The sequence below is a fragment of the Podarcis gaigeae genome (assembly GCF_964106915.1).
Source record: "Podarcis gaigeae genome assembly, chromosome: 8".
Lineage (NCBI taxonomy): Eukaryota > Metazoa > Chordata > Lepidosauria > Squamata > Lacertidae > Podarcis > Podarcis gaigeae.
Window position 1 is genome coordinate 73,244,713 of NC_139684.1, and position 72,089 is coordinate 73,316,801.

The following is a 72,089-nucleotide window of genomic DNA, read 5'->3' on the forward strand; positions in this document are numbered from 1 at the left end:
GCTGCAAGCCAAAAGACTCAGAGAAGCCCTGTGAGGACATTTTATTTCCACGTCTGCTCATTTGCCTCTCCAGCCTTGTGGGTGCATAATCTGGAGTAATGGTTCTTACAAGGCAAGGATACAAGAAACAGGGAGCACTACCTGTATCTGAGAATGCTGCACATGTAAGAGAAAGAAGACAAAATAAAATGACCAACTTCTTCCCCCCCAAGGGATAAGGTAAAGGTAAAGGGACCGGAGCCCTGACAGTTAAGTCCAGTCACAGATGACTCTGGGGTTGAGGTGCTCATCTTGCTTTACAGGCCGAGGGAGCCGGCATTTGTCCGCAGACATTTTTTATGGGTCATGTGGCCAGCATGACTAAACCGCTTCTGGCACAACGAAACACCAACACCAGAGCAGCGCACGGAAACACTGTTTACCTTCCCGCCAGAGCGGTACCTATTAATCTACTTGCACTTTTGGGGGTCTTTTCAAACTGCTAGGTTGGCAGCAGCTAGGGCCAAGCAGCAGGAGCTCACCCTGTCGCGGGGATTTGAACCGCCAACCTTTTGATCGGCAAGCCCAAGGCTCAGTGGTTTAGACCACAGCGCCACCCGCTGTCAATAAATGCATATCTCCATCTCTTTCTGCCTGCAATTTGGACTGGTCTATTGACTACAGGTGTATAGCACAAGAGGCTAATTGGGAAGAATATGCCATTAGCTTGGCTATGGAGGTGGCACTGACTAAAACAGCACCTGCTACTGGTAGGATGGAATGGGTGGTACAAGGGAAGCTAGGGGTGATTTCATGTTAAAGCAGGTGAATGAGCCGGCAAAGTGCCATATTAAATCAGAGAATTAGTTTCCCCTACCTAGAGTGGAGCAGGGGGAAGAGAAAGACATTAACTCCCAATTTCAATTGGCCAAAGACATCTTGGAAAATATAAAGCTGATAAAATAATTTCTTTATGAGTGTCATGAACTGCAACCAGGGCTGGATTTAGGTTTGATGAGGCCCTAAGCTACTGAAGGTAATGGGGCTCTTTATATGTCCAGCTCTCCTTTGTCAACAACAAATTGTAGCTCTTTTTTGTATTGACTATATGCTATATGGTAATTTATGGACCTAATAGGTATCTAAAGCCATTTGCACATGCAGAATATAGGCACCCTATATATAGAAATGAGCAAATCAGTGATATTTTAGGGAGCTGGCTAGCAGGTGGGGCCCATTACTTACATCACAGGAGTCTACACAACACAAAAGACTGTTGCTGTATGTAGGTTTCATTTTATTTGTTTTTTATCTTATATTTTGGAGATGTACATCCAGTCCCCCCTTTAATTTATTTGGGGGCCACCAAGAGAGTGGGCCCCTAAGCTATAGCTTGTTTAGCTTGTATGTAAATCTGACACTGACTGCTACCCACATTAATTGAGCTGCATAAGAAAACTAGGAACGACAGTGGGCTAGTGGATATAAGAACTATAAACTCCCTCAAAGGTCCCCATTTGGGTAAACCCCCACCTAAAAAGGAAAGCATTTATAGGTACCCAGGGGGAAATAATGTGGCAATTAAGGTAAAGAAGAGCAACAACATTAAGAACTTAATTAAGGCCAAAAGAACACCACATAGCAAGAATTATTATTATAACATATTCAGCCTTGTTGTTGGTATCCGTCTGTCTTGAGATACATGGAGTGTTCCTTCGGGGGGGGGGTGTGAAGTCAAAATGCTGTGTTAGCAGCCCAGAGTGGTCTCCCCAGGGCACAAGCCTGGGCAGTGTTTATCTGTTCTCTGCCTCATTTTCTTTATAATTGTGGGATTGATCTCACCTTATTGTTGCAAGGTGCCCAAGGATGCTACATGTGTATGTGCCTTTATTTCTATTAAGCATCTCCCCAGTGCTCTGCAATCTTCCTGGCTGCCCGCCCTCCCCCATCTGAAAAACAGCAACACACACCATGGAAGGAACTACCTCATGGTGGGTTTCAACTGAGAGTGGGTAGGACGGCTACCAAGTTCCAGAGACTGGTGCACTCACTAATCTTGTCTTTAAGGGGAGTTATTCCTTTTAACTTTTACAAAAACTTTCAGCAGTGATTTTGTTAAGGGTAATATATATATATCTATATAAAAATAACACTGGGCAGCTGTCAGGTGCATAGTACTTGGCTTCTTAGTTTCCTGAGTTTACAGAAAAGCCCAAGTTTTCAGGGTTTTCAGGAAGTGTGGGCACTTGGGAAGGACACAGAATTCAGGCCACTAGAGATACTGTTTTTGTAAAATGAAATAAAAGACTCTCAATCCCTTTGTCTGGTTCAAAAGTAAGGTGAGCTCCACCTATGACAATTTCACTGAAATGTTTTCTTCTATTTGCTTACAGATGCTTCAGGTTACAGACTCCACTAACCCAGAAATAGTACCTCGGGTTAAGAACTTTGCTTCAGGATGAGAACAGAAATCGCGCTGTGGCAGTGGGAGGCCCCATTAGCTAAAGTGGTACCTCAGGTTAAGAACAGTTTCAGGTTAAGAACGGACCTCCAGAACTAATTGAGTTCTTAACCTGAGGTACATTTCTTCCCTCACCCCTTTAGTGTTGCAGAATAGTTAAAAACACAGACACAAACTTTTTATTTTTTATTTTTTTACAGCATAGCACAAGTGATATCTTATGATCTGATACCTAGACCATAGTTTATAAACATTACACACTCTGAGTTTCTGTAGATTTGATAAAACATGTTAGCTTTTGCCTGGGTCAGATCTACCAGACTCAGAGCAGCCTGTTCCTTAGAGTGAAGTTCCTTTTTCTTGGACCATAACTGAGAAATCCTGACTTGTGGTCCTTGCAAATGTTTTTCTTCAAAGCCAGTGTCTGTATTTTCTGACCCTGTTTGTCCTAGGTACTAGGAAGCACTGTGATTGGTTACTACCTTCAGAAAGGCATAGGATGGGAGGTGGTGCATAATTATATGATACTTAGACATAGTACATTGCTCCAGCTATACCTGATGTGGTTCCAGCTATGCTCCTGCTCAGCCGTGATCTAAGATCTAACGCCCTGCCAGTATCAGCAAATACATCCCTACTTCAATAAGTAATGATCACCTGTGGTGCTTGTGTCCCTTCAAGTCATATATATTTTATTAGCCCACCAATGCAATTGGCTCATTTTAATTTTGGCCTGGCCTGCAGACCCCATAGACCCATCAAGCCAATCACAACCATGGACAGTGACCTACCAGATCTTTGATAAATGTCACTGTTTCTGCAGTTGTAGACAGATATGAGAAACAGGAGTTTTTTTGAGTCTGTGGTGGACCACATTGCAGGGATGGCGGGCAGCACTTAAATTAGTTGATCCTTCCCGACATGTGGAACTACCTGTTGTCGATTAGATCCAGAAAGTTTTCAGAAGGCTGAGGAAATGGGAAATCTAATAAAAACCCAAGTGTTTGCACTATAAGAGAGTCTGCAAATTCAATCGTTCCTGTACTGGAGTGGTGTTTCCAAACGACGGATGCATATCAGACATCTTCTGTGTTGCAAGCCTTCAGCTTCAAGAGCTTCATCTTGACCTTCATCTAAACCCAGGCATAGATGAGATAGAGAGGTTGCAGATCCTCTTTATCTCTTTGAGAGCCGAGTTCTGACATAGGTCACAGGGAAAGATGCATTAGTAAGAAGGATGTGGAAGTGTGGTGTAAAGAAACCTGGGATTTCGGGGAAACTTATCATGGTCCCCCCCCCCCCCCCCGGAAATCAGTCATGGTGGACAAATGTCTTTAAATGTAATGTGTTCACTGCTGCCAACCCCACCCCCAACGGCCTACTCCAAAGATTGTTGGATTGTTTGCCAGAGGACCCCAAAATACTTGGACTGCTCTTCTGCGTTCCCCTCTTCCTTTTCTCTTTTTCCCCTCACCCATGTTGTCCTCTATCATATACACTCCAGTGTTGTGGTGGTGGTTAACTATTACTACTTCAATGTATTTATTTTAATACACCTCTATTAACTTTCCAATTTGTGTGTGTATTTCCTTATGCAAACATAAGAAAATCAGCATTTCCAAGTGTGATCAGGAGGAAGTTGATGTTCAAGAGAGGAAATAAGTTTGACAAGCAAACTGGCTCGGAAAGAGGTCATTTGAAGTTGGAAGTATGAAAAACCACAGACAAGGGTTGGTCTTGAGGCAGCTGCCTCAGATGACAAATCCTGGGTGGTAGGGAGTGGTGCCAAAGTGTTGGTGGAGAGAGCTGAGTGCCATATATGGCCTGCTCTAAGTTACCCTTTCACCCCCAGATGTTGTGGAAGACTCTGCCTGTTGCCAGTCTTAAGGTAAGCTTCAAATGCCAGACCAACTGCCTTCTGTACATGGATTTGGAAGGAGGCAGCAAAACATGTGGGGCTGGTCCTGCTAACCACTTACACAATCACATCTTTGATGCTGGTGAAGATGATCTGGACCACAGCAACCTCCCAAGGTCTCAGATTTCAAATGTCAAGGTTCACACTCACAATTTCAGGTTAAAGTTCCCATTTAGGAAAGATCTGACCCATCTGGAAGATTTGTATCTGTGCCGTTCTTTTCTTTATACTCTTGCAGCTCTGGGCAATGTAGGATGGCTTCTGTGTAGCCTCGTAGTCCTGCGCGAAGCACTTGTACTTGCTGGGGGCTCAAGGCTCTGATCTCACAGGCCCTTGCAGTTTGGACAAAGGAGGCTTCTGTAGGGATGGCAGCCCCTGCCAGTTCACCAGATGTGGATATACCACCTGCTCCTGCTTCTTTGTCGGGTTCTCCAACAGTCCTGCAGCAAGGTAAAGACCACGGGGATGCAAGAGTCAACAGCTTGCAGTGCGTTGCCTGCCAGCAGTGAGCAAAGGTTTGTTGGATGGCAGTGGAGGAGAAGTAGAAGATGACAGGGTCCAAAGTGCTGTTGAAAGAGCTGAGGAGGAAGCCATATACCCTCCATTCAGGGCTCCAGAACTGAATGTAGCCCACAAGGTGAGAGATGTTAAAGGGCCCAAAGCAAACAGCAAAATTGAGCAGAGTGGCCACTGCCAGGCCCACGGCCCGTTTCTTCCTCTGGGGTTTGATGTGGGGCAAGGAGGTCAGGATGTGAATGACCCTAATGTAGCAGAAAAGGGTGATGATGAAAGGGAGGAAGAAGAGGAGAATGCAGAGTTGCAGTCGGACAGGGAGGAGGATTTTAAGCTGGCCATTGGAGAATGACTCATAACACGTGGAGTTGTGAGACATGGGTTGGGCCTCGGGGTGGTATTGGACAGTGTAGATGATAGTGCAGTGGAAACAAGCCAGAAACCAGAAGAAGAGACTGGCCACTATTACATAGGTCGGTCTACGTTCTGACTTGAACTTGATGGGGTAGGCGATGCACAGGTAGCGCTCTATGCTGATCCCTGTAAGGAAGAGGGTGCTGCTGTAAATGCTGCTGTAGAAACAGAAGTTGGTGAGGGGGCAAAGGAAGGCAGGGAGAGGCCAGGGGACATCTGAAGAAGCCTCTGCCATCTTGAAGGGCAAAATCAGCAGAAGGATAAGATCAGAGATGGTCAAGTTGAGCAAGAAGACATCCATGGGGGTTGCCTTCTGGCGCACTTTCCTTAGGAAGGAGTAGCCAGCCAGCAGGTTGGAAGGGAGGCCAGTCAGGAAGGTGACGATGTAGATGGCAAGGATAAGAGGTTTTGTGGCCATTCTGCTGTAAAAGGAAGGATATTAAAATATCAGGAAGCCTGATTCCTATCCCTCAAGGAAATCACCAGGGGGCAGAATATGCTTGCAGCCTCTCTTGGTGTCACTCAGAGGCTGAGGTCATTTCTTCCAGCATGTTCTGAGTCAGAATAATTTCTACAGCATCAGTCCTTAGACATAGCAGCACAGCGAGAAAGAGCAAAATATAAACTAGAAAACAAAATGTAGATGAACCTGCATGAAAACATCACTATTTACCATTTGAAATTTATCCTTAGTAAAATTAGGATTAGTAAAATTAAAACATATGCACCTCAAAACACCGTTATGTACACCATTTAGAAATGCTAATGATTGAGCAGTATATGAATACCTCAAATAAACATAAAGTAAACAACAATAATCATTGTGAAACTTTTCATTTCTCTCTCTCGCATCTCTTCAATAGTTAGGAGAATTAGAGTGCTTTAAATGTATGAGATAGATGCGACCTCTTTCTGCACCCTGTCCTTCCAGAGACATGGAGATGGCAATATATCTCTATCTTGGGTTGGTACCGACTGTAAAATTCGACTTGTATCCAGAGTTCTAGGAAGCCATCTGATCTGTTTTGGAGCACCATGATATCTTTTAGTCCTGCCTCCTCCCCATTAACTATACAGTTGTCCCTTAGCTTCCGAACTTCTTGGGATTCAAATGTTCCGACTCCCAAACAATCAAAAATTGGAAGTGAGTGTTCCAGTTTCTGAATGTTCTTTCGGAAGCTGAACATCCTTCTGCGCCTTCAAATTGGCTGCAGGAAGTTTTAAATCCTTCTCCAAAATAATTGTGTTTGGAGGGTGCCATTCTTAGCCCTGAGGTAGTGCCAAACACGGAAACCTGAGAGGATGAATCAGAAGACAAAGAACTAGAGGAGCAGGCAGAGACCCCTGAATCCAGTATCAAGGATCCCCTTGTGAAGCCCTCCAGGCTGACACCTGATGCAGAACTGGAACCTTCAGAGAAGGAGTGAAGACACCACCATCAGTTTACAGCAAGAGTACCCAATATGGTGCTCTACAGAGCCTGCTGGACTGCTATATACCCATCAATCCCAGCCAACATGGCCAATGAGCAGAACAAGGTAAGATGAGGCTGCTAAATCAAGCCAGTGGGCCAGCATTATATTCTCACAGTGGCCAAGAGATGATGGGATTTGTAGTCCAATGACATCCATCCATGGTACCTCGGGTTAAGAACTTAATTCGTTCTGGAGGTCCGTTCTTAACCTGAAACTGTTCTTAACCTGAGGTACCACTTTAGCTAATGGGGCCTCCCGCTGCTGCTGCACCGCCGGCATGTGATTTCTGTTCTCATCCTGAGGTAAAGTTCTTAACCCGAGGTACGATTTCTGGGTTAGTGGAGTTTGTAACCTGAAGCGTCTTTAACCTGAAGTGTCTGTAACCTGAGGTACCACTGTATTTTGTGAATAATTTAAAAAGAGGTATACCCAGTTCTGGTTGCATTAAAGAAAGGAAGGAAACACTTACACCTGCGCTGCCACTCAGGAACCCGTGTCTGTTCGCCAAGATGAAGCTCTTTCCAGAGATAATCCAGTGATCAGTCTGAAGCCTGTATTGCAAAACCAAAGAGACTAGATTTTTACATTCACTGAAGCATCTGTCCAGGGGAAGAAAGTCTGTGGTATTTTGGAGGATATGGAGAATCAACCTACTCCTTAAAGTTGATAAAGAAAAAAAACCCCACTAGCAAGCAATTTCCGGCTAGATGGTGGCCAGAGAGTTTGTTTTGAGCTCTGTGGTTTGTTTTAGCTTGATTAATGTTTCTTTTTTTTGGTGGTGCAATTTGTTCATCAGTGCTAACTGCTGTATATGGGTAATGGGCATATTCGACTCATAGTCCTATTTGCAGAATCCAAAGTTTTTACTGTATTAATTGCAGTGTATTTTGAGTCTTTAGGGTTTGCAGTTCTGAAATCAATATAATATGAGGCCCTGAGGAGTACAATATGTCCAAGAGGATTTTCCATCATCATAATGACTGCTCTGGATTACCCCAAGGATGAGCAAAGCACATGAACCCTGGTTAAAAGAGGTAAGGGTTCACTCCAGCTTTGGAAGTCGAATGTTTCAGAAGTTGAATGGAATTCTGGAACAGATTCTGTTTGACTTCTGAGATACAACAGCAGTGTGAGATCTAAAAACAGCTATAACATTTCTTTTCAAAGAAGTGAGTGGAATTAGCAGGCATGGCAGTCCTCCTAAGTGGTTCAAGCCTTTACTATGCTGGAGTGATTAAAATAGGAATTATGAAGGGCTGGGTGGTGGTGTTTGTGTGGAGAATGGATTCCCAAGAAAGGTTTGAGTGGAGTAAATGCCCCCCCCCGCCAGCAATGTTCCTATTTCCCCAAGGTCATTGGTGGTGGGCGGGATCAAGCTTCTCCCATAGATATTTTGGGTGGGGGTGGGTGGGGTGGAAATACAATGGATAGCTCTCCATTGACTTGCATAGGGATAGGCACAAATAATGTGGAAATCAAACAGTTTTTAATCCTTCTCCAAAATTATTGACTTTGGAGGGTGCCATTCCTAGCCCAGTAAAGGTAAAGGGACCCCTGACCATTAGGTCCAGTCGTGGCCAACTCTGGCGTTGTGGTGCTCATCTCACTTTATTGGCTGAGGGAGCCGGCGTACAGCTTCCGGGTCATGTGGTCAGCATGACAAAGCTGCTTCTGGCGAACCAGAGCAGCACATGGAAACGTCGTTTACCTTCCTGCCGGAGCGGTACCTATTTATCTACTTTCACTTTGATGTGCTTTTGAACTGCTAGGTTGGCAGGAGCAGGGACTGAGCAACGGGAGCTCACCCCATCACAGGGATTTGAACTGCCGACCTTCTGATCAGCAAGCCCAAGGCTCAGTGGTTTAACCCACAGCGCCACCCTGAGGTGGTGCCAAACACAGAAACCTGAGAGGATGAATCAGAAGACAAGAGCCCCCTGAATCCAATATCAAGGATCCCCTTGAGGAGCCTTTTAGGCTGACACCTGATGAAGAAGAAGGAGGTGGTGAAGGCACCACCGTCCCAGTCTTCAAGAGCACCAGTGCCAAAAGTTTGGGGTCCAGGCTGAAGAGAAATGCCACAATATGCACCAATGGGCTTAGAGTTGTCAGTCCACTTGTGAGCAAGGGGTCTACTAATGAATAACCCATCCCTGATATTCCTTCACTGTCAGCAGTTGTGATTATTGTGTGGTGGGTGGAAACAACACATTTCTCTGGCTCCTTGTCAACCCACCTTTTTTGGTGAATCCCATGTGACATTAACGTTGGACTGTATCTTGACTTTACTTCCAGATCATGTTTGGGACCTAGCCTGTGTGCTTGGTCTTGGCTAGTTGAGACTACACTGCACTTAGAATCCTGCTTACTGAGACCCCAGTCCCTGAGGGTGACCACCGGAGACCAAACAGTGCCTTGAGAAAGTCCGCTCACATTTGCTGGTGGGTGGCATTGCGGCCAGGCATCTGGGCCCTGTAGCGTCTCTCTTCAGTGATTTAGCTCTATAATTCAGCACCACCTCTGTGACAGTTCTACATTTTGCTGCAGCTGAATTGAAATAAATCACTGCCTTCGAAATGGAGAGGTCCAAATTTAAATGCATGCTCTTTCAGTCCTTCTTAAATGTTTTGGGTTCAGGGACTTTTGCTAGTGAAATTATACCACTCTTATTTTGAATCCAGAGTTAGTTACAGCATATGTATTAAAACAGCAGCATAATATAATCATAAAAATGCAAATAAAGCAATTCATAACAAAATAAGATTTTTAAAAATCCATAAAATAACACAATCTTAAAAAATAATAGCACAACATCTCATAACAAATCACTAAATAACTATAACTAAAGCAGCTGCATTCCATCTATTTGCCTCGTTGGGTCTCTCTTCCTACAAAAACTCCCACCCAAAATTGGTAAATCTTAACCAAACATAGCCTAAATTATAAAGAGATAATGCCAGACATAACTCAGCAGGGACACAGGTTTTCTTATTTGCATGCAGGTCTACTTCTACAGTCAAATTTCAAATGTCAATGCTTTGCAAAATGCCCTTGTAGCTCTATCTTGGAACCTGTTCAGGGGGAAAAAAATCTTCCCTATGACATCTGAGCAAATACTTCTCATCCATGAGGAATATCAATTAATTCCTGTTAAGATCTATTAATGAACCAAACTATGTCTCTCTGTCTTTCTTTCTTTTACTATATGTCTTTTTTTTTTAAAAAAGCAATACAAATCCCAGTAACAGTTTCAAATCTTACTTGTGTTCTTGTTGAGAAAAATACCACTTTGTTGAGAAAGAACCTCAGCCTTCTGCAGATGCTCTGGTGGCTGGTCTGTGCTCCCACCTGTGTAAGCAAGTGGATGGACATGCATGTAACCCCCATCTGGAAGCCTAAAACCTGCCAGGTACAGTTTTATGTGGTGTTTGGGAGTGGGCGTGGTGGAAGCAGATGTATTGGGCAACTGAGTTAACCAGTAGAAAAAGGAACCAGATTGTCTTTACAATGGAACCAATTTACGTAGAAATCACTTGGCAGAGTGGGAGGAACTGTATTTTGACCCCAGTGGAAAAGTTCTTCATTTTTTTTAAAGTGCCACCGGGCTCCATCTCCTTCTGAACTCAATAGGTCTTTCATACAGACTCTCCTGGATATTAAGATTGTCAGACGTTTTGGCTAGTTACGTTGTCCTGAGAAATTTAGGGTGGCGGTGGCAAGCAGAGAGAGAAGATTCTTCGAAGCAGCCCCTATGCTGTGGAATTCCCTCTCCAAAGAGGTGCACCCAACACCTTCATTATGTCATTTTCATTGGATGTAGAAGGCAGTGGTAGAGCATCTGATTTGCTTTGTTCAATCTCTGGCATCTCCAGTCGGGTTAGGGAAAGATCCTACCCAAAACCCTGGAGAGTCTCTGCCAGTCAAGGTAGACAGTACTGAGCTACATGGACCAAAGATCTAACTCAATCCATCTCTCTATGCCCATGCCAGGTGCTAGAGTTGTCTAGTTCAGGACCCACCCTATTATAATGATTTGTTTTGTCTTGATTTTTTATTTGTTTTAACCAGTACCAATCTTTTATTCCTTGGTCAGACCACACCTCAAGCACTGTGTCCAGTTTTGGACAATTTAAGAAGGATATTGACAAGCTGGAACATGTGTGGAGGAGGGCAACCAAGATGATCTGGAAGCCAAGCCTTATGAGAAATGGTTGAAGGTGCTGTGTATGTTTAGCTTGGAAAATAGGAGACTGAGAAGAGATATCATAGCCATCTTCAAATAGTATATCAAGGGCTGTTACATGGTAGATGGAGCAAGCTTGCTGTCTCCTGTTCTGATGGCTAGGACCTGAATCAATGGCTTCAAGTTACAAGATAGAAGATTTTGATGAAACATAAGGAGGAACTTTCTGACAGTAAAATCAGTTTGACATTGGAACGGTCTCTCTCAGGAGGTTGTGAACTCTCCTTCCTTGGAGGTTTTTAAGCAGAGGTTGGATGGCCATCTGTCATGGACACTTTAGTTGAGATTCCTGCATTTCAGGGGGGTGGACTAGATGACGCTTTAGGCTTCCGATAGGCATCTGGTTGGTTGGTTGGTTGGTTGGTTGGTTGGTTGGTCACTGTGGGAGATAGACCAGGGATAGCCCATGGGGTGTCCACTAGATGCTGCTGGACTCCAACTCCCATCAGCCTCAGCCAATATGACCAATAATCAAGGATGAAGGGAGTTGTAGTCAGGTGACATGCAGATAGCACCACATTGGCTATCCCTTCCTTGGTGATGTTGGAATCAAAGAAGCTGAGGAACTTCTCTGTGTCTGGGGCTACAGAGAATGAACCAAGAAGCTGAAATGTGTTGCGAGTTACTTAACATAGCAGATTAAAAGCAGGGGATCTTTTGAGCACACTTAATTCACAGTCTCGAGCTGCAACAAGATGTTTTATATTTCTCATTGCCATTTTTGGTAATCATGCAGTATCTCTCTCATTCCCCTTTCATGCACTGATGACTAGTTAAGGGGCATGTGATATATGACTTCAGTTCCACAAAGTCAGGTGCCCGATGGAAGAGCTGTAACAGGAGACCTTATGACATGGACATTGCCACCTGCTCTGCTCCTGAATCTGCTTTATTTTTTTGAGAGATCTGTGTGTTCTTCTGAGCAGAGACTGCTCTTATTCAAGGGCAAGGCAGCCAGAACCACCAGCGACAATGGAGAGGCATTGCTTCCCTTCTAGACAGCAAGGATCCTCATAGACACAGCTAAATGACTGTTATAAGTCCGGCAACTTTAAAACCTTTGCATTGAGATTGCTTCTACCTACTCACTTCCATTCTCTCTCTCTCTCCTCCCCCCCCCCCCGTTATGTATCATGTCCAGGGAAGGGTGGATTGGAAACACACAAAATATGGATTCCAAAGCAGACTTGCCTGTTTTGATCCTGGCAGATTATGACTTGGATCAGCTCAGGAGCCCCCTTTAGAATTTATAATCTAGTGGATTCCTTTACAAAATGGCCTGAACGCCTCAGTTTTGTCATTGCCCTCATTTCATTCCACCCTCCTTTTTTTTTTAATAAAGGTCCAGCCTCCAAGACTATTTCAGACTGGTTACAGATAGGTAGCCATGTTGGTCTGCCATAGTCAAAACAAAAAAATTCCTTCCAGTAGCACCTTAAAGACCAACTAAGTTAGTAAGGTATCTGAAGAAGTGTGCATGCACACGAAAGCTCATACCAAGAACTAACTTAGTTGGTCTTTAAGGTGCTACTGGAAGGAATTTTTTTTATTTCAGACTGTTTGACTAGCATGTGTGGGCTTCTTTTTGCCATCACACGCTTTTCATAGAATCAAGGAGCCAGTCCCCATGGAGAATCAGGACTTGATGAATCTTTGCTGCTAAGTGAATTGTGTGGCTGCTCTGATATAAATACTAGGGATAACCATGCTGTTTCCTTGAAATTGTATTTTTCCATAAAATTGTAATATCATGTGGAGTCCCTCACCCCAACTTTACATTCTGCATGAAAATAGGATGGTGGAAAAATTCAATTCACATCACATTTAAAGGTGAGTTGGCTTAATTCACAAAACAACATGAAAATGCAAACATTGCCAGCTTTCAAAATGTGCATGTCTTTGAATTTTGCGGTGCAGTTCTCCAGTCAAATACTAATAATAAGAGTTTGGATTTGATATCCCGCTTTATCACTACCCTAAGGAGTCTCAAAGCGGCTAACAATCTCCTTTCCCTTCCTCCCCCACAACAAACACTCTGTGAGGTGAGTGGGGCTGAGAGACTTCAGAGAAGTGTGACTAGCCCAAGGCCACCCAGCAGCTGCATGTGGAGGAGCGGGGAAGCGAACCCAGTTCATCAGATTACTTAACCACTACACCACACTACCTCTTTTGTACAAAAAAGCATGCACTAGGATAAAGTGTGCATAAAATGTGAATATTAGTAAAAGTAACATACAAGAATGCGTTCTATTAGAAGAAATTCCTTTGCAAAAATATCTATATTGGACAAAATGGCATGCGAACACACACACACATTTTAGTTTTACAAATTAAAATTTACATACAAACTCATGAATATATATATTTTTTTAAAAAATAAGCAAACAATGATTCGACTGAATCTCTGGACTTCCTTCCACCCCTCCATGGGCTCCATTGCCAGTCTTTTTCCGCTGCATATTTTAAGTCAGTTCAATTTTTATATATCCATTGCACACCTAGTTCTTGTTACATTACAAGTGTTATTCAAATCCTGCTAAAGAGCTCGACTGTTTACAGTGGTCTCCAAGGTAAGTTATAAATTTCCCCCGTTCTTAATTGAAATTCTGTTCTTCTTGGTTTCTGATTTTCCCAGTCATTTTCACCATCTCCGCATAGTCCATCAGTTTGGTCTGCCATTCCCATCTGGTGGGAACTTTTTCATCCTTCCATCTCTGGGCTGAGAGCATCCGTGCAGCTTTTGTTGTGTACATAAAAAGTCTTTTGTACTCCTTTGCTATTTCTGCACCTATAATTCCTAACAAAAAGGCTTCTGGTTTTTTAAACAAAAGTTATTTTAATCATCCCCCCCCCCAATTTGTTATATATCATTTCCCAGAATTCTTTTTATAACCTTACATTTCTTCAAACATGTTATTTTAGGGGAAAAGTCACACTAAAATGGTGACCAATTTCCACGAGGACTTCTTTTAAAAAAATGGCAAATGAATGTGCAGAACTGAATTTAAGATTACAAAAAGAAACTGAAACTGACTGACTCATGCATGTCTAGTCTCAACCCCATGTAGACTTTGATAGGTCCATCCACAACCTGATCATGTCTATTTCGATTATGACCTTGAGCCCCATACACACAGCTCAGGCTTATACCCCAAAATGGTCACTTACACCCTGGAGAGGTGCTGCTAACATAGTGGTTTAACTTTGCCCCTGGAGACATACTCCACTGTCTCTTGAGACAGACAGATGCCAACAACTCATCATTTTGGCCAATGGGCAGAATATACAGTGGTACCTTGGGTTACAGACGCTTCAGGTTACAGACCCAGAAATAGTACCTCGGGTTAAGAACTTTGTTTCAGGATGAGCACAGAAATCGCGCAGTGGCGGCACGGCGGCAGCAGGAGGCCCCATTAGCTAAAGTGGTGCTTCAGGTTAAGAACAGTTTGAGGTTAAGAATGGACCTCCGGAACGAATTAAGTTCTTAACCTGAGGTACCACTGTATATGCCTCAAAGAAATGTATACAGTGGTGACTGGTGCCCATAGGGGCTGGTAGGCAGAAGGCAGAGAGGCCCACATTATACAGAGCTAGAGCCAGTGATAGGCAGAGCCAACTAATTCTATTTTTGTCCCTGTCCTCCTTACTCATGAATTCTAGAAGTGCAACATTATGACCAAGGAAGAAACAAACAGCCAGTGCCCCCTGTGGTGAGGGCTCACTAGGGTACGTTCCAGTGGACCAGTTTTCTCTGAATCTATGTGACCGCATGCCCCTGTTCCACATTACTGGTGATAGATATCACCAAACACAATTCCCAAACTAGAATCTGTAGTTAGATGAGAGGGAACTAGTGTTGTGGCTTCCATTTTAGAAGAGAATGTGCCCTTTTAATGAAGTGTAGTTGAAGCCTGTTTCAGTTCACATGTGACATATTTTCTATAAGGCTTGTTGCAGCATTGAGTTTCTGGAAAAGCAGACACTGTGACTTTTTTACATCTGGCAACAACAGCAACTCACCTGGAGTCCTGCCATTTTTTATTTTTTGGTGGGGGGGGGGTAGTCTCTGGAGTAACTTGGTGACTAAGGAAAATGCAACCCACAGCTGCTCAGAGGAACTGTTGCAGACCACCCACCATGGTGGCTTGAAGATCTTGCCACTTATAAGGTATGGTTTATAATTGTCAATTTCATTTGGAGATCTGTTTGGACAACTTGCATTAACATACATGTTTAATGCAGGATTGATGGAAAAGTCTTCTTGCCAATGGCATCTAGCAATGGATTTTTGTTGCTTTTGTCCTTTTAATCACCACCACCATTGTCTATTTTTCCTTTTACCTTCACAGTTGCAAATTTTAAAAATTGGTGGTTGTGGGGAGACAAGACAAGCACAAGACAAGCACACCTGTAACTCCTTCTTCATTCCTGCAGCGTTGCTGCCATCAGAGGAGGAAGGAAGAGAGCATTTCCTTCTAGGACAAAGGAGAACTTGTAAATAAGGATGTGGCATGGGATGTATTGCCACTGAGATTCATCTGTGTTGGAAGAAAGAAGATCATGAAAACTCAGTTGTCAAAACACCCCTTCCCCCCGAACTGTATTGTTGGAAGGGACTCCAAAGGTCTTCTAGACCAACCAGTTGCTGATGTCAGAAATCCCGACTACAGCAACCCTGATAGGTGGCCATACAGCCTCTGCTTAACAGCCAGAGTCCACTGCTATTAGCCAGGGGTAGCCCATTGACACCCTGAAAGAGCCAGCTGTTTTCCACTTTACAAAGCTTCCCTGTCTGGTGGCTCAGAGGTGATCCTTATCCACCACTGCTGGTCAGGCAATGAGCCAGGGATCACATGGTGAACTGTGCAGCCAGTCAGTGATGCACCTGACGAAAGCCAATTTGGGAAGCACTGCAAAGAAGCAAGAAACTGGAGTTGACTTCCCGTAAATTACTTAACTTCTACTTTTAGGTTAGGCTAAAAGAGGAAATACCTTAAAATAGCCCACGTCCTGAAAGCAGACTGGATTTGACTGAGTAGCTCCAATGCATTTTGAGGAAATTGTGTTTTTCCTAGTAACGCACTGTGTCCTTGTGAAGCCAGGGTTTCTCAGGCTCTGGAACTTGATCTATTCCACTTCCTCGTGATGGGTCACCAACACCCACAGGTGCCAGTGTGTCCTCCAGAACCAACCCCCTAAGAAATCCAAATTGTGAGATGAACCATATCTGGGTGCCCCCACCAAGTGAGGTGTGGTAGGTGATTTCATCAGAGGCAGATTTAAGGCAGTGCTACCGGTTCCCCCGCACAGGACATAGGAGTCAAGGGTGCACCTTCCTGCCTCCTTCCTGAAGCCTAGTAAGAGTTGTGCTTTGGGAAGGAGACGTGTGGGCTCTGACAGGGTCCTAGAGTCCTCCCCCTCCTTTCCCCTTCACTTTTCAAGCTCTGGGAAGGAAGAGGAGGGCTCTAAGACCCTGTCAGAGCCCTCATGCCTCCTTACCAAAGACCAGTGCCTCCCTTAACCCAGCTTTGGGAAGGTATGGCAGGGGCTTGGAGAGGGTATCAAATTTTGGCCTTGCACAGGGCACTCACCATATTACCAACGTCCACCCCTGGTTTAACAATAGGGACTGGTGTTAGCGATAAAAATGGAAAATCACCAGAGGAGCAGACGGAAGTCAAAAATATTGTATAAGACAAGAAATTACGTTATATGAATGTTGGAAATGATATGTTAAAAAAAGTAATATATGTTTGTGTGTGTGTGTGTGTGTGTGTGTGTGTGTGTATCACAATAGTATATATCACAATAGTGGCTGTTGTTATTGAACTGGTGGGGCATAAGGCAGAGAGACCAACAGTAAATGGACCCGGAGCCAATGACAGGCAGAGTCAACTCATTCTAGTTATCTAGAACCAGGTTTTCTCTCTTTTATTCCAATGGGAGAGAAATAAACTATTCACAGAGCTGGTCAGGTCCTCCCAACATTTCTGCAGGAAGAAGTGACGACTACCAACGTGGATGGTCTTTAAAAAGGATGGGACAAATTAATGGAGAACACAGCTATCAATGTCTATTAACTATGACGGCTGTGTTCTACCTCCACTGTGAGAGGCAATATGGGAATCGGAGATGGGCAGAGTGATGTCACGCTCATGTCCATCTTGAAGACCTCCCACATGCATCTGGTCATCCACCCTGAGAATAGGATGCTGGACTAGATGGGCTCTTGGCTTGATCCAGTAGGATTGTCTTAATTCTTATGATGTGCCATGGGAATGGGAAGCTTCTGGCACATTCTTGGCACAGCTCTCTTCTTCCTTTTTTATTTATGCAGAAAGGACACATTATTCAGAGTGCTCAGTGGCATTTTGGGTGAGACTGTACATCCACAATAAAGCTCATGCTTTGTGTGCAGATGATCTGGCATATGAAGAAATCTCAGGTAGCAGGTTTAGAAAAGACCTTTGATTGGACTTTGGAGAATGGTTGCCAGTTAGAGTAGGCAACATCAGACTAGGTGGTCCAATAGTAGGACTCTGTATACAGCAGAGAAGGGGAACTCATGGCTCTTCAGATGTTGTTGGACTCCAGGGGCTAATGATTGAATCTGGGATCTTCTGCATGCAAGGCATGTGCTCAGCTGCTGAGCTAGAGCTCCTCTTTCACTTCATTGGAAAAGGGAGCTCTGCACATGGCAAGAGGTAGCAGGGGTTTCCAGTAGGCCTCATTCATCTGTCTTAACCTGATCTCTAACAACATAACATCCAGCTTGGATCAGGCCAAATACCAATCTAATCCAGCATCCTACTTCCCCACAAAGACCACCCAGATGTCAATGGGAAGTTCATAACTAGGACAGGAGCACAATAGTTTTCTCTCACTGTCATTCTCCAGCGACAGGAATTCAGGGGCATTTGCGGCTCTTTGCTCTACTTTCCCATCTTCTCTGAAAACCATCTTTGGTATCTGCACCCGACCCCAATCAATATCACTCAGTTCTTTGTTTGGCCTTCCCAGGATTAAGCGGTACTTTGTAACCAGCTTCCATTAGGGGAAATGAGGAAAGGATGTTTACGGTGCCTGGATCTTACTGGCGAGCACATTGTTTGGGGAAATTGCATGGAAAGTAGAACTTTGGAGGGCAAGCACTTAGTGGCCACTGTCAGGAATCCTCAGTTCCAACCACAGAGTGACTAGAAGTGATGTCATGTCCCACTTCATTCTTTACCCAGCTGTTCTTTATCAAGGAATTGGGAACTTGTGGCCCTCCAATTGTGGCTAGACTGCAGCTCTCAACCATCCCTGGCTATGGGGCATATAGGCATGTGCACTTCTTTAGATATTTGGGGTAATGGGTGCCTTCTCAAACAGGAAGCTGGTCACAATGTGCAGCAATTACAGAAGGAAAAGTGTCAGAAGCAGCACTGGGTAAAAATACAGACCGAGGGGTGGACATTCAATAGCACCAGCTGTGTGACAGGACACTCACCCCACAACTTCTTTATGGAATCCAGGGGTGGGACTCTGGGAACTGAAGTCCCTTGGAGATGGCCCACAACCAGTTTATTTTTTTTTAAATTAATATTTATTAAAGTTTTAAAGGTTACAGAAGAAAAAACAAAAAAACACCATTTTAAACAGAAACAATACAACACATCACAATAAAGAAAAAACAAGAATGAGAAAAAGAAAGAAAAAACACAAAAAATAAAATCCATTAAAAAAGCAAAAAAAAAAAAAAGGAATACAGAGCATCTTCCCATAACTTATCTTTCATTAGCTTATTTCCTTGACCTCCTCACACCTCCCTTTTTTGTATTCTAGTTCGATTATCTGTTTCAGCAAATCCTTTCCATCTTTTAAAATTTTTGTCCTGTAATTTATCTTAATATAATGTATCTTTACTTTCCCTCCTTTCACCAATTAACAGTCAGTTTTTCCCAAATCCTTTATAACATTTCTGCTAAAGCCACATAACATCATTCCAACATCCTTCTAACATTCATTAATTTTGCAATGTTTCTGTAAATAGTCTTTAAATTTCTTCCAATCTTCCTCCACCAACTCTTCTCCCTGGTCTCGGATTCTGCCAGTCATTTCTGCCAGTTCCATGTAGTCCATCACCTTCATCTGCCATTCTTCCCGGGTGGGTAGATCTTGTGTCTTCCAGTACTTTGCAATAAGTATTCTTGCTGCTGTTGTGGCATACATAAAGGAAGTTCTATCCTTCTTTGACACCAATTGGCCGACCATGCCCAGGAGAAAGGCCTCTGGTTTCTTCAGAAAGGTATATTTAAATACCTTTTTCATTTCATTATAGATCATCTCCCAGAAAGTCTTAATCCTTGGGCATGTCCACTAAAGGTGAAAGAATGTACCTTCAGTCTCTTTACATTTCCAACATTTATTATCGGGCAAATGGTAGATTTTTGCAAGCTTGACTGGTGTCATGTACCACCTGTATATCATTTTCATTATATTCTCTCTTAAGGCATTGCATGCCGTGAACTTCATACCTGTGGTCCATAGCTGTTCCCAGTCAGCCATCATAATATTATGTCCAACATCTTGTGCCCATTTAATCATAATTTCACCGTTTCATCCTGAGTATTCCATTTCAACAGCAAGTTATACATTCTTGACAAATTCTTAATTTTAGGATCTAGCAGTTCTGTTTCCAATTTTGATTTTTCCACCTGGAAGCCAATTTTTTTGTCCAAGTTATATGCCTCCATTATCTGGTAATAATGAAGCCAATCTCGCACTCTATTTTTTAATTTTTCAAAACTCTGCACTTTTAATCTGTCTCCCTCTTGTTCCAAAATTTCCCAATATTTCGGCCATTTGGCCTCCATATTGAGCTTTTTCTGAGCCTTCGCTTCCATTGGTGACAACCACCTTGGGGTTTTATTTTCAAGCAAGTCCTTATATCTTATCCAAACATTAAACAGTGCTTTTCTGACAATATGGTTTTTGAAAGCTTTCTGTGCTTTAACCTTGTCATACCACAGATATGCATGCCACCCAAATACATTGTTAAAACCTTCTAAATCCAGCACGTCAGTGTTTTCAAGAAGCATCCATTCTTTCAGCCAACAAAAAGCGGCTGATTCATAGTAAAGTTTTAAGTCTGGCAGGGCAAATCCACCTCTTTCTTTAGCATCAGTTAATATCTTAAATTTTATTCGAGGCTTCTTGCCCTGCCAGACAAATCTAGAGATATCTCTCTGCCACTTCTTGAAACACTCCATTTTATCCAAAATTTGCAATGTTTGAAACAAACGACAAGGATGGCCCACAACCAGTTTAGGACGCAACCATTGTTGGTGGTCTGCACTCTAACCAGCTTCTTCTGATCTATGCAGAGCTGGTTGTATTTGTTACAAACAGCAGCATAGAGTGCAAACAGCCTTGGGCATCGGAGAGTCATGTTTGTTCAGGACTCACCCTGTTCTTGTGAGTGTAATATTTTAACAGTTTTTAATTCCAAATGTTAAAATATGGCTGTAACCCACCTTGGGACCAGCTGGTGATGGATGGTTAGTACATTGCGTGGCAAGTTCCCACCTCCCACCAGTAGGAATAAAGACACATGACACCGTTATTTTAGGTTAATGGGCTAAAATTGGCCACAACTTTATTGGTTACAGGTGATGAACAGTATTGGCTTAGGCATTGGTCCTATCCAACTATCCGGCTTCAGCCTGTTTGATTGAAGACCGGGAAGGGTTAACACCAGCAGGGGGAGTCCTGCTGATGCACATGAACTAGGCACTCCCCCGGGGTCACCGCTCGGTGGTGTGCTTTAGTCCCTGACCTCCATAGGCTTCGGATGAGGCCACGCCCCCTGGAATGTTTTACCGGACTACCCTTCAATATCTGGGGGTGGTGATGGTGCCCCCCCACATCTACATAACAATACGCATACCAATGCCTAACCGCCAAATCCGAGAAAGTTGTGACGATTTGCTACGAGGAAGGTGAAAAAACCAAATGGCTGGTGCCAATTTGCGAAGCGGAAAAAAATCCTACCAGGCCCCTTAACGGCAACCATCCGAGGTCCATAGCAAGGTCAGAAGGGGAACCTTGAAGGGTGGGCGGGTGGGAAACCACTGCAGCTGAGTGGCCAAAGAGGGAGATCCCCGGCTGCGCTTGCCTTAAATGAGGCAAGCCACATCCCCTGGGCCAGCCGATTGGTTGGCCAGGGGATGATGCGGCCAAGGATTCCCCAGGTCGCACGGGGGCTGGGAGCCAGCCTCCGCATGCGTGTTGGGGGGCGTGAAGCCAGCAAAACCACCTCCTCCCAAGGTCGCAAGTGGCTTTTCATCATCATAATAATAATAATAATAATAATAATAATAATAATAATAGAAATAAATGAAAATATTCTCACACAAACACTGACAATTCATACATACAAAAAACCCACATACATAACAAACCCCTGGAGATATCGAGGGATGAACATGGGAACTTCAGCCTGCAAATTGCTTGCTCTTCCACAGAACTAGGAACCTACTCCCACCGAATACATGAGATGTTAAGTAGTTGCAAGCACAGGGAAGACTGCTTTGCTAAAATGTGTATCTTACATGTAGAGAATGCATATGAAAAGAAATTCACACTAAAATGTTGCTGGATTTTCTTGAGAATTGTTCTTATTTAATTGCAAACTGATGCAGAAATATGGAGAACTGAATGTACAATTGAAAAAAAGAGAGAAAACAAAATTGCTAGTCAGGCAACTTTATTTGCAGATTCCTTGTTGCTTCACCAACATCGGATCTGAAGATGGCTGCACTGACACAATCCCTCAATTGTATTTCTCTAATGCCAAGTATGACAAGCTCTACGCCTTCCAGGAATTAATTGCAAAAACCAAGGCAGGCACTAAATGCAGAAGTTTCACTTCCACGTTAGGACAAAAGCCCGGATTATTATTAGCCTGAAGCGTCCCAGTTCAAGGAGGTGGACAGAGTTTAGTGACAGCTGGCAGGGGTCCAGTAAGTCTTCTGGAGGAAGACTTTCTGGCTATGTTTCAATAACTGCAATGAAAAGTTGTCCTCCTCTTCATGTGATTATTGTGATGGCTTCATTTCCCATCTTTTCACTCCAGTGAAATTAATTCATGCTACAGTTATCATTTCCTCCACTGGTGTCTTGAAGCTCCCTGATTCATCTCATGAGAGACAGCTGATCTACTTCCCTGCTATATTTAATCATACTTTACTCCTCTAAAAGTGGCACCTTTTTCTCATTTCCACACCGTTTCACTCCAGGTAATGACAGGTTTCAACTGGATGAGTTTATCAGATATCTGCTACAGGGTGTGTCAAGGCTGAACATTTGGCAGGGGGTCTAGAGAGCCTGCTTGGAGATGGGTGAATCTGTCAGTTTTGGTTTCTTGCATCTTCTCAGTTTGCTAGTTGAGTTTGCTGTATTTCTGTAGCAATTTGTATGTTGTAGTTTTCTAAATCAGCCTGACAAGTTATCCACATTTAAGGGAGACTTCCTCCTCATTGACACATTTTGTATGCGGTTTTGACAGATATACACATTTATGTAAAGAATTCCCCTAAGTAGTCAATATTCAACGTTTATTGAATATATGGGAAATAATTGTGTACAGCTGAAAACGTTGGCAGCATTAAGATAAATTCAACAGTGTAAATAAGTTTTGATGGATGCAAAAATGGAATACTGAATGGTATAGTTTTTGTAAAATATGAAGGGATTTATGATATGTAAAATGAATCATGGAAAGAGAAGTCGTTGATATCTTAAGGATGTACAATGAGTATTTTAAATTGTAAAACAGTGCTTTTTTCTATTTAAAAAAATGTTTAGGGGTAGTATCATTCTCCTGTCATATTGAAACACTGCCCCTCAATGAGGCCAAGCTTAGATTCACAAAATGTTTAGGGGTATGCATACCCCTGTGTCCCCCTAGAAAAAAGCACCATATATATACGAAAGCATATATATATATATATATATATATATATATATATATATATATATATTGGACTCTCTCTGCCATCTCTGCTCTAACAGAGCTTCCTACCCTTCTGACCTCCCCTTCCCCTTTCTGCCTACCCTTGTGTTGGAACACAGAGATGGGGAATGCATGGCTCTCTGCATGCTGATGGAGCCCAACTCCCACCAGCACTGGACAGTGTGGCCAATGGTCAAGGGTTTTGGGAGCTATAATCCAACTTCATTTGGTGTGCTGCGGTTTCCCCATTCCTGTTGTAACGCCTCTGCACCCTTTTGCTAGAGACTTCCACGCTCACTCCGGATTATTGGTGTCCTCTTCTGGAGCAGTTTGTGTAAAGTTATCTGAGGACACATAAACACCAGAGGAATCTGCATATACTGTCCCTGCTTTTGACTGTGGGTGCTGATGCAGAAGCCAAGAATATCTGCACTAAGAGTGCTTCCTTGCATAGACCATGTAATAAGCTAAGATACAGCCTAAGGAAACCCTCAGTTTGCCTGCCCTCCACGGGTGGCACTGTGGTTTAAACCACTGAGCGTCTTGGGCTTGCCTATTGGAAGGACAGAGCTCCCGTTGCTCTGTCCCAGCTCCTGCCAACCTAGCAGTTCGAAAGCACACCAGTGCAATAGATAAATAGGTACCACTGCAGCAGGAAGGTAAATGGTGTTTCTGTGCACTCTGGTTTCCGTCACGGTGTCTTGTTGTGCCAGAAGCTGTTTAGTCATGCTGGCCACATGACGCAGAAAGCTGTCTGTGGACAAATGCTGGCTCCCTTGGCCTGAAAGCAAGATGAGCACTGCAACCCCATAGTTGCCTTTGACTGGTCTTAACTGTCCAGGGGTCCTTTACCTTCACCTTTTTACCTTTTCCAAGTTAGGAGGTCTCCTAAGGATGCAGTGGCCAAACTTATCTGGTGGACATGCTAAAAATGTGTCTGAACTACTGATCAATTCTTTTTAATTCGTAACATTTTAATACAGTTTATTTTTTTAAAAATCCCCAAGTGCTTTACATTAAAATACAAATGGCAACATTCAAAAAGCTTTCTGTAAAACAAGATTCAGAAATGAGACAAAAGCAAAACTAAAGATCAAAAATAAAAGTGAGCAATGCATTAGTCCCATATTAATTAGTTCCAATTTAGTTTTAGTGGTTTGGGCTTTTGGGACCTGCTTCATGGTTATGACAGCATATCAGTTGCTGGCATCCATCTGTCTCAGGAGACAATGGAAGAGTGTGCCTTTGAAGGTAAAGTCAAACCATTGGAGAGTTACGGCGCCTGCTGTGGCTGTAGAGACTGATAGGGGAGAGACATGTTTTGTTGCAGGTGGGACAGATGACAGCTTCCAGTTTTGCTGCTACAGGCACACCATGGCGTTTTCTCTCACTGTGCTCCTCCAAGAGGTCATTCCTCTCTGGTCTCTGAATATCAGTGCTGTATATTTATAGCCATTCCCATATAGTTGGAACCTAAGAATCTTTCCATTTTAGAGCTCAGACTACCCTGGCTGTGATGAACAAGATTTGGACAAATGCCAGTGGTTCTACAGATATTTCCTCCTCAGTCCAACTGAGAACAAGCCACACAGGGTAGGTGTCCTCTTCTGGAGCAGTTTCTTGGAAGCTGTCACCCGAGGACACATAAACATCAGGGACATCACTGCTTATACTGTCGCTGTGTTGGCCGTGGCTGCTGACGCAGAAGCCAAGAATATCTCTTGGAGCAGGAGAGGCTTGCAGCTTAGCTGTCTTGGAGGTTCAGTGGTGGGAAGTGAGCAACACTGAGCTGGGATGAAGCTTGAATGCAATGTGCCATGGTTGTGTGCCAGTCCTCATGCATGTGAGCTAGAAGCATGATCAGAGTCAAACTGTGGGAAGGTTGCAGTGCCTGCTGTGGCTCAAGAGGCCGATATGGGAGAGACATGTTTTGTTGCAGCTGGGGCAGATGAAGGCATCCGGTTGTGCTGCTGAAGATGCACCATGGTGTTTATTCTCTCTGTGCTCCTCCCAGTGGTCATTCCTCCTCTAGTCACTACTGTGGGTATACAAGTTGACTGTCTCCAGGCATTGTGGTCATCTGCAAGGTTTCCCACTTGGTGGGGTTGATGTTTGCCAGCCCTCGTGTTGCATTTGTGTGACCATACAGCAACAGGCCCAGCTCCCAGGGATCATAAGGAAGGAATAAAGACTCTGACAACGTTAAATGGAATTAAAATTAAGCCACAACTTTATTAAACTTCCGAATGTAGGAAGACCTTGGCTTATGCCTTGGGTGTGTATTCCTCCCAGCCCCCCAGCTGGGGGAACTGGGGCACATCAGGGTAAATGGGATATGGGGGTGCTCTGTGAGATGTAAGTGTAGCAGACAGCCCAGCCCATATCCCCGCACGGAGGGTAGTTCACTGACAATCTTTCAGTGTATGGCCAGTGACACCCATTATATATAACCCCTTTAAGAGGGGGTCCCTGGAATCACTGCCGCAGGGGGGTAAGTCACCACTTCATGCCCCTCCCCCCCATAGGGAAGAAAAGACTAAAGGATTCCACCCAAGGCCATAATCACTAAAGTTATGACAGATTTCTACGGGGAAGACAAAACCTGCCAATGCAGGAAAATTTCTTCTCGGTCCTTCAACAGCAACCAGCCATAGACCGTAGCAGCGCCCACTAAACAGGAAGAAAAAGTTAGCCTGCAAACAAGAAAACATTAAACTAAGGGAGGGTAGGGAGGGTGAATCTCCTAAGCTGACTGCCTAGATACTGTCAGCTCCACCCCCTTATATATAAGGGAGTGGCCCCACCTCCCAGCAATTGACTACTGAGGCTGGGTGTGAACCTCCAAAAATTAACACTGAGAGGCAGGCCAGGCCCTGTTTGCCAGTAAGTTCCCTGGGAACAGTAGCACCACGCACGATCCCGCAAAGGGCACCCACAATGTAAAGTGTGAGTGCTCATTTCAGACATCTTTGTTTTGTTTTTTAAAAATAATTTTTATTAATTTTCCAATAAAAGCAGCCAATCAACATGTCCACATCACAATCCAATTAAAAACAAAAAACTAAAATAAACAAAGACCAAATTGTAATCCAATTTTTGATTATTAATTTTTCGCAGAGTTGTTCCGCCGGTGGGCCTGGTGCCTGAAACCACCTCCCTGTAGAGCACCCATCATGACATCCACCTTGTCATACAGGTTTGGGGCCTCGTGACATGCTGGGACCCATTACTGTGCCTTGAACATTCAAGTTTGCTTGTGACTTCTTTGAAAACATAAATAAAGCCACAAACCACAATACATCCAACAACGGCAGATTTCTGTAAGAGAAACTATTTTAGTCTTTTGCATTACCCGTTTCCTTGAGGGATTGGAAGTGTTTGGAATCATATATCATTTGGGAAAGTGCAGGTTTGATAGATTCGGCTCCAAAGGAGACCTGATGGCATCAGTCACCCAGTCCTACCTTCCACACATGTTCTGCCACCCCCTACACACCAGGGAGTCCCTTTCCCCCAAATGTGCTTAGAATCCGCCCTTAGACCTTTGCACCAAACACTGAGAGGTCAAAAGGTGTTGTGATGTGGGGGGCTTTAAGAACAGCCTGTTGCTCAGGTCCTTGGCATCTTACACACATTTCCCACTCATGTGTTCAGGCCAAACACTTGTACTGTTTCTTCTTATATATATGGCATGAGTTCATTTTCTAACCAGGGAAGAGAAAAATAGTATCCATCATCATTTCTGTGTCTCCACTGAGACCTAGTGTAGTGGAGTGGTCAGTGCTGGATTAGGTCCTAAGAGACCAAGGTTCAAATCCCCACCCAACCATCAAGCTCACTGGTTGGACTTTGGCCAGTTGTTGCCTCTCAGCCTAACCTACCTCACAGGATTGTTGTGGGGATTAAATGGAGAGGGTGAGAACCACGTACGCCACCCTGAGCTCTTTGGAGAAGAAGGTGGGATATAAAAGCAAACAACAAGAAGAACAACTTTGTATAGTTTTCACCTCAATGGTCAGGTTACAGTGCGGAGAAATAAGGCTGGACTCTTGAATCTAGAGGCATCATTGATTCTAAAAAGTAGATTAAAAAGGCTGTGGGTGGCACCCTCTGCGTGCAGCTGAAATTGGATTCCTCCTCCGCCTCTTTTCTCCATCCAAGAGTTTGTTTCCCGGTTTTGAAACCAAGAAGTAAATTCCCTTGTGTTACAAGAGGAGACAGGTCAGCTTCCTGCTGCTGCTGCGCCTGTTGGGCTTCTTCTGTCAAATGATCACGAGTGATTCTACTGCACCAGGCAGGCTGCTTTCTTCTCTCCTTCAGGGCGTGGGAGCCGAGCAAAGCCTTTCGACTCCTGCGAGGGCAGAAGGTGGCTGGATCCATCGTGGAAGAAACCCTCGTCCATCGGTGGAGCAGAGACAGGCAGAGCAAAGTCTGAGCTTGCAGAGGAGGTGAGGAATAAAAACACTATTATTTATTAGTGATGGTTTCGATAGGGACTTTTGGAGAGTTCAGGGGGGCGCTTCAATATGAATCACAGTTATAAGCAGTGAAGAAGTCTTGTGGCGCATTAAAGACAAACAGGTTTACTGTGGCAAAAGCTTTCATGGGCTAGAGTCTCTCTCCCTTACCCGCGAGGCATGGAAATGTGATCCATGGCTGGCATTCTGCCAAAGTAGATGATATGTTAACTTATCTGAATTAAAGTTCTCTGGTGTTTGTTATTTAAATATCAGCCATAAAGTAAGCAGAATGGGGAGATGTGGAGTCAGAATCAGGACCTTTGTGCACAGGGAGGGTTGAATTAAAATTAAAATCCACCATTCTCCCACAAGCATCATTAGGAAGCTGTCATTGAGATCAGATGCATGAAGTTGGTATTATATGTGTGTATGGTCTATATCTATCTATCTATCATCTATCTATCTATCTATCTATCTATCTATCTATCTATCTATCTATCTATCTATCTATCTATCTATCATCTATCTATCTATCATCTATCTATCTATCTATCTATCTATCTATCTATCTATCTATCATCTATCTATCTATCTATCTATCTATCTATCTATCTATCATCTATCTATATCTATAATATAGATATTATAGATATCTACGAAAATCTACGAAAGCAAATATCTATAATATATCTATCTATATCTATCTATCATCTATCTATCTATCTATCTATCTATCTATCTATCTATCTATCTATCTATCTATATCTATCTCTATCTATCATCTATCTATCTATCTATCTATCTATCTATCTATCTATCTATCATCTATCTATCTATCATCTATCTATCTATCTATCTATCTATCTATCTATCTATCTATCATCTATCTATCTATCTATCTATCTATCTATCTATCTATCTATCATCTATCTATATCTATAATATAGATATTATAGATATCTACGAAAATCTACGAAAGCAAATATCTATAATATATCTATCTATATCTATCTATCATCTATCTATCTATCTATCTATCTATCTATCTATCTATCTATCTATCTATATCTATCTCTATCTATCATCTATCTATCTATCTATCTATCTATCTATCTATCTATCTATCTATCATCTATCTCTATCTATCTATCTATCTATCTATCTATCTATCTATCTATCTATCTATCTATCTATCATCTATCATCTATCTATCTATCATCTATCTATCTATCTATCTATCTATCTATCTATCTATCTATCTATCATCTATCTATCATCTATCTATCTAATCTATCTATAGAACTATAGAGTACTTGGCTAAGACTTGGGAGACTCAGGATGAAAACCCCATTCTGCCATAAAACCCCATTCTGCCACTGCGGACTAGCCTCCATTCCCTCTCCCAATTTCCTCTGAGGATTGTTGTGTATCTAGAATGTCCTTGGAGGAAGGATAGGGTCAAAACCTGCCCACTGACGGAAAGCCTCAGTGCATCTAACTAAATGGGTTCTAATCCATGAAGGGTTCTGCTGCAAGAAATCTGCCAGCCTTTTAAGATGTGCTAAGACTCTTTGCAGCAACACACCTCTGGAATATCTGTGTCTCACATCTTTCCATACAAAAATCTTGTAAAGTAGGTCAGTGTTCTTGTACCCATGTTGCAGAAGGAAGTGTTGATCCTGGATCTATGAAAGGAGGGAACAGCTTCCCTAAGTCCACCGAGTAGGAACTTTCAGCTGAGTTTCTCATTTTTGTATTCCTAAATTCAGCTCTCCACATTTCCACACCAGCTTGTATTTTTTTTTAAAGTTCTCATGAAAATTCAGCATCATTTTAGTGTGAATTTTTCCTAATATGCACATCTTGGTATGTAATTTTACCTAAGACACACACTTTTGCAAAGCAATTTCCTCTGATAAGATGCAGTTTTCTATGCTATGTCCACTAATATGTACATGTTTTGTGTATATTCCTTGGCTAGAGACACGCACTGCAAAATTCAAAGAATTTCGAAGGAGGGTGTTTTGGTTTGTGTAGAATTTCAAAAGGTGTGACTTTGCCTATTAATGTGAACTGTATCAAATTCTCGCCACAGTCTTACCATCAAGTGATTTCATGGCTGTGTCAAGAGTCAAATGGTGTACTGCCCAGGTTGTTGCAATCCTTTACCCACTTTCTTAGGAATAAACCAAATTTGAACTCAACAAGACTTACTTCTGAGTAGGCATGTCTAGGATTATATTGTCAGTTGTAATTGGTGCTGCAGTTAAATTTGTCCCCCTAACCATGAAACGCATTTCCCTTCTTCTGACTCACTTTAGAATTTTTCGACAGTGAAAATTTCAGACAGCGCTGAACTTTGAGCTTATTTTATCATTCCAAGGTGGCTACAGGCTGAGAGTGTTTTGTTCTTCCCAGTAAACATTTCTCAGGAACTCTGCAGCCACCCTGACTGCTGGGGCTGCCGGATCTGAAAAGCCCCAAGGGAAGAGTCAGCTCACATGCCCCAGCCATCTTAAAACCAATCTGACAAAAATCTTGCACTCCATCCATGAGAATTGCCCAAATATTTTCTTTCCTGCTTGATAACTTTTAAATGCAGAGAGAATGGTAAAAGGGAAAGAGAGAAAAATTCAGCACAGTGCTAGATATAACACTCCCCACACCAAGGGCATGAAACAATGAAATTGTATTTATATTTCCTAGGACATAGACAGAATGTGTGTGAAATCCATATAATTTTTGATGGCAACTGTCTTGAGTGAATAAAGATCTAAGGATTATTGGACTCAGAGGGTCAAACAGAGATCCAACCTCCCATTTTGTGGCTGTGTTTCCTAACTTTGAAGCAGCTACAGAAAGGGTTGTGAGGGTTTCTTTTGAATGGGGCAGCAATATTAGAGAAAAATGTATTTAGTTCAATCTTTCCACCCAGTGCCATTTTTTAAAAAAATATTTTTTATTGGTTTTTACAAGAACAAATTCATAAGGAAAAAGGAAAAAAAACTTTTAACATATCCATATACAAGATTCTCTGAATTTCGTGACTTCCCTCCATCTCCTGCAGGGTCCTTAAATCCCCCCCCCCCCAAAACTACATATCATTACATTCTCTACAGTTTTCATCTCTCTGAATTTTCCATCTTTTTCATTTCTTTACAAATTATTTTAAAGTCCAGCTAACGTTTTTGTTTACAATGGTCTCCTAAGTATGTTATGAATTTTCCCCATTCTTTGTTAAAGTCATTATCTTCTTGATTCCTGAGTGTTCCAGTCAGTTTTGCCATTTCAGCATAGTCCACCCAGTGCCATTTTCGAGATCTAAACTGTTTCCCAACTCCTTCCCAAACTTGATGCAAAAATACTGGCATCCCAACAACTGTGTGGGTTATGTTTCTTGTCTGTGGCGAGGTGAATAGAAGCTTGAGTGATTTTATCAGGAAAGTGCAGGGGAACTGGAGGAAGAAACACTTATCTCCCAGCTCCTCTGCCCTGATAAAAATCATAGCCCACTCCCCTTTTTAGGGGAGGGGGAGTTGAGAGATCTGATCACCAATCTCCTGTGCAGTTTCTGCCCTCAAGACCAGACTTGGAGAGGCTTCAATGAAAAGATTCTGCAGAGTGATTGCCTGCTCTGTATCCAATGAATTGCTGAAGCAAATCACAATGAACAGGGGCTGGTTGTCAAGACTTACAAAGGACTGGGCCAGGGCCAGCCTATCCATGAAACAAGGGGAGGCTACCACCTCAGGTAGTAGATCCAGACTCCAAGGAATTCATCGCCTGCTGCTTCTGCCCTAGCAGTGACAGCTGTGCCATGTTGCTTGGAGGCCGAATCTGACCGCCACCACACATGCCACCTCTGCAGAGGCCTCTTGGCGAATCAGAGGCACTGTTCATCTCCTCTCACCCTTGTTCCCAGTTTAGATCTCCACTCACTCACTCCTTCTTCCCTGGTGGCAGGCATGGAAAAGGGATGCCATTTTGCGGTTCACCTCAGGTGCCAAAATGTCTTGGGCCAGACCTGGGCTGTGAACAGGACTGATCAGCTGATTAGTGGTTCATAATCAGCTTTGTAGGCCAAGTGTGTGTGTGTGTGGGGGGGTGCTTGGTGGGTCCACAACCTGAAGGTTCCCTGTCCTTGCCCTGGGTACTTTCTATCACCATCTTCCTCCCAGAAATGGTTTTCTGGTGCATGAAAAAGTACCATAGAATTGTAGAGTTGGAACGGGTGATTAGGGTCATTTCCTAAGAACTTGGCCTCACTCATATCCTCGACAACAGACTTTGCAGGAGCTCAGTGACAGAAAGAGAGGGCTTTATTGCTGTAGGACATCACTAGAGTCCAGACCTTGAGGCATGGGGTTAATCTCTCACTTCAGAAAGGCTCTTGGGAGCTATGAAAGTAATATTTACTTGCGTATTTCTAAAAATATTTCTACGCCGCTATTCAAGAAATAAAAAATAAGTACTGGAGCAGTTTACGCCCATGATACATAAAACTGCACCATAAAAACCATATAAACATTTAATAACCAGAGATCACTTAAATATGGTAGGTTCTTAGTATTCTTAGTTGCCTGCATAAGCCTAGTGGAGCAGGCTGTAACAGAAGGTGAAGAAGGTTTCAGTGGAGCTGGGATTATAGAATTGTAGAGTTGGAAGGGACCAAAAGGACATCTAGTCCAACCCCCTGAAATGCAGGAATCTCAGCTAAAGCATCCATGACAGGTGGCCATCCAACCTCTGCTTAAACCCCTCCAATGAACAAGAGACCACCACCTTCAGAGGGAGTCCATTCCACTGTCGATTGGCTCTTGCTGTTGGAAAGTTCTTCCTGGGGTTTAGTTGGAATCTCCTTTCTTGTAACTTGAATCCATTTGTTTTGTTCCTAACCTCCGGAACAGGAGAAAACTAGCTTGCTCCATATTCTCGGCCAGATGCCCCCAACAGCAGTATGTACCAGCTGGAGCTTCCAAACCAGCCCTGCATTTTGATGCTCCCAAGTGTCTCCTGAGCTCGGAGTAAAGTGAAACTCGCCTTTCCCTTCTTTGAGTTCAGTGTATTTGTTAGAGAACTTGGGGAAATGAAGAAGGACCAGGTCTGCTGGTCTCTCTTATCCAGCATAAGCAAGGGCCTCCTCATCTCCTCTGTGTGATGAATAGAGTTGAAGGAAGGGAGTCTCCCATTCCATGATGGACACCCAAGGGCAGGCTGTCCCCAGAGAGTTATGGTTGCTTCTGGGGGACCAGAGGAACTGTTAATCACTGCATAGGCCAGGGATTGGAAACCTTTTCAGGCCAAAGGGCCACTTTCCCTTCTGGGCAACTTTCCAAGGGCCACATGCCAGTAGGGACAGTGCCAAAGCCTAATGTGGGTAGAGCAACAAATGCCCAATTTACCTTTGTACAGTAGGCTTGCTTCTATACACTCACCCATCCCTCTCTATCCTACACCCAGGAAAGGACACATTCTAGCTTGGCAAAAACACTCAAGAAGGGTGCCAAGCAGGGCAGGTGAAGGTCATGGCATAATGACTCTGGCATAATCAGAGGTCATTGTCAGGTTTCTGTCCCTCAAGGTGGCTGGCTTGATTGCCTGGTTCAAGGGCTAATTTATACAGGCATGTTCAGCACTTTCCGACTTCCATGGCAACACCTCCTTTCTCATCATTCCCTTTCGCAAATGCTGGATACCAAATACTTTCTGAGTGGGTGTATACTCATCAAAATACCTGATATTTAACAAGCATTTGCCATCCAATTATTTATCTGCAGCAGTCAGGGTTTGAGGCACGTAGTGATCCCCTTGTGACGGTTACACAATAGCTCACAGTAAATCTTGGGCTCACTTCACTTTTTCATTCACAGTGCAGGCTTATTCAGAAGTAAGGCCCCCTCCGTTTAATGGGGCTCCTCCCCCCTACCAAAGTGAGGGTGCATAGCAAGAGTCACCAACCTTTTTGGGCCCATGGGCCCATTTGCAAACTGGAGAAATTGGCATGCCCCCATCCCAAGCTCCAAGTGATAAAGGCCATATCTGCACCATACATTTAAAGCATCATCATCATTCCCCCAAAGAATCCTAGGAAGTCTCGTTTGCAAAAGGATGCTGAGAGCAGTGGCGGAGCTTCATGCTCCGGCACCGGTGGTGGAGAGCAGGCGGGGGCAAGGCGTGCCACCCAAAGGTGGGGTGCACGTTTTGGGGGTGGGCCGCCCAGAGTGGGTGGGGGACACAGCTGCAATGGAACCCCACTGGGATCCTGCTGCTGGGGGTACTGCACTTCCCCTGCCCCCTTCTTCCTCTGCCACTGGCTGAGAGTTGTTAGGAGATCCCTATTCCACTCCTGGAGCTACAATTCCCAGAGTTCCTTAGGAAGAGGGGTTGATTGTTCAAGCCCTCTAGGAAATGTAGCTAGGGGAGAGGTCTCTTAGCACCCCACCATTTAAAAATGACAGCTCCCAGGGTCAACCAAGGACTGTTTAAAGTGGCACGATACTGCTTTGAATGCGTAGTGCAGCTGGAGACCTAGGGCATCAAGGGACACAGCCAAATTCTCCATCTCCCTCCCAATTTGCAGCTGTCACGGTCAGTTCTACTCTGTCCCCAGGCATATTGCAGTCAACAAAGATGTCCTTCCTGGTGGCATTTACCCCAGGATGCTGTGAGGCTTATTTTGCATGTTCAAAACCACCATCAACAGGTGTGTGTCGTTTTCTGCATGGAGTGGCATATCTGAAGCGAGAGAAGGTGGAAGAAGAGCTGCCACATATCCAAACTTGTCATCCAGTTCGGACCTATCATTTGCATGCTCCCCAGACAAATATCTAAATGTACAAACCAAGTACATGGCATTATCTCATGTGCCATTTGTATCATTTTTGCCATGCTTCTTTTAATTGGGGGGGGGGGGGCTTTTCCTCATCCTGCTCTTCTGCCTTTAAAATCAGCCCAGCACACATTAAATTCAACAAGTGAAGCATTTTTTGGGGTGCAGAGCTAAGATAAAAGGGAAAAGCTTCACTTGCTGACCATCTCTCTCTCTCTCTCTCTCTCTCTCTCTCTCTCTCTCTCTCTCTCACACACACACACACACACACACACACACACACACCATCCTCCATCCTGGTGAACAAGGGGCTTCATTAGAATTCACGAACGTGTTTCGGTTGTGCAAAATAATTCAGAAAGGGTATGGACCAGGGCTTGTGAGAGGTCTGGCCTAAGGATATAGAGACCTCAAGGGTCTCCAGATATAGGGACCTCAAGGATCATATACATCCCCCCCCCCTTGCTCTACTTAAAAGCTTAGTGAGTGATAGGACTGTGCTGAAGCTCAAATCCCAAGCCAAACAGGGCATATTGGAAGGGATTTTGGTGTGAGTCAAGTTGGGCTGGGGCAGCCGCAGATTCCTGCAGGTTAAACTGGATGGCCCTGAGTGGTTCGGGGAACTCCAGAGGCACAAGGTGGAGAAACCTGAAAAAATGCCAAGGCTTACCTGACCACTGGATGCATCTTCTTGGGAGAAGACAGGCACCTGCTACCAGTGGCCTCTCTTTCCTGCTTTTTGCTCCGTCCCTGAAGCAGCACCCTTCACTCTCCACACATCAGATGCTGAGCAGCAGTTTCCCTGGATGAAAGCAAAACAGCACCCTACAAAACCGACCCCAACCCCAAACAAGCTCTCTGTTGGGGTGGAGGTGGGGAGATGCAGCCTCTACCCCCCTCCCTGCTCCCAGCTATACCTTTAATAAGGGATTTAGAAAACCTCTTATTCCACATTAGCCCCACCTCAAACTAATTTGGGACTGGATTTGAAGGAGGTGGTCTCTGGGTTGGCCCAAAGGGGTGGGAGATTGAGGTGAGGGAGGGAATGCACAGTCCTACAAAATGATATGGAAAAACCCTGCTGGAGACTCCACCAAAAGATAAGGGGGGGGGGGTGTGACACAGAAAGGCAATTTCTTTTTATTTTCTTTTTTGAAATAATTTTTATTTATAAAATTATAACACTACAACCATACACACCCACATTTAAAGATTCCTCCCAATCTCTGGACTTCCCACCTTCCCCTCTGTGGGTCCTATTGTTAACCTTTTCTACTGTATATTTTTCAATAGTTCATATTTTATATCTCTGTTATCTTCTACATTACAAGTGTTATTGCAATCCTGCTAATGTTTTCATCTGTTTGCAGTTGTCTCCAAGATAAATTATAAACATTTTCCCTTGTCAAAGCTTTGGTCTTCTTGGTTGCTGAGTCTGCCAGTCAGTTTTGCCATTTCGGCATAATCCAAGTTTAATTTTCCTTTCTTCTCTGGTAGGGACTTTATCTTCTTTCCATCTCTGGGCTAATAGTATCTGTACAGCTGTCATGGCATACATAAAACAGCCTTTTCTGCTCCCTTGGAATATCAGCACCTACAATTCCTAATAAAAAAGCCTCTTTTTAAAAAATAAAATAAAAGCTATTTTAAACATTTTCCCCAACTCATTATATATCATTTCCCAGAATGCTTTTGTTACCTTACAATACTACCATGTATGATAAAAGGTGCCTTCTTTTTCTTTACATTTCCAGCAGATATTTGTACCTGTCTTACACATTTTTGCTCACTTACTAGGAGTCAGATGCCATTGGTACATCATTTCCATATACAGTGGTACCTCGGGTTAAGTACTTAATTCGTTCCTGAAACTGTTCTTAACCTGAAGCGCCACTTTAGCTAATGGAGCCTCCAGCTGCTGCCGCGCCGCTGGAGCACGATTTCTGTTCTCATCCTTAAGCAAAGTTCTTGACCTGAAGCACTATTTCTGGGTTAGTAGAGTCTGTAACCTAAAGCATATGTAACCTGAAGCGTATGTAACCCGAGGAACCACTGTACAGTTTTCTTTCAGCGTACAGCACGCCAAAAATTTTAAATCAGTTTTCCACAACCTTCTGGAAAATCAGTTTCTGTGACAATTTGTGTGTGTGTGTGTGAGGGTTTAACCATAGCAGTTGTTGGCTCTTTCTTCATCATCTGCATCTTGAGCAGCAGGTGAAAATGAAACAGGCTGACTGGGAAGCGAGAGGCTCTGCCAAGGTTCTCAAAACAAGCGAGGGGACGTGTATTCATGAACAATTTTACAAGCCGGGACTCTAGCTGGGTATTGTACAAAAGCGTTCTATTCCCAGTGTGTTTACATTCAGGCTCCTAGCTTTTCACTTTCCCCCAAGGGATTGTATTGACTTCCCGTCCCATGATTTATCCCTCAGAGACACTAATGGATAAATAATTCCCCTCACTTGGGAGGCGATCCCTCCTCCTCCACCACACACTGTTTAGACTGGAGACAAGCAACAGCAGCAGCAGAGAGGTGTGCTGGGAGAAGCTTGAGGGGGAGATGGGAAGCAATGTCAGCAGCGGGAAGGCAGACACAGAAGGTCTAAGTTTCTGGGGTCCCTTGCAGGGCCAGCCAGGCCTTTTGGTGTATGTCTGCCAATTTAAAAGATTGCACTGGCTGCCCATATAATTTAAAAGCTTGCACCGGTTGCCAGGCCAGATTACAAGGCTCTTAACATAGGCTTACCAGATGTCCCCGGTTCCCGGGGACAGTCCCTGGATTTGCAAATCTGTCCCTGAACAAATTGCGTCCCTGGAATGTCCCCATGTTTGCAAATCTGTCCTCAGGAAATGCGGCAGTGGCAGCCTCAGCAGCCTGGAACCAGCCTGGTAGCGCAGTTGGCTCTGGCTGGCTTCAGGAGTTGCTCGCTGCTCACTGCCGCCGCCACTGCCGAAGGGGAACCGGGGACGTCCAGGTGTACAGATCTCCTGCCCCCATTCCCATTTGTTTTGATGGATTGGGGGAGGCTCGGGAGTCATGGGCAGGCGGGCGAGTGTTGCCCAGGAGGGGCACATGTTTTCTCTGCCAGGCAAGGTGCAAAGCCCTTCTTTTGCACCCTGTGAAACATAAATGTGCAGAGTTTTTTTTTTAAAAAAACTGGGCAACAGCCGCCTGCCTGTGATTCCCAGGCCTCCCCCATTCTCTCAAAACAAAGGGGGAAGGGGGCAGGAGACTAGGGGCTCGGGAGTCAAGGGCAGGGGGCACACTGTTGCCCAGTTTTTTTAAAACTCTGCACATTTATGTTTCACAGGGTGCAAAAGAAGGGCTTTGCACCTTTATAAAATATGCATGTGTGCTTGGACCCAGGGTCTTTTGCCTCACCATCCCCACTACTGACTCCCTGTTGCTACTCAGCTTAAAAAAATAAAAAGTGTCCCTGGATAAATTGGGGGGGGGGAATCTGGTAACCATATCTTAACAGTGTTTGTCCTGGCATTTATTCCACTTTCCTTCTTCAGCTCAGGGTTTGAGCCCCCACGATCAGCTTTTACTTGCCACTCCCATGCTAGGTAAGGAATATAGTTCAGGACTTTTGCAATGGCTCAGGTGATGGCTCAAAACAGGCTCATTAAAAGAAAATTAATGTCACCTTTCCCAGGTTTTGTCATAACAGGACGCCTTTATGATGGATGCATTCCTGGGTGGAATTTAGTTTAGTGGAGACCGCGAGAATGAAAAAATCTAGTATATTAAGATGGATTACTAGGATAAAAACAAAGATGAAGTATTTGCTGAAAGACCTATCTGAACTAGAATACAAAGAGGGGAAGTGTGAGGAGGTCAAGGAAATAAGTTAAAGAAAGAAAAATATGTAAAGGTTTGATTTGTTTTATTTCTTTTTGATTGTATGTATTTTTAATTTTTTGTTCTCTTTTTTATCTTTTCTTGGATGTATTATTTTCTTTTCTTTTTGTAACCTTTAAAATTTGAATAAATATTATATATATATATATATATATATATATATATATATGCAGGTTTTGGTGTCCTTACCATTGTTTTCCATATATAACAAACCCCCGTATATAAGATGCCCCCTATTTTGGGGGACACAAAATTAAGAAAATGGGGGGAGATTTCCCAGAGTTGTTGAGCTTTTTTGGGGGAGAATTGCCCATCTGAACAACACTTCCTATCACAAACAATGCAAAAGCAACCAAACATCTGACCGGGCATCCGCTGCAGCAGCCAATCAAAACAAGGCCTGGACACAGCCAACAATCACCCGCAAGACTGCCTATGACAATCTCCAGCTCCCGGCAGCAACCAATCCCCCTGCACTACCCATCTATAAGATGAGTCAAATTTTTCAACATTAAGTTAACGGGAAATATCCTTGACATATACACAGAAAAGTTCAGTACAGTGGTACCTCGGGTTAAGTACTTAATTTGTTCCGGAGGTCCGTTCTTAAACTGAAACTGTTCTTAACCTGAAGCACCACCTTAGCTAATGGGATCTCCCACTGCTGCCGTGCCGCCGGAGCACAATTTCTGTTCTCATCCTGAAGCAAAGTTCTTAACCCAAGGTACTATTTCTGGGTTAGTGGAGTCTGTAACCTGAAGCGTATGTAACCTGAGGTACCACTGTACTCTCATTTGGCTACAAGTAGTTTAGAAGAATAGCCACCACCCTGGTACCCAATTGACGGATTTGCTTGTGCCTCTGTACAACTCTTTTCCAGTGGATCTTTCGTTTTGCATATGGATGTTGTGATATGCAGACCACAGATGTCTGGTCCCATTATTCTGCTCTTTTCTTATTAGAGTTATGCAAACATTTCCCCTCTGGGGGAATAATTGAATTCTTTGCTAACCTGTGAGCAGTTCACTTTTTCAGTTGATTCCTGATGCAAATAAACTCTGAATAATATATACTATTAGATATCAGGGAGGCCTGCTATCTTTTCCCCCGGAGGCAGAAGCAGCTGGAGGCCATCAGTGGAGGAGATGAGCTGTCCACCTTGCCCTGGTCCACAGAGGCCTTCATTCGCTGCTCCCAATTAAGCTGGTGTTTCCCCATCTCTTGCCAGCAGAGAGAAGCCTGCACCATCCCTGTGTGAGTGACTGACAGAGGGAGTTGGGACTATATTGCTTCCTGGGCTGACTCAAGCCGAGGCAAACTGCCGGTGGTGAACCCAAAGGATGAGAAGAAAAGGGCATGCACAATTGGGGGATCTGCTTGGGCAGAGCACAAGAGTCGCCTCTTTAAACACTGGAGACTGTTATTATTTTTACTCTTATTTTATTTGTTGTTGTTGTTGTTTAGTTGTTTAGTCGTGTCCGACTCTTCGTGACCCCATGGACCAGAGAACGCCAGGCACCTCTGTCCTCCACTGCCTCCCGCAGTTTGGTCAAACTCATGCTGGTAACCTCGAAAACACTATCCAACCATCTCGTCCTCTGTCGTCCCCTTCTCCTTGTGCCCTCCATCTTTCCCGACATCAGGGTCTTCTTCAGGGAGTCTTCTCTTCTCATGAGGTGGCCAAAGTACTGGAGCCTCAGCTTCACAATCTGTCCTTCCAATGAGCACTCAGGGTTGATTTCCTTCAGTATGGAGAGGTTTGATCTTCCTGCAGTCCATGGGACTCTCAAGAGTCTCCTCCAGCACCATAATTCAAAAGCATCAATTCTTCGGCGATCAGCCTTCTTTATGGTCCAGCTCTCACTTCCATACATCACTACTGGGAAAACCATAGCTTTAACTATACGAACCTTTGTTGGCAAGGTGATGTCTCTACTTCTCAAGATGCTGTCTAGGCCTGTCATTGCCCTTTTCCCAAGAAGCGGGCGTCTTTTAATTTCATGACTGCTGTCACCATCTGCAGTGATCACTGGGCCCAAGAAAGTAAAATCTCTCACTACCTCCATTTCTTCCCCTTCTATTTGCCAGGAGGTGATGGGACCAGTGGCCATGATCTTCGTTTTTTTGATGTTGAGCTTCAGACCATATTTTGCGCTCTCCTCTTGCTTATTTTATTAGTTAATTAATTTATATATCACCCTATACCCAGAGGTCTCAGGGAAGTTCAAGGATTAAAATCTGGTATTGGTTGTGCTCGCTTGCTTTGTTTCTCCTTTCTTTTCCTACAAAGATGGTCTTTGCTTAATTATAAATTTGCAGTCAGGTTGTTTAATATTGTTGAATTTCCAAGAGGGAGGGAAAGATGGTTTCCACGAGGGAGTTGCAGTGGTTTATTTCTCCTCCTTTCCAAATCAGTTTGCAAGTTTTAATTTTTTAAAAAGTCCACATTAAAATTCAGGCTATTTTTTACTACTGTATGCATTTATATGCACATTCTCCAGTAATCTATGCATATTGTACTCATTTCTTGGTTGAGGAAATGCACTGCAAAATTCAGAGATGTGCAAATTTTGGAGGATGTCTTCACCATTCCATGAGATCTCAATCAAATTTATCCTCCTGACGTGGCCCTCTAGAAGTTGTATTTGTTATTTTAATCATTGAATTTATATCCGACCTTTCCTTCCAGGGACCTCTGCTGGTATGCATAGTTCTCCCCATTTTTATTTAATCCCTACAACAACTCTGTCAGGTAGGTTACCCTGAGAGGCAGCAACTGGCCAAAGTCCATCCAGTGGGGATTTGAACGTTGGTCTCCTATGCTCTGCACCAGTGTTCCCCAACCTTGGGCCTCCAGCTGTTTTTGGACTACAACTCCCATCATCCTTGACCACTGGTCTTGCTAGCGAGGGATGATGGGAGTTGTAGTCCAAAAACAGCTGGAGGCCCAAGGTTGGGGAACACTGCTCTACACCACACTGGCTGGACTATACAGTGGTACATCGGGTTAAGAACATAATTTGTTCCAGAAGTCCATTCTTAACCTGAAACCGTTCTTGACCTGAGGTGCCACTTTAGCTAATGTGGCATCCCGCTGCCACCACGCCACTGCCGCGTGATTTCTATTCTCATCCTGAGGTAAAGTTCTTAACTCAAGGTACTATTTCAAGTTTGGCAGAGTCTGTAACCTGAAGCGTCTGTAACCCGAGGTACCAGTGTAGTTACCACTAGCCCCAGCCAGTAGGGTTAAAGGTCAAAGGTGATGGGAATTGTGTAGTTCATTGTAACATGGGGGGGGGGTGTCCAGCCCTGGTTGAGAGTGAGATAAATTGGGGTTTTGTGGGGCAGTACCCTTGCATAGGTAAAGCAAAGCCTTTATTTATTTTTCAGGTACTGAAAGGATGTCGTTATACAATGCCATGGTCCTTGCCGTCTACATCTTTGCCTTCCTGGCTGGCCTCCCTGCCAACCTCCTGGCCTTCTACACATTCCAAGCCAAGGTGCGCCAGAAGGCAACCCCAATAGAAATCCTCTTGTTCAATTTGACTGTGTCTGATGTCATCCTGCTCCTCTTTCTGCCCTTCAAGATGGTGGAGGCTGCTTCGGACATGACGTGGCCTCTGCCCATGTTCCTTTGCCCTCTGACCAACTTCTGTTACTACAGCAGCATCTACATCAGCACTCTGTTCCTCATGGCCATCAGCGTGGAGCGCTACCTGGGCGTTGCCTATCCTATCAGGTACAAGTTGAACCGGAGGCCAATGTATGCAGTGTTTGCCAGCATCTTGTTCTGGTTCCTCGCCTGCTCCCATTGCAGCATTGTCTACATCGTGGAACTCGCGGTGCCAGACCATGATAACGAAACCATCTCCAACTCTGCCAACGCCTCCAAATGTTATGAGAGTTTCTCCCCCAACCAGCTTGACATCCTCCTCCCTGTCCGCCTGGAGCTCTGCATCACCCTCTTCTTCCTCCCTTTCCTCATCACCCTTTTTTGCTATGTCAACTTAGTCCGCATCCTAACTTCCTTGCCTAACATCCATGCCCGCAGGAAGCAACGGGCTGTGGGGCTCGCTGTGGCTACTTTGCTCAACTTTGCGGTCTGCTTTGCTCCCTACAACATCTCCCACATTGTGGGCTTCATCCAGAATGAGAGTCCTTCCTGGAGGGTGTATGCTTTGCTCCTTAGCACCCTCAACGCTTCCATGGACCCAGCAATCTTCTACTTCTCCTCCACTGCCATCCAACAAACCTTTGCCAAATGTTTTTCCGGCCTGGGACGCAAGTTCCATGCCATCATGCCATGGTGTTACCAGTCTTGCGGGTTCTGCTGTGACATTGAGATAGACAACAGTGGGGTTGATAAATCTTCTATTTCTAACCTGGGGGAGCTACCTTCTGAAAGGATTGTGAGGGGCTGGTAGCCTGCTTTGACCATACTTTGGGACTTGGAATGAAAGAGGATGTCCATATGGAGAAATGAAGGACCTTCGTACCTGTGCTTCTCAGCAGACCTTTGCAAACTCCACCGAGTTTCAGCCTCTAATACATATGGAAGGTCAGCATGGCGTTTCTCCACAGATGACTGAAAGGCTTACTGAAAGCAATGGTTGGCCTATGTAATGTGCTTCAGAGGACTAAATGAAGCCTTTTGGCTTGCCTAGGGAGTAAAGATGCATGGTCAACACCACAGAAGGAACCTTCTGTCAGTTCATGAATCACTCCACCTCCCAGTTGCCAGAGAAGTAGCTGAGAGAGAAGCTACCTCTTCAGAACTCCCCCTTTTGACAGGGGAACCTTAGTTCTGGTGGCCAGTGGTGGCCCACACTGCCTCTGCCTAGCCCTTGGAACTATGCAGGCCACACCCATCACTGGTCTTGCTCTGCTCCCTCCTATAGCCATTTTATGTGGCTGGAATGTTTGATAATACCTTGTTTCCCTAGCTGGAGGATGGAGAAGGACCGATTTCTTTTAAACCATTTTGAATGTTGTGTTTTAAATGGTTGTGACCCACCCTGGGAAAATGATACATAATAAATCTAATTTTTAATGATAATGTGTGACTGGCCACACCCATCTTTGCCACACCTGCCACTGGCACATAGCCTCCAGAGGGCTGCCCAACAGGAAAGGTGGCCCCCAGACTGAGAAAAGTGCCCATCTCTAACCTATGTGAGCTAATCTATTTGCTACAAAAGCAACATTGGCCCCCATTTCACAGTTGACACCTTGTCCTTGGCCTTCATCTGCTACTGCTGTTTATTGTACTGAAGCTCAGACTTTGCACAGGCCTTCTGAAGATCTGAACTCTGGACTATAAGTGAGGTGTGTGTGTTGTGTTGTTCTGTTGTGTGTGTGTGCCTTCCCCTTCTCAGGGTAACTGCTCACATTTTGTTTTCCAAGAATGCTCTGAATGAATGAATGAATGAATTACCGTATTTTTCACTCTATAGGACGCACTTTCCCCCCTCCAAAAATTAAGGGGAAATGCGTGTGCGTCCTATGGAGCGAATGCAGGCTCCTTGGCTTCAGCGATAGTAACATGAAGCCTCTGTGCTCCGGAGGCTTCGCGTTGCTTTCGCTGAAGCCTGGAGAGTGAGAGGGGTCGGTGGCTACCCCTGAAGCCTTTGAAGCACAGCGGGACATCGCGATGCGCTCCAAAGGCTTTGGGTTCCTTTTGCTGAAGCTGGGAGAACAAGACTCTCCTGGCTTCAGCAGAGAGGGAGAGCTGCGCAGCGCCCCTTCAGCAAAGTGGGAGGAGAAATGGAAGGGGCTCCGTTTCTCCTGCCGCTTCACTGAAGGGGCGCTGAGCAGAGAGGGGAAGAATCCCCCCCTGTTCTCCCTCTCCTATGGTCCAGTGCGTCCTATAGAGCGAAAAATACAGTAATTAATTAATGAATCTGGCACATCTCTATGGCAGTGCTTGTGAACTGTCCATGTGCTTCGAAAGCAATTTGGCCTCTGGCATCGAGGGCTGCTGTTCAAGAAAAACACACCCAGAGTCCCTTCAGCATCATGGAACTAATCACAAAATCCTTTGTATCCTGATCACTAACTTCTGGTTCCAGTCCCTTTCCTCAGTTTGCTGGCATCTGCAGATGCAGTTGCTTATTCCATTTAGGGGGCGATCCTATGACAAGATCCACTAGAATGAGAAGCTTGGGATGTGGTGGAGCTAATTCCCAGCTCGGCTGAGCTCAGCTGACATTAAGTCCCGAATCCCAGCTCAGTTGAAGATACACCAGCACCCCTTGCTCATATTGACTAAGACTAAGCTTAGCTGGCTGAGCTGAGCCTGGTGTAAGGCCCCTCAAAAGGAGGGTTTAAGTGGTGTGGCAGGGGCCATACCAGAGGGAGGGCATTTAGTCTGGATCCTAAGCTTGGCCATGTGATGATTTTCAATGCTTGATTTCTGAGGGCCTTCTCAGTAGTTGTGCCCGCCCTGTGGAACATCCTCCCATCAGATGTCAAGGAAATAAACAACCATCTGACTTTTAGAAGACATCTGAAGGCAGCCCTGTATAGGGAAGTTTCTAATGTTTGATGTTTTATTGTATGTTTAATATTCTGTTGGGAGCCTCCCAGAGTGACTAGGGAAAGCCAGCCAGATGGGTGGGGTATAAATAATAATAATAATAATAATAATAATAATAATAATAATAATAATAATAATAATAATAATAACGGCAGAGCAGCAGCAGGAGCCTCACTCCTGAATGCGGTTTGGATCTGGTGTAACTTTGCACTGGCTTTGTGTTACACCTTCTACTTGTGCCTAGGAATGCTCCCTTATTCTACTAAGAAGTGTGTCTTTTGATTTGTCTTTTTCTCCGGGAGCTCCCTGTTTTTCAAACTGCATTTTGAGTTGATTTGCTGCATCCTTTCCTGCTGCCTTTTCAGACTTGCTGTATCTGAGCAGGAAGTGGAGCTAAATAAATACAGTTAAATAAATATACAGTTCAGCTAAATAAACCCTATAGCGTAGGGACGTCTGCTGATGGGCAGAAGCTGAGGCAGTCAATCTGTCTCTGGACTGAGCTGGAGGCTCACACAACCGAGTGCTTCTCCTCACAAAAATAAGAATAAATCCTGAATATAGAAAGGTAGCTTGCTGGAGATAAGTAATCCTGATCCAGCAGGCTCTTCTTATGTTCTTATGGCTACACACATGCCAAAGCAATGGTCTGCAAGGAAAGAAGGGTTGGGGGGGGGGGGGGATTTGATTCATTTTGCATTTATACATGAACCTGTTTGATTTCAGAAGCAATACGTAAACTGAGACTCAGACATCCTTCAAAATCCATATCTTCTCTGAATCTTCCAATGCTATTCTCCAGCAGTGGAATTTCTTTAAAAATGCATAGTCCTGGGAGGAAATGCTTGAAAACATGCACATTGGTGAAAATATCACACAGAAGTGTATTATCAGTGGAGAACTGCTTTGCAAAAGTATGAATATTAGGCAAAATTGCATATGGATATACAGTGGTACCTCAGGTTAAGTACTTAATTCATTCCGGAGGTCCGTTCTTAACCTGAAACTGTTCTTAACCTGAAGCACCACTTTAGCTAATGGGGCCTCCTGCTGCTGAAATGCCGCTGGAGCCTGATTTCTGTTCTCATCCTGAAGCAAGGTTCTTAACCTGAAGCACTATTTCTGGGTTAGCAGAGTCTGTAACCTGAAGCATATGTAACCTGAGGTACCACTGTATGTCAGGTGACATTTGAACTGATATTCTGAATTTTAATGAGGACTTTAAAAAAAATAAATCAAAAATTAATGTGGGAATGTGGAGACTTGAATGTGAGCCTGGAAAAAAAAATGAAATGGACATATATGCCTATCCCTCCCCGTGAGTTCCAAATGGCTGGAGCTGACCTTTAGGAACTGGAGAGTTTGTTTGTTACCTCTGAGTTTGAAAATAAATTAAAAACCTGGACTCCTGCAGAAGATTTATTTCCCTTCCCAATTTAAAATCAGAGTACTACTGACAATATGCCTAGTGCTCCCTCTGAAAAAGCTTTTAAAAACAACAACACCCAAATGAAAACAAACAATAATGGAGAATAAATAGCGTGAAAAAACACAATTACTCTCATTTGGCTATGTGTAGTTTAGGAGCATAGCCACCACCCTTGTGCCTAAGAGAATCCAGTTCTGGAGATGTATTTGAAGAGCAGAATACCTGGCTACATGCAAATCAGGACCAAGATTACGAGAACACAAAGAGCAGCTATGCTGTTGGCAGCACACTGTAAAACATTTTTCCCATCTCCCCTGAAGTTCCTGCCTTTTCCTGCTCAGATAAAGGAGGTAGGGAAGATTATGGCTTCCCTTGAACCAAAACTAATCTACCCCATACACTGTAGTCTAGATAGACTTACAAACCTGCAACATGTTATAATAATTTACATGGGGGGGGCTGTGTTGGGGGGACAGGTGGCCTGCTTGGCTGTTAATGGATGCTGAATGCTGTTAGGAGCTGATAGGTAAAACGTGCAAAAAGGCAAACAAACCTTATGCAAACATCAGTAAAAAACAAAAATGCATTATATCAGGAAAATTCTTTTTCGACACAACCAATTTTTCGTCTCTTACACAAAATTCCATACAAAAACATGTCTCTTAGAGAAATTCCCACCACATGATCCTTTATGAAAAATGAGTGTGATCTGGAAATCAGAAGTGGATTTAAGGGCATGCAACCAGTCAGGTCTCCCTTGGGGGCTACTGCAGGGGGCACCATAACTAAGATGTAGAATGGAAGGTGAGAGGCAAGCGGAGGCAGATTTTGGCGTCATACAGGGTGCCAGTGAGACCCCAAGGTCTGCCACTTTGGAAGTGTAGAGGACTGAAGATTGGGGAAACGTGAAACTGAGAGAAACCAAATTGATGGATTTGCTTGTGCCTCCGTAGAACTCTTGTTCGTTGACTTCTTTTCCAGTGGATTTATTGTTTTGCATATGGATGTTGTGATATGCAGACGACAGATGTCTGGTCTCATTATTCTGCTGTATCCTTATTAGAGTTATGCAAACATTTCCCGTCTGGATGAATAATGGAATTCTTTGCTAACCTGTGAGCAATTCACTTTTTCAGTTGATTCCTGATGCAAATAAACTCTGAATAATATATACTGTTAGATATCAGGGAGGCCTGCTATCTTTTCCCCCGGAGGCAGAAGCAGCTGGAGGCCATCAGTGGAGGAGATGAGCTGTCCACCTCGCCCTGGTCCACAGTGGCCTTCATTCGCTGCTCCCAATTAAGCTGGTGTTTCCCCATCTCTTGCCAGCAGAGAGAAGCCTGCACCATCCCTGTGTGAGTGACTGACCGAGGGGGTTGGGACTATATTGCTTCCTGGGCTGACTCAAGCCGAGGCAAATTGCTGGTGGTGAACCCAAAGGATGAGAAGAAAAGGGCATGCACAATTGGGGGATCTGCTTGGGCAGAGCGCAAGAGTCACCTCCTTAAACATTTGGAGATTATTATTTTTATTCCTATTTTATCAGTTAATGAATTTATATCTCGCCCTATACCCGGAGGTCTCAGGGCAGTTCAAGGATTAAAATCTGGTATTGGTATTGGTTGTGCTTGCTTGCTTTGTTTCTCCTTTCTTCTCCTATGCTGATGGTCTTTGCTTAATTATAAATTTGCAGTCAGGTTGCTTAATATTGTTGAATTTCCAAGAGGAAGGGAAAGATGTGTCTGGGACAGGACCAGCCAAGGGAGTTGCAGTGATTTATTTCTCCTCCTTTCCAAATCAGCTTGCAATTTTTAATTTTTTAAAAAGTCCTCATTAAAATTCAGGCTATTTTTACTATTACAGTCATACCTCATGTTACGTTTGCTTCATGTTACGTTCTTTCAGGTTATGTCCCGGGGCGACCCGGAAGTACCAGAAAGGGTTACTTCTGGGTTTCGCCACTCGCGCATGCACAGAAGCGCAAAAATGATGTCACACGCATGCGCAGAAGCGGCTAATCGCAACCTGCGTGTGTGCACATGCGCCGCTGCGGCTTGTGCTCTTTTCATGTTGTGAATGGGCCTCTGGAACAGATCCCATTCGCAACCAGAGGTACCACTGTACATGCATTTATATGCACATTCTCCAGTAATCTATGCATATTGTACTCATTTCTTGGTTGAGTAAATGCACTGCAAAATTCAGAGATGTGCAAATTTTGGAGGATGGCTTCCTTTCGGTTCACCATTTAATGAGATCTCAGTCAAATGTATCCTCCTGATGTGGCCCTCTAGAAGTTGTATTTGTTATTTTATTCATTGCATTCATTTTCGTCCTTATCTTCCAAGGATCTCTGCTGGTATGCATAGTTCTCCCCATTTTTATTTAATCCCCACAACAACTCTGTGAGGTACATTACCCAGAGAGGCAGCAACTGGCCAAAGTCCACCCAGTGAGAGTTTCCTGGTTGAGTGGGGATTTCAACGTTGGTCTCCTACGCTCTACACCACACTGGCTGGACTATAGTTCCCACTAGCCCCAGAAAGCAGGGTTAAAGGTCAAGGGTGATGGGAATTGTGTAGTTCATTGTAACATCTGGGGGGGGGGCACAGGTTCTCCAGCCCTGGTTGAGAGTGAGATGAATTGGGGTTTCAAGGGGCAGTATCCCTGCATAGGTAAAGCAATGTCTATATTTATTTTGCAGGTACAGAAATGATGTCGTTATACAACATCATGGTCCTTGCTGTCTACATCTTTGCCTTCCTGGCTGGCCTCCCTGCCAACCTCCTGGCCTTCTACACATTCCAAGCCAAGGTGCGCCAGAAGGCAACCCCAATAGAAATCCTCTTGTTCAACTTGACTGTGTCTGATGTCATCCTGCTCCTCTTTCTGCCCTTCAAGATAGTGGAGGCCGCTTCGGACATGACATGGCCTCTGCCCATGTTCCTTTGCCCTCTCACCAACTTCTGTTACTACAGCAGCATCTACATCAGCACTCTGTTCCTCATGGCCATCAGCGTGGAGCGCTACCTGGGCGTTGCCTATCCTATCAGGTACAAGTTGAACCGGAGGCCAATGTATGCAGTGTTTGCCAGCATCTTGTTCTGGTTCCTCGCCTGCTCCCACTGCAGCATCATCTACATTGTGGAACTCTCGGTGCCAGGCCATAATAACGAAACCAACCCCAACTCTGCCAATGCCTCCAAATGTTACGAGAATTTCTCCGCCAACCAGCTCCACATCCTCCTCCCTGTCCGCCTGGAGCTCTGCATCACCCTCTTCTTCCTCCCTTTCCTCATCACCCTTTTCTGCTACGTCAACTTAGTCCGCATCCTAGCCTCCTTGCCCAACATCCACACCCGCAGGAAGAAACGGGCTGTGGGGATCACTGTTACCACTTTGATCAACTTTGCCATCTGCTTTGCTCCCTTCAACATCTCCCACATTGTGGGCTTCATCCAGAATGAGAGTCCTTCCTGGAGGGTTCATGCTTTGCTCCTTAGCACCCTCAGTGCTTCTATGGACCCAGCAATCTTCTACTTCTCCTCCACTGCCATCCAACAAAACTTAGCCAAATGTTTTTCCAGCCTGGGGCACAAGATCCATGCCATCATGCCATGGTGTTACCAGTTTTGCGGGTTCTGCTGTGAGATTGAGATAGACAACAGTGGGGTTGATAAATCTTCTACTTCTAACCTGGGGGAGCTGCCTTCTGAAAGGATTGTGAGAGGCTAGTAGCCTGCTTTGACCATACTTTGGGACTTGGAATGAAAGAGGATGTCCATATGGAGAAATGAAGGACCTTCTTTCCTGTGCTTCTCAGCAGACTTTTGCAAACTCCACTGAGTTTCAGCCTCTAATACATATGGAAGGTCAGCATGGAGTTTCTCCACAGATGACTGAAAGGGTTACTGAAAGCAATGGTTGGCCTATGTAATGTGCTTCAGAGGACTAAATGAAGCCTTTTGGCTTGCCTAGGGAGTAAAGATGCGTGGTCAACACCACAGAAGGAACCTTCTGTCAGTTCATGAATCACTCCACCTCCCAGTTGCCAGAGAAGGAGCTGAGGGAGAAGCTACCTCTTCAGAACTCCCTCTTTTGACAGAGGAACCTTAGTTCTGGTGGCCATCACTGGTCTTGTCCTGCTCCCTCCTATAGCAATTTTATGTGGCTGGAATGTGTGATAATACCTCTTTTCCCTAGCTGGAGGATGGAGAAGGACTGATTGGTTTTAAACAATTGTGAATGTGATGTTTTAAATGGTTGTGACCCATCCTGGGGAAATGATGCATAATAAATCTAATAATGTATGATAATGTATAACTGGCCACACCCATCTTTGCCACACCTGCCACTGGCACATAGCCTCCAGAGGGCTGCCCAACAGGAAAGGTGGCCCCCAGACTGAGAAAAGTGCCCCTTCTAACCTATGTGAGCTGGTCTATTTGCTAGAAAAGCAACATTGGCCCCCATTTTGCAGTTGACACCTTGGCCTTGGCCTTCATCTGCTACTGCTGGTTATGGTACTGAAGCTCAGACTTTGCCCAGGCCTTCTCAAGATTTGAGTTCTGGACAATTAGCAAGGATACGCAGTGCTCCCCCCCTCCGTTTATTTATTTATTTATGAATAAATTTTATTTGCTTTATACATGTTACATTCAGAAAAAACTCAGTTGTACAAATAATAAAGAGAGTAAACATGATACATGTTATCTTAACTTGACCTGCGACAAAACTAACATATACCGAAGCATGAATAATAAAATGAAAAATACCTAAGTAAAAAATAGAAAATGTAAGTATGTCTAATAACTTAAAAATGCAAAGGAAAAAAAGGAAAAACATAAAAGAAAAACAGAGGGGGAAACTGCCTCTTATACACATCTTTTAAGGAATACAAGCCTTCACTGATTTTCTGGCTAGATTCCCTGATTAGTACATAGACTTCCTTCGACCCCTATACGGTTCCCATAATCTCATATCTTTGGTTGTCTGTAATCAGTTTAAATTTAGTGGAGAGCTAATTTGTTTACCTGCTTTTAATCTAGCCAAATCAGTCATAGTTTTGGTAACCTACTTTCTTCTTATAATTTGTAAAGACATCCCATTCTCTCCTAATTTTCTCACTTGGTTGGTTTCTTACCAATTCTATTAATTTCGCCAATTCAAGATATTCACATAATTTTAATAACTGTTCTTCTTTTGTAGGGATTGTGTAGTTTTTCCAGTACTTTGCAATCAAAATCCCGGTGGCCGTAACTGTGTATAGAAAGACTCTTTGGTTTTCCTTAGGGATGTCTGTTGTGAAGATACCTAAATGAATAACTGTTTTCGTTTTGTTTTTTTAAAAAGTTGTGTTTTAACATTTTTAAAAATTATTTGTATATCATATTCCAGAATAATTTCATTCTGGGGTATGTCCACCACATGTGGAATAAATTCTCGTCTTTATGGTTACACCTCCAGCACTTGCTATTTTTTTTTAATTCATTTTTGCCAATTTTGATGGAGTCAGGTACCACCTATACATCATCTTTTAAAAAAATTCTTTAATTAGGTAGCAGGCTGTAAATTTGATATCACGTTTCCAAAGATTTTCCAATTTCTCTAATTCTATAGTATGTCTGAAGTCTTGAGCCCATTTTACCATCACATCCTTAACCTCTTCATGTTTTAGATGCCAGTTTAATAATAAGTTGTACATTTTGGACAAATTCTTTTTATCATTTGAGAGCAATTCCCTATCTAGATCTCATATTTTGTTGTCAAATCCATTTGTTTTTCTGTCTTCCTCAAAAATTCAGTTTAAGTGATGATATTGTAACCAGCTTAGCCCCATTTGTTTAAGTTTATCATAATTTTTCAATTTTATTTTATTGTTTTCTTCTACTAATAAATCTTTATATGTCTGCCAGTTGATGTCCATATTATTCCTTTTCACAGCAACCGCCTCCAATTATGATAACCAATAAGGAGTTTTCAGCTCCAACAACGTTTTATTTCTGTCCCAGACCTCGTATAAAGCTTTCCTAATAATATGGTTAAGAAATCCTTTATGTATTTTGATTTTATTGTACCCCAAATAGCAATGCCACCCTACTGTATTATCCCACCCCTCCATATTGAGTAACTTAGCATTATTTTAGGCTCATCCACTCCTTCAACCAAACCAAGTATGCGGCTTCATAATACAACTTTAGATTGGGGAGTGCGAAACCTCCTCTATCTTTTAAATCTGTTAGTAATTTAAATTTTATTCTGGTTTTTTTTCCTTGCCAAATATACCTTACTAGGTACCTAGCAAACATTTGAGTCCATTGATAAATTGAAACATTTGAGTCCATTGATAATCGGGATAGATTGAAAGAGAAACAGCATTTTTGGGAGGACGGCCATTTTAATTGTTGAAATTCTTCCCCATAATGATAATTTAAATCAACTCCAGACTTCCAGCTCTTTTTTTATCTCACCCCAGACCCTTACATAGTTATCCTTATAGAGATTAATGTTTTTCATTGTGATCCAGATTCCTGGATACTTGACTTTATTTGTCACTTTTGGTCCTGTCTCATTTTCTAACTCTGCTTTTTCTTGTATGTCCAAATTTTTAACCATAAGTTTTGTTTTCTCTTTATTAATATTAAAACCAGATAGATGGCCAAATTCCTTCATTTTCGCCAATGTTTCTAAAATGCAGTTATTGGGTTTTCGGTTGTTATTATCAAATCATCTGCAAATGCCTTAACTTTGTAGGCTCTTTCCCCCAGTTTTATTCCTTCTATCTTGGGATCATTTCTTATTACTGTTAAATATGTTTCTAAGACCATTATAAAGAGAAGGTGCGACAAAGGGCAGCCTTATCTTGTTACTTTGGAAATTTTAAAAGGTTCGGATAATTCACCATTTATGATCAATCTAGCCTTTTGAGTTTTATATATTGCTTGGATCCCACTGCAGATTTTTTCACTTAATTTCATTGTCTCAATAGTTTTATGCATAAACTTCCAGGATACTTTATCAAATGCCTTCTCGGCATCTACCAACAATAGGGCTGTCTTTTTGTCTGGCCTCATTTCAAGCTATCCTATAATGTCTGTTACCATCCTTGTGTTGTTTTGGATCTGTCTTCCCAGGATGCTCAGTGCTTAATGGTAAGGTATGAGTGATGTTTTGCTAGCAAGAGAAGTAAGCTGTTCTTCTTTGGTTGCAGAAAGGGAAATGTGGGTCTCTGAGCCAACTAAGAGTTTGGCAGTTGTTTATCAAGAGCCAGGGTTGTTATCTTCCCAACAGATTGCACAAATGGGTTCCCTCTGGCCCATTAATGCAATCACACATTAATGCAATCACACATTCCAAAAGCATGGGAAAACACTGTCTATTGTTATTAAGTGTATCAGGAAGGGAATTTTGCCTGTGATATTAACACAGAAGGCATTTTATTCTTTTATTGGAGAGAATTCAATACATTGACACAGAAACTTTTGATTAGTCCTGGATTTATGACTGGGGGTTGTTCATTCAAAACAAGGAAAGCTTCACATGGGATTTTAACCCCTCTCTCCTCACATTTTAATAAATTGCTTATAAATTACAGGAAAAGGCAGCCACCTGGTCTTCACAACTTTTATGGAGTCTTCATGTCTCAAGAAGCATAAGTGATTGTTTGGGCAGAGAATGCTACCCACAATGCCAGGGGCTCTTCAGTTGCTGTTTTCCTCAATTCAGTATTTAATCTTCTTAACAGTTATATAAAAAACTGTTTACATTTATTAAAACAGTGGTTAAAATGATGTTATTAGCTATACCCATGATGTAGTGACCATAGTATCTAGGCTTCAGTTCCATATACACTGGCTCCACGCGATACACTGGTGAGATTTGCTGTGGATTAAGCATGGGCATGATCAATGTACACCATTTCTCCTACACAATTTGCCAGGTTTATAGGTGGCAAACCTTGGGGGAGATGTGCAGTGATTCTCCATCTGTGGGATGCAACATGTTTTATGGGTCTATAAATAAAGCAGAGACATCACCTTGCCAACAAAGGTCCTTATAGTTAAAGCCATGGTCTTCCCAGTAGTGATGTATGGAAGTGAGAGCTGGACCATAAAGAAGGCTGAACGCCGAAGAATTGATGCTTTTGAATTATGGTGCTGAAGGAGACTCTTGAGAGTCCCATGGACTGCAAGAAGATCAAACGTATCCATTCTTAAGGAAATCAGCCCTGAGTGCTCACTGGAAGGACAGATCGTGAAGCTGAGGCTCCAATACTTTGGCCACCTCATGAGAAGAGAAGACTCCCTGGAAAAGACCCTGATGTTGGGAAAGATGGAGGGCACAAGAAGAAGGGGACGACAGAGGACGAGATGGTTGGACAGTGTTCTCGAAGCTACATACATGAGTCTGACCAAACTGCGGGAGGCAGTGGAAGACAGGAGTGCCTGGCGTTCTCTGGTCCATGGGGTCACGAAGAGTCAGACACGACTAAATGACTAAACAACAAAAGAAAGCCCCTTATTTATTACTGCAGTTTTTCAAACTGCATTCTGAGTCTATTTCCTGTGTCCCTTCCTGCTGCCTCTTCAGCCTTGCTTTATCTGAGCAGGAAGTGGAGCTAAATAAATGCAGATATATCAAGATACATGTCAGCTAAACACAACACACTTAGGAACTTAATGCTGATGGACAGAAGCCATAGTCCTTGCAAACAGAAGATGAGGCAGTCAATCTGTCTCTGAACTGAGCTGGAGGCTCACACATTTGAGTGCTGCTCCACATTAATATAGGAATATATGTAAATCTTGAATGCAGAAAGGCAGTTTGCCAGAGACAAGTGTTGTTGCTGACAGGCTTATTTTATATGAAGTAGCCCACTCCAGATAGATGTTTATCTTTTTTTATATATATAATGTTTTATTTGAGTTTTTAAACATAAATACAAAAATAAAAACAGTATAACATATATCATAACATCTTTTTTTGACATCTTTGGACTCCCTCACGTCTCCCGCTCCCATTTGCATCGTTTTCAATTCTTGCCAACAATTTATCATCTTGTTTATACTCTTGTGTCAAGTTCATTTAAATATAGTCTGTAAATTTTCCAATAGGTTTATAATTTTTCCTCAAATTTACTTATCATCTTAATTCCTTCTAATTTAGTGGTGCACAATTATTCATGATCTAACATCCTTTCTTAACATTCAACCAAATTACAGTATTTTTTTAAATAAGTCTTGAATTTCTTCCAATCTTCCTCGACCCTCTCCTCTCTCAGGTCTCGGATTCTGCCAGTCATCTCAGCTAGTTCCATATAGTCCATCAGTTGCATCTGCCACTCTTCCAGTGTGGGTAATTCTTGAGTTTTCCATTTCTTAGCGATGAGTATCCTTGCTGCCGTTGTTGCATACATAAAAAATGTTCTGTCTTTCTTTAACACCTTCTGGCCGACAATGCCCAAAAGGAAGGCCTCTGGTTTCTTGGTAAAGGTATACTTAAATACCTTTTTCAGCTCATTATATATCATTTCCCAGAAGGCCTTCACCTTGGGGCAGGTCCACCAGAGGTGAAAGAATGTTCCTTCATTTTCTTTACATTTCCAACATTTATTATCAGACAAATGGTATATCTTAGCAAGTTTAACTGGGGTCATGTACCATCTATATATCATCTTCATTACATTTTCCTTCAAAGCATTACATGCAGTGAAGTTCAGCCCATTGGTCCACAACCTTTCCCAGTCCTCAAACATAATATTATACCCAATGTCCTGTGCCCACCTTATCATAGCTGATTTAACGATTTCATCTTGTGTATTCCACTTCAACAGCAAGTTATACATTCTTGAAAGTACCTTAGTTTTTGGTTCCAACAATTCTGTTTCCAATTTCGATTTCTCCACCTGGAACCCTAACTTTTTGTCATTTTTAAAAACTTCTTTAATCTGAGCATAATGTAACCAGTCTCGCATTTTATCCTTCATTTTATCCAAACTCTGCAATTTCCAGTTGTCTCCATCTTTTTCTAATATTTCCCAATATTTTGGCCATTTGGCCTCCATATTGGGTCTTTTTCGGGCCTTAGCTTCCAGAGATGAAAGCTACCTTGGAGTTTTGTTTTCCAATAAGTCTTTATATTTTGTCCTGACATTAAATACTACTTTCCTAACAATATGGTTCTTAAAGGCCTTATTGATCTTAACCTTGTCATACCATAAGTATGCATGCCAACCAAAAGCATTGTTAAAACCTTCCAGATCCAGTACATCAGTGTCTTCGAGAAGTAGCCAGTCTTTTAGCCAGCAGAAAGCTGCGGCTTCATAGTACAACTTTAAGTCTGGCAGGGCAAAGCCCCCTCTTTCTTTCGCATCAGTTAATATCTTAAACTTAATTTTGGGCTTTTTGCCCTGCCAGACAAATTTAGAAATATCTTTCTGCCACTTCCGGAAGCACTCCGTCTTGTCCACAATCTGTAATGTTTGAAACAAAAACAACATTTTTGGCAATACATTCATCTTAATAGCAGCAATTCGGCCTAACAAAGAAAGCTTCAATTTTGTCCAACTGTCCAAGTCTCTCTTGATTTCAGACCAGCATTTTTCATAATTATCCTTAAATAGACTCAGATTTTTTGCTGTTATATTCACCCCTAGGTATTTTACTTTTTTAACCACAGTTAGTTCTGTTTCCCTCTGAAACCGTTCTGACTCTGTATCTGTCAAATTTTTCCCCAACACCTTGGTTTTCTGTTTATTTAATTTAAATCCCGCTACCCGACCAAAGTCTTGAATTAATTGTAATACTCTTTTCGTACTAGATTCCGGCTCCTGCAAAGTCAAAACTAGGTCATCTGCAAAGACTTTAAGTTTATATTGTTTCGCTCCGACCTGGATCCCTTCCACCAACCGGTCCCCTCTGATCATATTCAAGAGCACCTCCAGAACCGAAATAAATAGCAGAGGGGAAATCGGGCAGCCTTGTCGTGTTCCTTTTTCAATTTTAAACTCTTCCGTAACCACATTGTTAACTATCAATTTAGCCTTTTGTTCTGAATATATTGCATCAATCCCATTCTCAAAACCCCGTCCCACTCCCATTTCTTTTAGATTTCCCTTCATAAATTTCCAAGAGATATTATCAAAGGCCTTCTCCGCATCTATAAAAATTAACACTGCTTTTGTATTTATGTCTGTTTGCAAAAGTTCCAAGATGTCAATAATGTTCCTTGTGTTAGCAAACATGTGTCTACCTGGGAGAAAGCCTGCTTGGTCTTTATGGATTACTTCATGTAAAACTCTTTTAAGTCTGCTTGCCAAGACGTCTGCAAATATTTTGTAATCCACATTTAAAAGGGAAATGGGACGATAGTTCTTGAGTTGTGTCTTTTCAGTTTCCAATTTTGGTATCAATGTGATGAAAGCTTCCTTCCACGATTCCGGCGCCCTCTTCCCCTCCATAATTTCGTTGCAGACCTCCATCATTGGTTGGATCAAGTAATCTTTTAATGTCGTATAATACTTGGAGGTCAGGCCGTCTGGCCCTGGAGATTTGCCCAGTTGCATGTTCTGAATGGCTTGTTCAATCTCTTGTGTTATTTTGTTATTCAGGATTGATCTGTTTTTTTGTGACAATTTTGTTAGTCCATTTTTTTCCAAAAATTGTTTAATCTCAGCCTCGTCTTGCGGCCCTTGAGTATATAATTTTTTGAAATATCTCTGGAAGCACTTTCTGATTTCCATGGGGTTCTGAATGTTTCTTCCTTCAATTTCTAGATTTGTAACTGTATTTAATTTTTGTCTCTTCAACTGCCACGCAAGCAGTTTCCCACATTTATTCGCCGATTCAAAAGTTTTTTGTTTCATTAGTTTAATCTTCCACTCTATTTCCTGGTTTATCAGTTTAGAATATTGTGCTTGGTGAAGTTTGATTTCTCTCAGGATCGGCTGTGACTTCGGGTTTGATCTTAACTTCTTCTCCAATTCTTTGATTTTCTGCAAAATCTTATCTTTCCTTTCATTTTGTCTCCTTTTCTTTACAGCGTTCTGTTGTATCAAGAACCCCCTCATCACAGCTTTGCTTGCATCCCAGATAGTTCTTTTTTCCACCGAAGTGTTCATATTTATCTCAAAGTAATCCTTCAAAGCTTTTTGGGCCTTCTTAATAATCTCCTGATCTCTAAACAAGTTGTCATTCATCTTCCATCTAAAGGAACCGGTTGGCAGTAGTGTCATGTCCATCTTCAGTGCATTATGGTCGGAGCAGGTCTTTGGGCAGATTTCCACTTTTCTGACCTTGGGTGCCAGACCTCTAGTTATCCATATTTGGTCGATTCTTGTCCAAGTCAGCTGGGCTTCAGAGAAGAATGTTCCCTCTCTTCCCAGGGGGTTCTTGGTTCTCCAAATGTCAATCCAGTCCATATTGTCTGTCATTTCAAAAAAAGTCTTTGGTAGTCTGCCGTCTTTTGTAACATTTTGGCTTTGTGACTTATCCATGTTAGTTGATACGACCCCATTCATATCTCCCATCATAATGATGTTGTTGTAGTCCAGATAATCCACCATAATCTCATGCAACTTCTTGTAAAATTCTGATTTCCCGTCATTTGGTGCGTAAATTCCTAGTATCAAAATCTTCTCTCCTTGATGTTGTATCTCAATTGCTAGGATTCTTCCATGTTCATCTTTAAATAAAAATTTAGGTGACAGGTTCTCTTTTGCATATATCACCACCCCTCGCTTCTTTACTCTGTCCGAAAATATAAATTCTTGACCAAGTCTTTTATTTATTAACACCTTTCTGTGGAGCCTAGTCACATGTGTTTCTTGTAAGCAAATAATGTCCAATTGTTCTTTTTTTAATATATGAAAAATTTTCCTCCTTTTTTCCGGGATGTTACAGCCATTAATGTTCCAACTCAAAAGTTGCAGAGACATCCTGAATAAATCTGGTTATTTTTCTGAGGGTGGTACCTTGTTCGCTGGATCTTCAGAATCCAAGGGTGCAGGTACCTCCGGTGTTTCAGGCCCTGAAGGTAGTTCAATTCCTTTGTGAAGGTCCTCTCTGTATGCGTTCAAAAATTTATCTCTATCTTCCAATGTTCTGATTTTAATCTTCTTCCCTCTAAAAGTGAAAGATAATCCTTGGGGGAATTCCCACCTAAAGATGATTGAATTGTTCCTTAACAATCTTGCCAGCTCCAAATAGTCAGATCTGAGGTCCAACAATTGTTTAGGAATGTCCTTGTAAATTTCAATTCTTCTGTCCAAAATGTCCAGTGACTTTCCGTAGTGTAGGCCCAGAATCTTGTCCCTTTCCTCCTTTGACCTCAATATTATCAAACAGTCTCTGGGCTTCTCTTTCTTTATAAGTCTTCCAAGCCTGAAAGCTGATACAATTTTAAAGTCCTTTTCCTCTAATTTCCAGTACTTGGAAAACTCTTTAGTCAGAAACTCAGCCAAGTTGCCTTCTTCCACTTCTGGCACTGACCTTATCCTTAAGTTACTCTCCCTATTCCGCAGTTCTAACATAGAGAGATAGGTCTGGTGTTCCCCTACTTGTTTGCAGAGTGGCCTTACCTCTTGTTCTAATTTTCCACGTTTTTGGCTGGTATCCTCAGCCAGTTTCCTGTAGCCTCCTTCAATTCTCCAATTGCTTGTACATTCTGTGCTACTTGTCCAGTTAGTCTATTTAGACATTCTGTGTTTTGGTCAATTTTGTAGGTTTGCTCATCAGCCTTTTTGTCCAAAGATTCCACTCTCTTGTCCAAAGATTCCAATTTTTCAAAGATTTTCTCTAAAATAGAAGTACTTGCTCCTGAGACCATATCTTCCAGTTGTAATTCCTCAGTTTCTCCCTCCCCTGCCCGTGGCAGAGAAGCAGCTTCTTCCTCAGAAGGCAGGGTAGGCACAGATGATCTACGTGTCTGTGAGGCTGCGGTTAAAGTTGTTAAAGTTGTTTGTCTAGCTCTTCCTCTCCTTCTTGCGCCACTCATTCCAAAGTTATCTAAAAGTCAAGGTCAAGCTGAGTTGTTCCCATGAGAAAGCAACGGCCCAGATGGTAACAGTCAGACAGAAGGCCGGGAAAAGGAAAGTAAAATAAAAGTCACTGCTGTAAGTCCCAAATCCTCTAGGGGGAGTTTAAAATGTTTTAGGGAAGAGATCAATTCCAATAAAGTTAATAAAGTCAAATTCAGAGTCCAGGAACCTTCAGTAAAAAGTTTTAGCAGAGTTAGAGTTTAGTATTTAACAGCAACAATGTTTCAGATAGTGCGTACTGGTAATCCAAATGCTTCAAAATAACAAGTTCAAACTCCCTCAGATTGTTTCAAAGTTCAGATTCAAAGTATCCAAGCCTGCAAACTGACAGCTCAGTTACTCAGGCAGCTCCAGCACCTGGGTTTCTTACTTAAATTGTAGCTCCAATAGAAGAAAGGTATCACCATACAACTAAAAAGCTTGAAGTCCAACACTTAAAATCCTTATTCCGCTTACAATAAAGTTCAATGGGTGTTCAGATCAGTTAGGTTAAAAGATCTCTCTTTGCCTCCACTCCTCCAGCTCTTTGCTTTGATGTTCAATGAGAGCGGAAGACGGACTTCCTGTTTTTCGTCGCTCCGCTTTCAGCCAAATTTCAGCCAAATTCAGTGCTTTAAAGTCCCAAAATTATGCAAGATCTGTTATTACTCACGGGTTGTTACTTTCCGAATCCAAAATTTTCTCAGGAAGAAAGGTCAGCGCTCACCGGCGGCAGCAGCGCGGCTTCACTCCGATGGTTGCGAAACGACCCACAGCGCCGCTACCCCCTCCCCGTTCCGGAGCCCCTTACGGGGTTCCTTCAACGTTTCGGGGGTTGCTCCTGGCGCCCGCCGGGTCCCGAGGCCACAGGCTTTCGCTGCCTGTGGATTTCCAGTCTGGGTCTCTGCTTCGCCGTAGCGGACGACCCGTTCTCACCGGAGCTCCCTCTCCGCTGTTAGCAGAGGGCAGCCATTGCCGTTCGCGCCGCCTCCGGAAGTCTGAGATAGATGTTTATCACCTGTGAGAATTTATCAAGAGCAGAAGGGAACTGTGGAAAGTTGCCCCGTGTGGTCAACCACTGAATTGCCGCTGGCATTTTCCCTGTGAAGGACCCTCAGGCCCTAGACTGACTCTACCCACCTTGGTTGGCCATTTTACCCTCCTGGTCAGGAAGGAGGCTAAGAGGACTTCCTCATAGAAGTTGAGAACCTTGCTTGAGCAACAATATCTTCCTGGAGTGGTCCTGGTTCTCGGGGGGTGAAGTCAAACAGCTGCATTAGCAGCACCAAAGTGACCTCCACGGAGCACAAGCCTGGGCAATGTGTACCTAGGTCCCGGGCTGCCCAAATGACAAGACCCCCCTCCCTTTTGACCTCACAGATGTGGTCCAAAGGAAAGCAGAGCAACTTGGCTGCAGGACTACCAGAAGGAGGCATAGAAGGCACCGTTCAACCATCTTAGGGACTCCACTCTTAATTTGTGTAGAGTTTACTCCTTGGTCTTTTCTTCTCCTGAAGATGACCAACAAGGCAGCAGAGGTTTAGGATCAGAGTTTTCCTTCTCCTAGATGGACTACCTTCCCAGGTTGATGAGCCCTATCTGCCCCTCACTTCTCTCTGGAGCACGTGCGGAAACCACTTTCTTGACCATTGGATCCACTATTGCTCTTATCCACTCAATCCACCAGAGCCTGTCTTTGTAAGCAGCGAAAGTCCCTTGCTCCCCTATGGGGATTAGAGGGGGCAACCCCCAAAGTCCTGTTTTGGTGCTCTAGCACATTGCTCAGAGCATGAGTCATGTTTAGGAGCGGACAGCATCTGTTCCCTTCCACACCCTGACAAGGTACCTGCTGCAGAGACTGCAGAGCAAACAGTGGGGGCCAGAATCTTCTGCCAAGGTCCACAACCTTGCAGGGACCTCCAAAGTCCCCTGATAATGTAGCCCAGCTGGGATTGCTAGCACAACTCGCACCCACAAGAGGCAGTGATGGCCACCAACTTGGAAGGCTCCAAAAGAGAGGAGGAGGAGGCCATCAGTAGCTACCATGCATGATGACTCTCGGTTGGAGGCGGGAATGTCTCTGAATACCAGTTGCTGGACACCACAGGAGGGCAGAGTGCCCTTCTGCTCGGATCCTGCTACCATGTTTTCTGTTGGAAAATCCCATTCCATTTATTTGCAGACATGGAACTGTTGCATGTCACATGTCTGTTTACATACCAGCACAGCTTGCTGGGAACTTCCGTTGTGTGTATAGCTGAGAAGACAAAGAGAGAGACGACATATTTCTTTGTCCTGAGTTATGATTAATAAATACGTAGTTGTAGTATGCTTCCGCAAGCCTCATGCCTATTCTGTGTGTGCAGTCTGTGCAGACATCTGGTTGGCCACTGTGAGAACAAGATGGTGGGCTTGGTGAGCCTTTGGCCGGATCCAGCAAGGCTCTTCATATGTTCCTATGGCTATACACAAGCCAAGCAATGGCCTGCACAGAGGGACAGTGTCAGGATGCTGTCAGTGGCCCCCGGCTGGTTTCCCAGAAAAGTATAAAGACAAGGAAAGGTTTCTTACCATCCTTTTTTATTTCAGTCTTTACAGAGTGGGGCTATAGAACCCAGCCTCTTGGATAATGGCATTGTCCCAAGTGAATCACCACCCCCTCCATCTCTCCCACTTCCTTGTTCGTCACTTCTACGCTTGCTGCTATGTGCCCTCTGTCTTTGAGCAATTTGCTCTCCTACTTTTAAGGCTCACCGGGTTCTGGGAGATGGAGGGTCTGGGATGCTTTCTAATGACGTGTCAGCTGGGTGTTGTTTGGGCTCTCCCATGATTTCCCAGCTTTCCCCCTCATCTGCCTCTGAGTTGCGACCTCCCTCAACGCCCTGTTGTAAATCTAGACTGTCTTCCTCTTCTTCCCTGGAAGGGTCAGGATGGGGAGACGGTCTCCACCATTCCTCCTCTGCTCAGTCCCCAACAGACAGGGTTTTGCACTTATAGGTGAACATGCATGATTTCCAAAGCAATATGTAACCTGAAACAGCCACCCTTCAAAATCCACATCTCTGATTTTTTGCTATGCGGTTCCCCAGCGCAGGAATGTCTACAAATAAGCAATTCTAGTGGAAAGTGTCCATAAAGATGAGTGCACTGGTGAAAATATCACACAGCTATACATCACATCGGGGGGAATTCCTTTCCGGAAATGTGGGTATTAGGCAAAATGACGTAGAAAGATGTATATGCCTGGAAACATTTGAACTAAAACACTGATGAATTTTAATGTGGACTTTTAAAATATATATAAAAAACCAGAAGCTACAGTAGAGAATTGAACTTCAGACTGGGGGGAAAACCCACAAAACAAAACCTAAACAAAACAGTGTCATTGAGAATAAATACCTTGAATAAAACAGAATTATTCTCATTTGGCTATGTGCAGTTCAGAAGCACAGCTGCAGCACTGATGCCTAGGAAAATCCAGTTCTTGAGAAATGTTTGAAGAGCAGAATACCTGGCTACATGCAAATCAGGACCAAGATTACGAGAACACAAAGAGCAGCTCTGCTGTGGCAGTACACTGTAAATCATTTCTCACATCTTCCCTGAAGTTCCTGCCTTTTCCTGCTCAGATAAAGGAGGTAGGGAAGATAATGGCTTCCCTTGAACCAAAACTAATCTACTCCATACAGTGAAGTATAGATTGACATACAGACTTGCTACCTGTGATAATACTTTACATTTTATTAGGCTGCTGTGGGAAATGGGTGGTCTGCTCAGCTATTTCCAGATGACAACTCCCAGTATTTACAACACTGGCTAGGGCTGAAAAGTAAAGTGTGCAAACAAAAAAATATGCATACGTTCGTGAAAATGACATACAGATCAGCATTCTATTTCTTAAGATTGCTTTGCAAAATGTGTCTATTAGAGAAATTCTCACCCAAAATTGCTAATCATCGTCATCATCATCATCAATATCAGTGAGATATGGAAATGTAGAGAACTAAAGATTGAAAAAATGAGAAACTGAGTGAAACTAAAATTGACATATTTGCTCATACCTCAGTATAACTCTTGTTTGGTCAACCTACCCCCTCTGACTTTATTCAACCTAAATTCTAATTTACTTATAGGCCACATTTTCTCTAATTATCATTTGCCTAAGAGAGACAAGTATGAAAGAGGGTGCTTTCTATTTCAATTTTTGCTGGTTCTGAATACTTCATATCACCTGATGCACTTCTTCAAATGAAACTTTGAAACCTTACTTGCTTATTCTCATCCCTGTACTTAGAACATTAGTAAATTAAAGAAGAACGTGCTTATACGTGCATGTAAATCTTGTAATATGCAAAGTCCCATTCTTCTGCTATTTCCTTATCAGGGTTATGCAAACATTTTCGATCTGGGGAACTATTAGAATTCTTGTAATCATTTCCTGATGAAAATATACTCTTAGTACAGTGGTACATTGGTACTTGAATGGCTTGGCTCCTGAACAAATCGGCTCCTGAACGTCACAAACTTGGAAGTAAGTGTTTCGGTTTGCGAACATTTTCGGATGCCGAACATCCGACGCGGCTTCTGCTTGAGTGCAGGAAGCTCCTGCAGCCAATTGGAAGCCGCGCCTTGGTTTTCAAATGGTTTCGGGAGTTGAATGGACTCCCTGAATGAATTAAGATCAAGAACCAAGGTCCTGGTGTAATACATAATATTAGATATCAGGGAAGCCTGGTATTTCTTCCCTTAGAAGCAGCAGCAGCAGCTGGAGACCATCGGTAGAGGAGCTGAGCTGCTCACCTAGCCCCATCCACAGTGACCTTCATTCCCTGCTCCCAATGAAACTGGTCTTTCCCCATCTCTGGCCAGCCAAGGGAAGCCTGCCTCATCCCTCCTGATTGACTGGTCCAGAGCCAACTCCCAGGGATGTTGGGGCTGTATTACCTCCAGGCAGTGGCAACCTGCTGGTGGTGACCGCAAAGGATGATGTCCCTTTGGGGGAGCTGCTTTGGGGAGAGCACAAGGGCAAAGCCTCCTCCCTTAACATCTGAAGACTAAGGGTATTGTATGTGCTTGTTTATTTTGATTCTCCCTTACACGCCTAAGGGGATTGTCTTTGCTTAATTACAAATTTGCACCCAGGTTGTTTTATATTGTCAAATTTCCAAAAGGAAGGAAATGTTGAGTCTAGGATGGGACCAGCTGGGGAGAATGGAAATGCAGAGGTTCAGTTCTCATTTCCAAATCAGTTTGCTATTTTATTTTACAGTCTTCATTAAAATTCACCAGGGTTTTAGGGCATATTTCTCCAAACCAACATATATGTCTGTAATTTTGCCCAATATACCCATGTTATTTTAACCACTATATGCATTTATATGCACACTGTGCCCTAATCTATACATCGTTGTACCTACTCTTTGCCTGGAGAACTGTGTTGCAAAATTCGGAGAAATTTTCAAGGATGGCTGGTCTTTTGTCTATGTAATGTTTCAGAAAATGTGAATTAGGTAGAGTCATCTTTCAATGAGATATAGCTTTCCAGATGTTGTTGGACTATAGTTGCCATCAGGCCCAGCCAGCATGGCTCATTGGCATGGATGATGGAAATGGTGTCATTTAGCATAACATCTGGAAGGTGACAGGTTCCCCAAAATCTTTACCTTTCAACCTTCCACCAGCCTGTGTGTTACAAGTGTTGCATCCACCTTCAGTTCACAGTCAATATATTGCACTTTGTCCTTCGTCTGTTATTGTTGTCATGCCAATGAAACTAACACCTTATGCAGTCCGTCTCAGAATTTGAACTCTAGTCAACTGGCGTCAAGGCTTACTGTTTTGCTGGTTTGCTAGCAACAAAAGTAGGCTGTTCTGTTTTGGGTGCAGACAGGGAAAAGCAGGTCTCACACTTCCTGTGCCACTAAGAGTCTGGCATTTGTTGTTTATCAAGAGCCAAGGTTGTTATCTTCCAGACAGATGGCACAAAAAGGTGCCCTCTGGCCCATTAATGCAACCATAGATTTTAAAAGCAAAACAAAACATTGCCCATTGGTATTAAGCATATCAGGAAGCTAATTTTGTCTGTGGTATTAACACATAAGGCATTTTATCAGAGAGAGTTCAATACATAGATAAAGAAACTTTTGATTAATCTTGGCTTTATGACTGGGGGTTGTTCATTCGAAGCAAGGAAATCTACATACAGCATTTTAACTCCTCTCTTCCCACATTTTAATGAATTGCCTTTTTTCCTGCAGGAGAGAGCAAAGGTAGCAATGTACAAACAACAACTTTTATGGAGTCTTCATGTCTCAAGGTTCAGTGTTGATCCTACTGCTAGGCAGTACTGCTAGTGTTATGGAGGGTGGAATAAAACACTTTTCTTTATCCACTGTCTCCATGTCATGCATAGTTGTACAGTAGTACCTCGGGTTACATACACTTCAGGTTACATACGCTTCAGGTTACAGAGTCCACTAACCCAGAAATAGTACTTCGGGTTAAGAACTTTGCTTCAGGATGAAACAGAAATCATGCGGCAGCAGCGGGAGGCCCCATTAGCTAAAGTGGTGCTTTAGGTTAAGAACAGTTTTAGGTTAAGAACGGACCTCCAGAACGAATTAAGTTCTTAACCCGAGGTACCACTGTATAAGGTTCAATCATGTTACCTCTTACGTGCCTTTCTCAAAACTGAAAAATCCCAAATGCTTCAATCTTTCCTCATAGAAGAGTCATCCCCTTCATCATTTTGGTTACTCTCTTCTAAAGTTATTCCAACTCTATAATATCCTTTCTGAGGTGAGGAAAATTACTTCGTGAAAGAAAGAAAGAAAGAGAGAGAGAGAGAGAGAGAGAGAGAGAGAGAGAGAGAGAGAGTAATTGTCTTATTTGGAGAAAGTCACACTTAGATGCTGGCGAAGGCTTTCAAAACAAAAAAACACAAATTGACATGGAAATGTGGAAAAATTAGAAACTGAGAGAAACTCAGAAAGATTCGCCCATGGCCACATATCCCATTGGCTCTCATTCTGAGAAAATGCTGAAAAGCCACCAGCTCCTTCTAATTAACATCAGAGAAAGAAAGGGATAGTAATAGTAGATATATATTTAACTGAGAAAACAATATTAACTGCAGGTTAATGAATAACAGGTGCTAGACAATGTCTGCTACCCGTGCTGTGGGAAGTTCAAGGGGGAAACCAACTCGGCTGTCATCTCTAAATATTTGAGCTGGGCTGGGACTCTTGGTGGCTATTGTCCTTTGAGACTTGTGGGGAAGAAGACAGAGAGGCCAGCTGAAGGTGGAGCGAGAGCCAATGACAGGCAGAACCAACTAACTCTAACTTTGCCACCAACTCCTCCCTGCTGAACTCTTGGAGGGAAACATTGAGACTACAGAAGAGGAATCTGACAGGCAGTGGGCTGGATGTAACTTAAGCAAATTTCACGTTTGAAAAACTATGATGCCACTATAAACAGTCATGGCTTCCCCCAAAGGATTATGGGAGCTGTGGTTTGTTAGGAGTGTCCAGGAGAGCCCCTATTCCCCTTCACTTAGCTACAGTTCCAAGAGGTCCTTGAGAAGAAGGATTGGCTGTCAAACCAAGAAAATCCTGACTGTGGACCAGATTGAAAGGCCTGGAGGGTTGAATTCTCTCTCTCTCTCTCTCTCTCTCTCTCTCTCTCTCTCTCTCTCTCTCTCTCCACACACCCACACACATGCACACACCCACACCCACACCCACACCCACCCACCCACCCACCCACCCACCCACACCCACACACACTGCCCTTCCCACTATCTGCTTAGATATTTGCAAAGAAAGCTAATGTCGCAAGCAACAACCCAAAACCCAGCAGTTAGTTCTATACACTCTCTCATTGTGTACTTAAATAATACTATCCCTGGGTCGCCTCCTCCTCCTTCTCCATCATCAATTTTATATACTGCCCTATACCCAGAGGTCTCAGGGCAGTTCACAGAACAAATTCAAAAGAAGAGGCAGTGGTAAGTAGAGGTTCGACTGTACTGAGCTTTGGCCCAGGGTGACAATATAGGCTTTGCATGCATTTCTGCTCTATACCTGACTCCTCCGACTACAGCTTGTCCAAACAGCGACGTTCTCTAAGTGCAACCCCAGATAATTTTGCTGTCTGGACAGCTGGAACAACGTCCTCTGCAGAGAAAACCTCAGGGTCTGTGTTGTACTGGGAGAGAATCAACAAGCTTGATGACAGCACTCTGCACTCCTCAGTTAGCTCATGCACTAGGAATTCCCAGGGGCAGATATGTTTAAGCTTATTTTGCACTGCATCCAGTTTCTTTTCTAAGGAGTGAGATGGGAAGGCAAATGGTCTTTCTGCTTACCTTTGTTTTACAAGCACTATATGCTAAGTGGACACTTGAGAGTCCCATGGACTGCAAGAAGATCAAACCTATCCATTCTGAAGGAAATCAGCCCTGAGTGCTCACTGGAAGGACAGATCCTGAAGCTGAAGCTCCAATACTTTGGCCATCTCATGAGAAGAGAAGACTCCCTGGAAAAGACCCTGATGTTGGAAAAGATGGAGGGCACAAGGAGAAGGGGACGACAGAGGATGAGATGGTTGGACAGTGTTCTCGAAGCTACCAACATGAGTCTGACCAAACTGCAGGGGGTAGTGGAAGACAGGAGTGCCTGGTGTGCTCTGGTCCATGGAGTCACAAAGAGTCGGACATGACTAATCGACTAAACAACAACAACATAGATAATACCGAACCAGACCAGCATTTCTCAAACGTGGGTCCCCAGCTGTTTTGGACTACAACTCCCACCATCCTTAATCACTGGTCCTGCTAGCTAGGGATTATGGGAATTGTAGTCCAACAACAGCTGGGAACCCACATTTGAGAAACACTGAATGAGGCAAACCAGTGAGTCTGACTTCTATGTTCCCCTGTGCTCCCCTCTCCTGTCCTCACACTCAACAATCAGATACACAGCTCAAAATGTCTGTCTCCTTTGCTGGGCTACATTCTGATCTCCAAAGTGTTTCCTGTAATCCCTGGTCCTAAGAAGTGGAGTGCTTCCACTACCTGGTAGTCACCAGCCAAAAAAGCTCCTTCAAGCAAGCATCTTCTAGTCACCCATGCATGTGAAAAAAAGCTTAAGAGAAGAGTTCACAGCCCCATGCTGTACAGTCATAACAATAAAGAGCTGCAGGGTACACCCAAAGGAATTAATCAGAAACCTAACATGCAAAGTCTGGAGCCGGTTGACTGGAGATTCAGGGTGGGGCAGAAACTAGAGTACTAGGGCCTGACATAAAAAATCTGGGTCACTCCAAATCCCCGCTAGAAGTTGCTTAGCACTTCTTAAATATATTTTGAAAGGTGTGGGGAAATGAGTTTATTTTATTTTAATAAAAATATTTTATTTTTTCCCATATAGAATGTTACATTTGTTAGTTTTGATGGATGCAATAACGGAATACTGAATGGTTTAGTTTATGTAAAATATGCAGGGATTTATGAAATGCAAAATGAACCATGGAAAGAGAAGAAGGGAAGTCATTGATATCTTAAGGATGTTTAAATGAGTATCTTAAATTGCAAAACAGAAAATTTAATAAAAATTACATATATAAAAAAGAAAAACAGATACTCTAAAAAAAAAAGTATGTTACTGTTACTCAACAATTATATTCCAATTCAACAAAACGAGTGACGTCCCACTCACACAACACTGATGTTTATAATCCATACTACATACAATTGCATTTTAAGGTTCCGCCTTATCTAATTTAATCCTCTCTAGCATGTTTCTTAATACGTTCTGCTGTTTTCTTTCGCTTCAAACCCTGCTTCACGTATGGGAAATAACTTTTTATATAGACCGGAAAAGATTTCCAGTCTTCTTCAAAAGATTCTAAATCTGTATCTTTAATCAGTTCCGTCAGTTTTGCCATCTCTGCTTATAAAATTATGATTAGTGTAGAACAAGGGATAGGTAACCACAGGTTGGGGGGATGGAGCTGAATGTGGCCCTCCTGTCCTCTCTATATGTGGCCCTTGGAACTCTGGGAAGGCTACAGCCCTCCAAGCCTTCACTGATCCTGTTATTCTCTCTCCTCCAGAGATTTCACTGGGCTGAAATGTGACCTCGAACTGTATCTTGCGTGGATGGAGGATGGCAAGTGCTTTGCTGAATCTACTACTGGCTTGTGGCCCCTGGAAGGTCGCCCACAAGGGAACGCCACTCTTGGGGTCGTTGTTGGCTGGGGTAGTTGTGGTTGATGCACAAAGTGAGCAGAGGTTCAGCCCCTGTTAGACGTTGTAAGGGTGCCAGATGCAGCCCTGGAAACAGCTTTGAATAATTGCATAACATGATTATTTGGAAGCAGGGCTATCTTCTCTCTCCCACTATGAAAGTGCAATGGCAGGAGAAGTAACACATACTAAAAATTCTCCCTCCTGTACCAAAGGTCACCGTTGAACCCTGTTCTTTGAGCATAAAATCTATAGGCCTGGAGAATTTGCTGGTCCCTAGACTGCAATGTACATCACAAACACAAGAGGGCACCGGCATGTCACATCTAGAGACAGTGTGCTCCTCCCATCCACCCTGTCCCTCATGTGCTTGGGAGTCCATCCTAAGGGTCTAGGTACTTCCTGGGGCCTTTGTCTTTCCATGGGAAGAACCAGTCGTCAAACTGAGAATTTCACACAAAAAGGAGCTTTTTGTTTCATGGTACTGCAATTTTATGCATTGTTGTTGTTTAGTCCTTTAGTCGTGCCCGACTCTTCGTGACCCCATGGACCAGAGCACGCCAGGCACTCCTGTCTTCCACTGCCTCCCGCAGTTTGGTCAAACTCATGTTAGTAGCTTCGAGAACACCATCCAACCATCTCGTCCTCTGTCGTCCCCTTCTCCTTGTGCCCTCCATCTTTCCCAACATCAGGGTCTTTTCCAGGGAGTCTTCTCTTCTCATAGGTGGCCAAAGTATTGGAGCCTCAGTTTCAGGATCTGTCCTTCCAGTGAGCACTCAGGGCTGATTTCCTTCAGAATGGATAGGTTTGATCTTCTTGCAGTCCATGGGACTTTCAAGAGTCTCCTCCAGCACAGCGGCATAGCGTGGGTTATCAGCATCCGGGGCAAGGCAAGTAATTTGCGCCCCCTAACCCATGGTTTTGCGGCTCCTAACCCATGGATTTCCCTAACCCCCAGATGTTGCGCCCGGTGCGGCCGCCCCCCCCCCACCCCCCACGCTATGCCACTGCTCCAGCACCATAATTCAAAAGCATCAATTCTTTAGCGATCAGCCTTCTTTATGGTCCAGCTCTCACTTCTATACATCACTACTGGGAAAACCACAGCTTTAACTATACGGACCTTTGTCAGCAAGGTAATTTTATGCATACTGAAGTTTATAAAATTTTGATTTCTGCAATAAGGGAAATCAGTCTCCTTGGATGAGGTTGAAGGAGAACAACAGATCATGTCATCTATAAACCAGGGAAGAGGTAATGGTGGAGCTCAAGATGTTGCTGGATTCCAAATCCCATCAGCCCAAACCAGCAAGGTTGGGGATGGTGGTGGTGGGGGGTTTGCAGTCCAACAGATGGAAGACCACGGGCTCTGCATTCTTGCAATATATGCTCCTGTCTTACAGATGTAATTTGTTATTCATTTATTGACAAGGAGGACCTTTCACAATAGCTCTGTTGGTTAGAGTGTTGTGCATCACATGCTGCTCTTCAGCGTTACAGCCGTACCTTGGTTGTCGAACGGAATCCGTTCCAGAAGTTCATTTGACTTCCAAAAACGTTAAACAACCAAGGCGTGGCTTCCGATTGGCTGCTGGAGCTTCCTGCACACAATTGGAAGCCATGGAAGCTGCGCCGGACGTTCGGCTTCCAAAGAACGTTCACAAACTGGAACACTCACTTCCGGGTTTGCGGCATTCCGGAGCCAAA

At 43.4% G+C, this 72,089-nt stretch overlaps 1 protein-coding gene and 2 pseudogenes across 3 annotated transcripts; 2 read left to right on the top strand and 1 right to left on the bottom strand.

The window, feature by feature from the left end:
• Positions 1-4,530: 4,530 nt before the first annotated feature.
• LOC310850534 (free fatty acid receptor 2 pseudogene) lies at positions 4,531-10,149 on the bottom strand (annotated as a pseudogene). Its single transcript, XR_014568729.1, has 3 exons — positions 10,022-10,149; positions 7,230-7,311; positions 4,531-5,910 (listed from the first exon to the last, which is right to left on the bottom strand). The product of XR_014568729.1 is annotated as a free fatty acid receptor 2 pseudogene (transcript).
• Positions 10,150-26,947: 16,798 nt separating this feature from the next.
• LOC310850054 (free fatty acid receptor 2 pseudogene) lies at positions 26,948-50,196 on the top strand (annotated as a pseudogene). The gene is made up of 2 exons (XR_014568730.1): positions 26,948-27,449; positions 48,824-50,196. The product of XR_014568730.1 is annotated as a free fatty acid receptor 2 pseudogene (transcript).
• On the top strand, positions 39,331-43,211 carry LOC310850055 (free fatty acid receptor 2-like). The gene is made up of 2 exons (XM_083751096.1): positions 39,331-39,409; positions 41,546-43,211. Exon 2 carries the CDS (start codon positions 41,557-41,559, stop codon positions 42,577-42,579), a length of 1,023 nt encoding a protein of 340 aa, XP_083607222.1. The 5' UTR covers positions 39,331-39,409; positions 41,546-41,556; the 3' UTR covers positions 42,580-43,211.
• Positions 50,197-72,089: the final 21,893 nt, after the last annotated feature.

Excerpts from the sequence above, each read along its gene's own strand:
- LOC310850055 (XM_083751096.1), top strand. The coding sequence starts at position 41,557 with ATGTCGTTATACAATGCCATGGTCCTTGCCGTCTACATCTTTGCCTTC.